The sequence below is a fragment of the Oryzias latipes genome, chromosome 24 (assembly GCF_002234675.1).
Source record: "Oryzias latipes chromosome 24, ASM223467v1".
NCBI lineage: Eukaryota > Metazoa > Chordata > Actinopteri > Beloniformes > Adrianichthyidae > Oryzias > Oryzias latipes.
In genome coordinates this window covers 9,499,439-9,571,088 of record NC_019882.2, presented here as the reverse complement: position 1 = coordinate 9,571,088, position 71,650 = coordinate 9,499,439, and the positions used below count along the sequence as shown (strand labels likewise).

The 71,650-nt window shown below is 41.0% G+C and overlaps 3 protein-coding genes and 2 long non-coding RNA genes across 6 annotated transcripts; 3 read left to right on the top strand and 2 right to left on the bottom strand.

Annotated features, from left to right (window-relative positions):
- Positions 1-22,725: 22,725 nt before the first annotated feature.
- LOC111947102 lies at positions 22,726-26,442 on the top strand. Its single transcript, XR_002872919.1, has 5 exons — positions 22,726-22,991; positions 23,525-23,559; positions 24,026-24,183; positions 24,514-24,609; positions 25,960-26,442. It is a non-coding gene; the product is annotated as an uncharacterized LOC111947102 (long non-coding RNA).
- A 5,863-nt stretch (positions 26,443-32,305) lies between these two features.
- Positions 32,306-34,615, bottom strand: LOC105357876 (C-type mannose receptor 2-like). The gene is made up of 4 exons (XM_020700380.2): positions 34,569-34,615; positions 34,017-34,092; positions 32,967-33,925; positions 32,306-32,846 (listed from the first exon to the last, which is right to left on the bottom strand). The coding sequence occupies exons 3-4, from the start codon at positions 33,265-33,267 to the stop codon at positions 32,503-32,505; spliced, it is 645 nt and encodes a 214-aa protein (XP_020556039.1). The 5' UTR covers positions 33,268-33,925; positions 34,017-34,092; positions 34,569-34,615; the 3' UTR covers positions 32,306-32,502.
- A 740-nt stretch (positions 34,616-35,355) lies between these two features.
- Positions 35,356-37,130, top strand: LOC105355275. Its single transcript, XR_002872914.1, has 3 exons — positions 35,356-35,671; positions 36,530-36,632; positions 36,789-37,130. It is a non-coding gene; the product is annotated as an uncharacterized LOC105355275 (long non-coding RNA).
- A 10-nt stretch (positions 37,131-37,140) lies between these two features.
- LOC111947097 lies at positions 37,141-38,799 on the top strand. The gene is made up of 3 exons (XM_023953222.1): positions 37,141-37,524; positions 37,764-37,982; positions 38,428-38,799. Exons 1-3 carry the CDS (start codon positions 37,166-37,168, stop codon positions 38,633-38,635), a joined length of 786 nt encoding a protein of 261 aa, XP_023808990.1. The 5' UTR covers positions 37,141-37,165; the 3' UTR covers positions 38,636-38,799.
- Positions 38,800-39,048: 249 nt separating this feature from the next.
- On the bottom strand, positions 39,049-43,958 carry LOC105353901. 2 transcript variants are annotated; one of them, XM_023953220.1, is made up of 12 exons: positions 43,648-43,958; positions 42,779-42,896; positions 42,524-42,648; positions 42,104-42,413; positions 41,887-41,978; positions 41,491-41,538; positions 41,197-41,243; positions 41,032-41,124; positions 40,617-40,927; positions 39,995-40,505; positions 39,680-39,894; positions 39,049-39,221 (listed from the first exon to the last, which is right to left on the bottom strand). In XM_023953220.1, exons 2-10 carry the CDS (start codon positions 42,888-42,890, stop codon positions 40,321-40,323), a joined length of 1,323 nt encoding a protein of 440 aa, XP_023808988.1. In that variant the 5' UTR covers positions 42,891-42,896; positions 43,648-43,958; the 3' UTR covers positions 39,049-39,221; positions 39,680-39,894; positions 39,995-40,320. The 2 variants fall into 2 exon arrangements, with proteins under 2 accessions (XP_023808988.1, XP_023808989.1); XM_023953221.1 differs by having other exon boundaries at positions 42,524-42,642.
- Positions 43,959-71,650: the final 27,692 nt, after the last annotated feature.

Below are 71,650 nucleotides of genomic sequence, written 5' to 3'. Positions count from 1 at the left end.
AGGTTGCCCACTCTTTTTTAAAGAATTCAAGAAATTCCTGGTCCTTTAACAGAGACGTATTAAACCTCCAGGTTGTAGCAGAGGGTGTGGATATTTCCCTAGAAATATTTACAGAAACTGGTGCATGATCACTGATAATAATTGGATGGATGTTGTAACTTTGAATATTTTTTAAAAGAGAGTTACTGATTAATAAATAGTCTAAACGGGAGTGTGAATGGTGAACTGGAGAAAAAAAGGTGAACCCTTTAGTGTTTGGATGACATGAGCGCCACGCGTCGCAGAGACCCAAATCATTCATGTGCTGCTTTAGAATACTTGCAGACCGCCATGTACGCTGATTTGCTGCTGTGCTGAGTCTGTCAAGTTCAGGGTCCAAAACAAGGTTGAAGTCTCCTCCTATAATGATTGTGGAGTCAGAGTGAACTGAGAGTGAGGTGAAGAATCTGTGAAAGAAGGAAGAGTCGTCAACATTAGGCCCATAAACACTCGCTATACAAAAGTCCTTATTCTGAATGGATATATTAACGATTACAAATCTGCCTTCTGGGTCAGTAACTGTATCCTTATGAGTAAAATTAAGATTTTTATTAATTAAAACAGCAACTCCTCGTTGTTTGGAGTTGTAACTGGCAGAGTATATATCTGGAAATTGTAAGCAGCACATAAGGTGATTCAAAGAATTTGATAAATGGGTACCAGTCCGTGTGCGCGTGCCCGCATTGAGAAGCGCTGTGCGCGTTTTCTGGCTATGTGAGCTGCGTGTCGCGTGCGTCCTATGAGAGCCTGTGTGAGGTGATTGCAGTATGTCGGCGTGTGTGTGCGGGATCGCATGTGCACGCCCCTGTGTGCGCTTGTGTGCGCACGCGCCCGTTCCGTGCATAAATAAATACTTACCTTGCTTCCAGGTGATTTACATATGATGAAGGGGGAGAAGGGGGAGGGAGAGGAAAGGAAAGAAAAAAAGAGATAGAAGGGAAAACGAAAACAACAACAAAACAACAATAGAAACATGAGTGGGACTGAGGTGACGAAGAAAAAAAAAGACCTGAGATCGAGGTGTGGATTATTGATGATCCGGTTTTCCATTCATTGAAGTAAGTTTAGCGGGTTTCTTCTGGGCAGCGCAGATGTTCTCAGCGCGGGTCTGAAAGCCCTCAGCACAGCCAGGGGGTGATCTCCGGGTCCCGGAACAGCCGGCCGTCCACGTAAAGTTTGTCAACGGCCACAATCGCTCTCGAACCAGCAGCAAGATGCTTCCTCCTCAGCGGGAACAGGATCTTCCTTCTACGGAGGATTTCTGCCGGGAACTGATCATTAACGTTGTAATGCGTGCCTTTCAGTTCCCGTCCGCGGCCCTTCACCAACTCCTTCTGTTTGAAATGTTCGAATTTAGCCACAATAGGACGCGGGCGCTGGTGGTCGGACCTTCTTCCTCCGAGGCGGTGAACCCTGTGGAAAGAGATCTTCTGCACCTCCTCCTTGGAGAGCTTCAGGTGGACCTCTAAAAAGGATCTCACGGTGGCCTCGGGGTCTTCTCCTGCCTCCTCTGGAACCCCCGCGACCACTAGATTGTCCCTCATGCTCCTCGACTGAAGATCCAGGAGGGTTTCCTTGATGGATCGGTTCTCCTCGGAGAGACGGGCGGTGTCATTGCCCAAGATCTTGACGGTCTCTCTGAGGGCCTGGTTCTCCGCTGCGAGCTCCCGCACCTGCTGCTGGCTGAATTCCAGAGACTCCCGCAGACCTTGAAATTCTCTATGGATGATCTCCAGCAAATTGAGGCGGCAATCAAAGCTGGAGAGCTTTTTATCAATCGAATCCAGGATATCGCTCACTCCGCTGCCTGGAGAGGACACAGCCCCGGGAGAGTCCTCAGGCCGTTCACGCTTGGCGGAGGGGGTGGTGGTGGCGGTTCTGGGCTTCACCATGTTGCAGGTATTAAAACACTCGTCAATGAAATTTTCCAGGTCCTCCAGGCTGACAGAAGCTTAATACTCTTAACAGGTTATGTTAGTTAGCAGGAAATATTTTAATATGGCGGAAAAATGAAACAAGATCGAAAATGTTTGTTCAAATGCTTACGCGCCGCCAAGTCGACTCACCACACTCGTCTCGCTGGGTCTCGCGATACTACAGCATCACGTTCTCTCTCCCCCTCACGTTCTCTCTCCCCCTCACGTTTTCTCTCCCCCCTATCACATTTTTAATACTTAATGACTGTTGTTTAACAGTGAGTGAAATCCAAAGCCCCCCGGATGATTATGATGGTCATGTCGACATAGTGGACTTTTGGGATGCTGTGGCCAGAGAGATGCTAAGTTGTGGTTTGATCCCAGGTAAGCAAGTTTAAATACACAACAAAATTTCTTGTTTTCTGCATTTTTGGTGTTACCAATGGATAGATGATCACTAATACTCATCCCATTTGATCCCAAAGTTGGTAGGAAGAACCCTTTCATTGTGCCCCCAAGCTATCATCACTGGTCACCATGGATTGGCCCACATACCAGAAAGTCTAATTCAGTCCTGAACACTGAATATGAAAAAATTAAAATAGCCAAGGAATCCAACAAAGAAGAATATGACCTGATTAACGAGGAGCGTCTATCTGATGAACTTCTAAACTTAAAGGTAAATGAATATGGTACAAAATCCACCTGCTGACCAAAAGTTATGATGTACTTAGCAGATTCTTAACAATAATTACTGTCTTTTCAACACAGGTGCAGGAAGTGAGGTCACTTTACAAACAGTGTGGTGTAGACAGCAAAGGCTCCAAAATGAATCTTGTCCTTATACTGTGGGAGAAGATGTCTACTAGGTCCAACTACAACAAGGTGTTTGAGAAGGTTTGGGGTGCCTCTGGTATGTTGGAAAAAAAGCTTATTTGATCATCAAATTTTCCTTTACTACTTTCAGTTATGATAGTAATAAGTTTCTCTACATACTAGGAATGTTATTTTTATTTATTTATTGTTTTAACCTATTGAAGAAATTCCTTTGGATTAGTAATGTAAACATATATTTGGTTTATTGTCTTACAGGTGGATGGGCTGTGATCACATGTCCGTGTGGAGTTGTGTACTCGGTGAAGTTCAACCTTAGAGCGGAAAGTCCACGTGACTTTGTTGACATGTTGCTGTCATGGAAACATTTCCCTACTGTTGTAGTTTATGACTATGCGCGGGGACTGGCATTGCATGCTAACCGTAGGCAGCTAGGAGTCTTTGGACCTTTTCAGGGGAGGTTACTAGATCCAACTCCGGAGAACATCCAGCAGGTCTCAGAGGGCAAGGTTCTTGTAAACATCCCATGGCTGAGAATTTCACAGACGCCAGCTGACAAGGACGGACACCCTCTCACCGGATCCTCACAGCATTTTGCTTTAAATGATGTTTTCCATCAAGGCAACAGTAAAGACAAAACAGACGCTCTAAGGAAACTTGAGCTTGTGCCAGAGCTTGCTGGACTTGTCAACAGCCAGTGTGTGGAGCAGTTGTTCTCAGGAATGAGGAAAAATAACTATTTTCTAAACATGACAACCCCATCAACCCATATATTTCTTCAAAGAAATATACTTCATCACTACAATATGGCAAAAAACCAAAAGGCTATGATCCAGTGTGGCCACATTGTTCCTGGTGTGAATATGCAAACTGACATCCATGGGAGGGTTGTCTTAGGTATGCTGTTTTATTAAGTGTTCATGTACTTTTGTTTAAATTTATCCTCAACTCAATTTACACTAACGTTTTAAAATTTTTGTAGCTCCTGCCCGGGCTGGGACGCAAAAAGGAACCTCTGGCAGTGACCAAGACGAAGAACCACCTCAGGGGCCTCAGGAGTGTCAGTAATTGCTATTTACATATTGAACAGACAAAGTTGAAATTTTATAACTGATTTCCATTTCATTGTTATTTTTAGTAAACAAAATAAATGAGCAGAAGGATGTCACCAGTATCCATGGCTTGTTACCTGACATTGCATACTGGGGTCAGAAACTTGTCGAGGAACAGGAGCAAATGGTAGAGTACACCTGCGGTTTGCAGTTCCCTTGAAAATTTTCTTCAAATTCTGTGATAAATTAGAAATGTTTAGTGCTTAAAAATTCTGGTCTGGTTATAACTTACACAGGTTATAGCTTTTAAAGATTTTTTTTTTCCTTTAGTTGAACCAGGTCCTGGATGAGATCAAGAGTCCAAGAGACCACATTGAAATGGTGGACAACACGATTTTGACTCATTCTGACTTTTGGAGTCTGGGTTTAGAACAGGATGTTTATGGGATGGTAGGCATAGAGAATACGCTGTCATAATTATTCATAAAAAATATTATAGTGTTTTAAATTACAACCCCTGTGTTATGTGCTCTACTAGATCCTCAACAGTTGTCTCAAGGTCATTGAGAAGGTTATTAAGCTCTTTCACGAATTGAAATTATCATCAATTGCAGCTGTGAAGATGATAATCACACTTTGTCCATTACAGAGAGTGGAGCATGTTTTTGCTGCTAACAGCCATGTCACTGCCACTTGGTTCCCACCAATATCAGCAAACCCGATGGAGAACCTTCCGGTAATTTGCCAGTTACTCATGTTTTTGTAAGCCAATACTGAGTTGGATATTTTAACAATGTTTTGTTATTGATGTTTTCTTACAGGACAATGCAGGCAGTCTGCAGTGGATCATCATCCCTGTCTTTGTTCCTGGGCACTGGATCCTCTGTGTAAGCACATTTGTAATTTCTTTACTTATTAATCCAAACAACATAAAAGAAATAGGTATGCTTTTAACACTTAACAGCTACTGAGGCCACAGGCCAGAGAGATTTTCTATCTAGATCCCCTAAGTGGCAGCGGTTGGAGAGATGACAGTAGAGCACATCCAATCAGGTTTCTTGCCGGGCAATGTCTGTTTTGGACAGTGGTAGTTCAGTTTTAAACCACTTGTCTTTTTTTTTTCTTTTTAAGATTTATGGTTCTGTGTTAATTGAGTAATATAAAAAAAATATCTATTCATTAGGCCTGCACAATAGACTGTAAATTGTTATTGGGAAAACAGGATTTGCGACACGCATATCGCAAACTCGTTGGATATTGCAATAAATGGTTCCTTAAATGTGCTAAAACTGTCTTATGGCAGCTTGAAGTATTTAACGATTGTCGTGCATATTGTGCAGCCCTACTATTCATTTTTAATCGTTGAACCGATGGAAACAGAACCAAAGATCCCGTTTGAGTTGGGCAGTTCTGTTTGAGCCCGTTTCAATAAATGACTCGAGTTCCCACTTTTTCCTGAGTTCGCTTCAATTGGAGTTCTTGTGTAAATACATGAAAATGCTGGGCTTTTATTTTCTTCTGTTAACTTACACTGTGCTTATTTCCAGACACATTGCACACCTCCTCTCCCCTGGACCCTGGAGGACACTTGGCAGAAATGATGTTCCGGTTTGATTTGTCATTCCATCAGCTAAAATTTTCTATTTGCTTACTATCATTTAATCAAAACTTTTGTTCAACACCCCCAGGGTCTGGCAAAGCAAGGGTGCTCGAACAACTGTGGCGTGTTTGTCATAATGGTAAGACCAGGGCTTTTCAAAAACAAATGATTAGAAATTATCATGGACATTAAATGTTCCCCTCAATAAAGATCAATACAACATATACCTAACTTTATAACAATGTCAATAATACCATGCGCTGGGTGAAAACTGACTGGCTGCTGTGTGTGCATTAAAAAGTGAAAACAAGAATTAAGGACTAAAAACTGGTTAATATTTATTTCTTTATTTCGTTTTAAAAGGGGGCATCTTTCGAAAGAAAATTCTTAAAACATGATTGTACATATCCTAAAGGCGGTTAATTGGATTTATTTACGGTTCCAAGCCCGGTTTGAGAAGGTTGCGTCAGGAAGGGCATCCGGCGTAAAACATTGCCAAGTTTACCATGCGACTTGTTCGCTGTGGCGACCCCTGATGGGAGAAGCCGAAAGAGGAAGTATTTACGTATATTCAAACACACAAACCAGTGGAAATTCACGTTTGCCGCTCGTAATGCATGCCGGAATGATCCACATTGCTCCATTGCCCACACGTATTTTAATTGCGTTCAAGGATAAAAGTCGGCCACACATACTTTCTCCAGGTCTGTGAGGCCAGACGAAATTTATTAACTCTCTAATACATGCACATGGAAACTTGTAAAAAGCATAAGAAGACAGCAATCACGGTATAAATTCCCTGATTCAATTAAATATTTTTTCTTATTTAGCGCAAATTCGAACTACAGACGTCTCAATGGGCTTCATACCGGTAATTGTAAGGTGAATGAATACAAAGAATGCATTAGGAAAATACTAAACTTTAACAAAACAGACTAAACTAAACTGATATTCCTGCCCTTAGACCCCCCCTTCACAGTAAGGAAAAACTCCTTAAAAACCGGTAGGTGGCAATATTGCACATGGAAACTTGTAAAACCAAAGAAGAAGACAGGCTCAGCATGGGCGGGGTTAACAGGCTCAAGGGGGGCGGGGTTAACATTCCACAGCGTGTTCACATTCCTCAGCGTTCCAGCATTCCACTATGTTGAGCAGTTCTGCAGGCTGCAGCCAGGGGTAGTTGAGCCATCCTCCAACTTCATCTGGATAAAGATCATTAGCTGGAATCTAAATATGTAGTTGTAGAGTAAGATAAGTTAATTCTTCTCTATAAATTCTGGTACATCGCCTGTCCATCCTGGGGAGGATCCCTCCTTCTTGTGGACACCTCTGAGGCTTCTTCGGTTTTTCCGGAATCTGTTTTTTTTTCAGGAGTTTTGCTTGCGGCTCTCCTGGGGCTGTCATATTTGTGTCTTCCAATGTTGGTAAAACTTTGTTTCACCTGTATTATTTCTGTCTTTGTATAGAGACACGTTACAGTTTTATTTGACAATGAAAAACCAACGCAGAAAAACAAAACGACACTTTCCTTTTTCCATTTAACCATTACAAGGATGCAGAGCCTGGGGGCGCTATGGAGCAGGTAAAGGAGTAGGCAGCATAGAAGACGAGCTCTGCTAAAAACAAATTAAAGTAATTTTTTCAGACACTTTATGCCAGAAAAAACACCAGAACTCTACTTGTCGTCATCTTAATCTCAAAGAATACTATCTATTGACGAGTTGAACCCGAAAAATGGCCAATAATCTTCGAAAATTCAAATACTCCGGAGCGGCGCCAACTATGGGACCCAAAACATCGACCGGTGAGGGTTCACCAGCCAAAGCTATCACATCACAACCTGGAGACCAAATGGACCCGTCGGTTCTGAAGGCCGAAATTCTATCCTCTCTGAAAGCGGACATTGTGGCAATGTTCAGGCAGGAACTAAATGCTCACAGAGGACTTTGAAGCCATCAAAACGGAGCTGTTAGCTCTGAAGACCGAGCTGGCCAGCAGCACTGCAGCAGTCCGCTCTGAGGTGGAAACGATGAAAGCAACGATGACACACATGGAACACGCGTTTTCATCTCAGTCAGATGATGTAGTGTCCCTTCAAACCAAGGTTGAAAAACTCGAAACAGAAGTGAACAACCTGCGAGGGAAATGTCTGGACATGGAGGGGCGAATGAGGCGCTCCAACATCCGCATGCTGAATGTCCCAGAGACCGCCGGCTCCAGCTCGCCAACAGCTGTGTCCAAACTTCTTAAAGAAGTACTAAATATGGACAAAGACATCCTGATAGACCGGTCTCATCGAGGATTACAAACAAAAAGCCAAAACGACAAACCCGAGTCATCGTTGCTAAAGTGCACTACTATCAGGACTGTGTTGACATTCTTCGCCGCGCCAGAGAGTCCGGGCCGCTCCGCTGGAAAGGGAAAGACATCCTCATCTTCCCCGATTACCCTCCAAGCGTGGTACAAGCCCGGTCAGCCTTCGGCGAGGTGAGGCGGCTCCTACGCGGGCGAGTGGGGACAAATACGGACTTCTGTATCCAGCGCGACTCCGGATAACGCACAACGGGACTGAAAAGTGGTACCAAAACTCAGAGGAAGCCATGGCTTATGTGAAATCCAAGATCCTACTTGGAACATCAAATGACTGACTGTTGCTCTGAGTAAGTAGGAGCTGGAAAAAGGATGCGAAGAAGGTTCCATTTGTTAGACGCATTTCTCTCAGTAATTACCGTTCTGTAAACACTTAAAAACTTCCCACTTTGTTGTTGATCCTTGGAAAATCTTTCTCAAAAAGCTGTTTTATGTCCCCCCAGGGTCACATTTGTTAAGCAATTCAATCAGTAGGAGGTACATTGCCCTTTTTAAGCACTTAGATGTGCATTTACTTTTTGGGGGTTTGTGTTGTCACTGCGTTCTGATCAGTGAAGGTTTGGGTTTTACTGCACCACGTTTTTATTTTGTATTTTTTGATGTTTTGCTTTTCAATCTCAATTTGCATTTATTTTTTACTTCTCTTTTTGATGGTCATCCTAATTTCCAAATGAGCGTTTATATAAGGGACAAACCAGTAACTCAACTTCCAATCAAATATGACCACAACTAAAGTGGATTTCCTGAACAAACCAGCTGGGTGTGACGTAAATTTTATAAGTTGGAATGTAAAGTCTTTGAATACCCCAGTCAAACGTAAAAAAGTAATGAACCATTTAAGCAAATTAAAAGCAGGAATTGTTTTTCTTCAAGAGACTCATCTCCGAAATTCTGATCACTTTCGACTTAGGGGAGGGTGGATTGGACAAGCATTTCACTCGAACTTTCACTCTAAATGTAGAGGTGTGGCTATTCTTATTAATAAAAACATCCCATTTGTAATGTCCAAAGTTGAAACAGACTCCTCTGGGCGCTACTTGATTATCACAGGCAGATTATACAATACACGAGTTGTCCTAGTTAATGTCCATGCACCACACTGGGACGACAGTCCCGTCCACGGGACATACTCCCGCATAGATTACCTTTTTGTGGATAAACGGCTCCTCTCCCTGGTTAAAAAGTGTGAATATCAAGCTATAGTTATCTCAGATCATGCCCCTCTAATACTCACACTATGCATACCAGTATCATGCAATAATTACCGCCCCTGGCGGCTTAATAATACATTACTTTCCGATGAAAACTTTACTAAATTTATATCCTCTGAGATATTGTTCTTCTTGAAATATAACCAAACCCCTGGAATGTCTTTCTCTACTGTGTGGGAATCAATGAAAGCATATATTAGGGGACAAATTATATCATACAGTGCGCAACAGTGAAAATATCACAGTTTAAAACTAGAAAAACTAACCAATGAGATACTTAAATTGGACATGGCACTTGCCGTTAGCCCGTCCGATGACATGTTCAAATTAAGATTAAATTTTCAAACAGAATTCAATTTGTTGTCAACCAAACATGTTGAAAACCTCATTAATAAAACACAAAGTAAAATCTATGGACATGGGGAAAAAATAGGAAAACTTTTGGCCCAATAACTTCATCAAAAAACTGCTAGCAGATGTATTACTGAAATAAATGATCACTTGGGTGCTAAGCACAGAGATCATTTAGAAATAAATTTGTGCTTTCATAAGTACTATTCAACGTTGTATAAAACAGAATCTCACAATGATAGAACTTTATTTGATACATTTTTTAGAAAAATAAATGTCCCCTTAATATTTATTTATTCGTTTATTTAACAGGGACAGTGCACATTAAAAGCATCACTGCAATGCGCCAGAATTAGCCCAAAGGCTATTTTTCATCCGTAGTCCCCGGACAGGTGTTAAAAATTGTCAACCTAAAAACCTAAAAACATCAATTAAGTACATTAATTAAAAATATACATTTACAATTAAATTATCATCTAAAATACATATACTAATAAAAACATGCACATGGTGAAAACATTAAAAAAAAGTATAAAAGACACAAAAGTGATAGAGGGGAGGAGGAAGGGCAGGTGTTAATCCAATTCAATGTGAACATGTTTGCTGTGATATGAGCCAGTTTTTTAGGTTCTTTTTAAACAGAGTGTATGTGGTGATGTGTCTTATGATGTGAGGGACAGAGTTCCATTCCTGTGCTGCTGTTACGGAGAAGGCGCTCTGGCTGAAGGCACTTCTCCTCAGAGGAACTATACAGTCTTGTTGACCCGACCCTCGAGTCACTCTTTGGGAGGATCTTATTTTAACAAACTGAATGAGTGGAGGGGATGACAGACCGTAAATGATTTTATAGAATAGGCATAGTTTTGTGTACTTGATGAAATTCTCCCAGCTTAACAGTTTGTGTTTTTGTAAAATTTCACAGTGATGATGTCTTATTGGTTTTTTATCCAGTACTTTAATTGTTTGTTTGTAAAGTGACTCCAGAGGTTTTAATGCTGATTTGTTTGCCTGTGACCACGTAGTGAGACAGTATGTCATGTGTGATAAAATCATTGCATGCATGAACATTGTGGCAGCTTGCAGTGACAAATTTACCCTAATAAATCTAAAATTGGACAGGTTAAACCTCACACGGTTACAAACTTTTTGAATTTGTGATTTAAAATTGAAAGTTGTATCAATTAAAATCCCAAGGTATTCAAACTTTTCAACAATGTCTATTTTCTTTCCTCCCACAAAAACATCAGCCAGAATATTTTTGCGGTTTGTTTTGGAAAAGAACATTGCAACTGTTTTGTTTATATTGAGACATAGACTTGACTGCTCCAGTGAAGCAGTGTGAAAAAAGTAAAGGCCCTTAGAATAGAACCTTGCGGGACACCTGTAGAGATAGGGAGAGGTGAGGAATGACAGTGATTTATCCTCACTGACTGGGATCTATTTGACAAATATGATTCTATCCATTTTATGGTACTAGAGGAGAAATTAAATTTGGTTAGTTTAGTCAGTAGCTTTTTATGATTTATAGTGTCAAATGCTTTTTTTTAGATCAAGAAACACAGCCCCAACTACACCCCCCTTATCCAACAGCTGTTTTATGTTTTCTGTGAAAAAGCAGTTGGCTGTCTCTGTTGAGTGCAGAGCTCTAAAACATAACTGCATTGGATGAAGAGAAAAAGATGTATTGTTGAGGTGTTCAATGATTTGTTGGGCAATAAGTTTTTCTGTGATCTTGGACACTGTGGGTATGATACTGATGGGCCTGTAATTTGAAAGCAACATGGAGTCGCCATTTTTGTAGATTGGAATCACCACTGATGACTTCCATGCGCTTGGAAATATGGATTCAGAGATGGATTGATTGAGAATAGTGGTTAAGGGAGATGTTAAGGATGAGCAGAGTTCTTTGAGCACAAAAGTATCCATGCCGAATATGTCTTTTGTTCTGCTTGACTTAAGAGACATGATTATTTGTGCGACTTCAGTTTCAGTGACAGTCATTAAGTTAAGTATAGGCTAGGTCTTATTTATGGAACAAACATGCAAATCATTAGCTTTAAAACGAGCAGCAATTAAGGATACAGATTTAAAGAAACCTCTGTTGAAGGCATCTGCAACTGTGTCTGGATCATTAGTAGTTTGTCCATTTACCTTTATTTACCAGTCACTTTAAATCTCTTGCAAGAATTTGGTAAAATATCAGGATACAAAGTTAATCTTCACAAATGTGAAATTATGCCAGTAAATCCAGAAGCTAAGTCAATGAATTTGGACCCATTTCCATTTAAAGTCACTTCACAAAAATTTAAATACTTAGGTATTTGGATTACACACTCATTTAAAGATATTTTTAAGGCCAACTACATCCCATTATTAACTCAGCTCAAGAAAGATCTAGAATGTTGGTGTCTATTACCCTTTTCACTGGGAGGGAGAAATAACAGTCAAAATGAATGTGCTCCCAAAATTTTTATATGTATTTCAATGCATCCCTTTGCATTTATCTAAATCTTTTTTTACAAATGTGGATAAATTAATATCAGTTTTTTTGTGGAATAAAAGAAAACCTAGAATAAGAAAAATATCTTACAGCAACACCGTCAACAAGGTGGATTATCCCTTCCTAATTTCCAATATTACTGCTGCCAACATTAGATCCATGTTATATTGGAAAGATTTACAATTTAACAAATCCACAAACCCAAAATGGTTATATATGGAGGGAGCTTCTTGTCCTCGTGCCTCTCTACAATCATTGCTTTGGTCAGAACTACCTTTTTCTGAACCTATATCGAATTACACCTCAAATCCCATAGTTAAACAATCTCTGAAAATTTGGAGACAATTTAGGCAATTGTTTTCCCTGAAAAGCCAATCAAAATGTACACCCACAAATAAAAATCATAGGTTTATACCCTCGGCTACAGATAAAGCTTTTTGGGAATGGAGCAGAAGAGGTATTGTTTCATTTGAGGACCTATTCATTGATGGTATGTTTGCATCCTTTGAGCAACTTTTAATTAAATATAATATCCCCCGCTCCCATTTCTTTAGATACCTTCAAATTCGAAGCTTTATTTCAACTTCATTCCCTCATTTCCCGTCCTGCCCACCTGACTCACTTCTAGACTCCATTTTGAAACTTAACGTAAACGTCAGGGGAACAATTGGGAACATTTACTACTTGCTAAACACATGCAATGCAAATCAAAAGACACCTCTAATATTGCTAAAAACCCAATGGGAAGAGGATTTAGGCTTAAATATCACTGAGAAGATATGGGAGAAAGGTCTAGACAGAATATACTCGTCCTCAATTTGTTCACGTCACAGGATTACTCAATTTAAAATTGTACATAGACTCCATTGGTCTAAAGCAAGACTTACAAAATTCATTCCAGATATTAATCCAATTTGTGATCGATGTAAACAATCAACGGCCACTACCTCACATATGTTTTGGTCCTGTGCAAAATTAAGTTACTTTTGGCATTCAATATTTAAAGTATTTTCAGATGTTTTACAAAGGGCCATAAAGCCTTCTGTAATTTCTGCAATATTTGGTGTAATCCAACAGGATCTTAATCTCAACCACAAAGCACAAAACATAATTACCTTCGGGACCCTAATTGCTAGGAGACTTATTCTTCTCAAATGGAAGGATGACTTTCCTCCAACGTTAAAGATGTGGATAAATGATATCTTACAGTATTTGGTTTTGGAGAAAATTCGCTTCTCTGCTAGAGGTTCTACACAAGATTTTTATTCCACTTGGAATCCCTTCTTAAATTATATAAAGAACTTAGACGTCACTGCTGTTAGAATATTTGATGATTGACTCTGTATTTTAGAAATGTGCAATTGAGAGGTTTATTTCTTTTGACAATGTATATTTTAAAAAATAATTTGCAATTTGAAAGAGTGGTGCAGTAAGGGGAGGGAGGGGAGGGTGTGAGGGGATCGGTTTTGTATACTCTGTCAACTTATATCCTTGTACCCTCTGTTTAAAGTTGAAATACCAATAAAAAGACTTGGTGTAAAAAAGGATGCAGAGCCTGCTATGGCCTACCACATGGAAACCCTTTCGTCCGTGAAACACAAACGTACATCTAGGCTGTGTCCAAATTCTCACCCTAATCCCTAAAAAACTATGGTGCGGGACTATCTAGTGTCCTTGATTTTAAAAATTAAAACCTAAGGTGATGCTGTAGGTGGGAGGTGATGCTGTAGTATCGCGAGACCCAGCGAGACGAGTGTGGTGAGTCGACTTGACGGCGCGTAAGCATTTGAACAAACATTTTCGATCTTGTTTCATTTTTCCGCCATATTAAAATATTTCCTGCTAACTAACATAACCTGTTAAGAGTATTAAGCTTCTGTCAGCCTGGAGGACCTGGAGAATTTCATTGACGAGTGTTTTAATACCTGCAACATGGTGAAGCCCAGAACCGCCACCACCACCCCCTCCGCCAAGCGTGAACGGCCTGAGGACTCTCCCGGGGCTGTGTCCTCTCCAGGCAGCGGAATGAGCGATATCCTGGATTCGATTGATAAAAAGCTCTCCAGCTTTGATGGCCGCCTCAATTTGCTGGAGATCCTCCATAGAGAATTTCAAGGTCTGCGGGAGTCTCTGGAATTCAGCCAGCAGCAGGTGCGGGAGCTCGCAGCGGAGAACCAGGCCCTCAGAGAGACCGTCAAGATCCTGGGCAATGACACCGCCCGTCTCTCCGAGGAGAACCGATCCATCAAGGAAACCCTCCTGGATCTTCAGTCGAGGAGCATGAGGGACAATCTAGTGGTCGCGGGGGTTCCAGAGGAGGCAGGAGAAGACCCCGAGGCCACCGTTAGATCCTTTTTACAGGTCCACCTGAAGCTACCCAAGGAGGAGGTGCAGAAGATCTCTTTCCACAGGGTTCACCGCCTCGGAGGAAGAAGGTCCGACCACCAGCGCCCGCGTCCTATTGTGGCTAAATTCGAACATTTCAAACAGAAGGAGTTGGTGAAGGGCCGCGGACGGGAACTGAAAGGCACGCATTACAGCGTTAATGACCAGTTCCCGGCAGAAATCCTCCGCAGAAGGAAGATCCTGTTCCCGCTGAGGAGGAAGCATCTTGCTGCTGGTTCGAGAGCGATTGTGGCCGTTGACAAACTTTAAGTGGACGGCCGGCTGTTCCGGGACCCGGAGATCACCCCGTGGCTGTGCTGAGGGCTTTCAGACCCGCGCTGAGAACATCTGCGCTGCCCAGAAGAAACTCGCTAAACTAACTTCAGTGAATGGAAAACCGGATCATCAATAATCCACACCTCGATCTCAGGTCTTTTTTTTTCTTCGTCACCTCAGTCCCACTCATGTTTCTATTGTTGTTTTGTTGTTGTTTTCGTTTTTCCTTGTATCTCTTTTTTTCTTTCCTTTCCTCTCCCTCCCCCTTCTCCCCCTTCATCATATGTAAATCACCTGGAAGCAACTCATCCTCGTTAAGTATTTATCTATGCACGGAACGGGCGCGCGCGCACACAAGCGCACACAGGGGCGTGCACATGCGATCCCGCACACACACGCCGACATACTGCAATCACCTCACACAGGCTCTCATAGGACGCACGCGACACGCAGCTCACATAGCCAGAAAACGTTCACGCGCACAGCGCTTCTCAATGCGGGCACGCGCACACGGACTGGTACACAAGCACTACTTAGCTTTACACCTTTTCAGTCAGAGGACTTATGAACAGTCTTAACATCGTTAGCTGGAATGTGCGTGGACTTGGCTCTGGCCCAAAGAGACTGAAAGTGTTAAATCACCTGTATGGTCTAAAAGCAGATATAGCTCTACTATAGGAGACCCATTTATCAAATTCTTTGAATCACCTTATGTGCTGCTTACAATGTCCAGTTATATACTCTGCCAGTTACAACTCCAAACAACGAGGAGTAGCTGTTTTAATTAATAAAAATCTTAATTTTACTCATAAGGATACAGTTACTGACCCAGAAGGCAGATTTGTAATCGTTAATATATCCATTCAGAGTAAGGACTTTTGTATAGCGAGTGTTTATGGCCCTAATGTTGACGACTCTTCCTTCTTTCACAGATTCTTCACCTCACTCTCAGTTCACTCTGACTCCACAATCATTATAGGAGGAGACTTCAACCTTGTTTTGGACCCTGAACTTGACAGACTCAGCACAGCAACAAATCAGCATACCTGGCGGTCTGCAAGTATTCTAAAGCAGTACATGAATGATTTGGGTCTCTGCGACGCGTGGCGCTCATGTCACCCAAGCACTAAAGGGTTCATCTTTTTTTCTCCAGTTCACCATTCACACTCCCGTTTAGACTATTTATTAATCAGTAACTCTCTTTTAAAAAATATTCAAAGTTCCAACATCCATCCAATTATTATCAGTGATCATGCACCAGTTTCTGTAAATATTTCTAGGGAAAAATCCACACCCTCTGCTACAACCTGGAGGTTTAATACTTCTCTGTTAAAGGACCAGGAATTTCTTGAATTCTTTAAAAAAGAGTGGGCAACCTTCTTAGACTTCAACAATACTCCAGACATCCCACCGTGCGTTCTTTGGGAAACAGCAAAGGCAGTCATGAGAGGGAAAATCATTTCTTATTCAACGCACAAAAAACGCAAAGAGAAAGCAGATTTATTAGAATTAGAAAATAAAATCAAAACCCTGGAGACTGCTTATGCTGCTTCTGCACAGGAACACATTCTGGGAGATCTGAAAAATTTAAAGCTGCAGTTAAATGACATCATTAATAAACAAACACAATTTCAAATACAAAGGCTACGACTTGAAAGATTTGAAAACTCTAATAAATCTGGCAAATTTCTGGCTAATCAGCTTAAAATTAATAGAGAAAAATCATCAATCACCTCTATTACGGACCAAACAGGAAATGTCACTCATGACCCGGTCAAGATTAATAACGCATTTGAAAACTTTTATAAAAACCTGTGCACACCGCAGATCAATCCGTCAGAGCAAAGTATTGACTCATTTCTTAATAATGTAAACCTACCCAGGCTAAATGAGGATCAAATCACAAACTTAGACTCTCCGCTCTGGTTGTCTGAACTTCATGAAGCTCTGTTACTTATGCCCAATGGTAAAGCACCAGGGCCTGACGGCTTTCCTGCTGAGTTTTATAAAGAATTCTGGGAACAACTGGCACCAACATTTTATAAAACGGTCACATCTATTAATGAGAGCCAATCAATGCCACCTAACATGAACTCAGCCAACATAATTCTTCTTCTAAAACCAGACAAAGATCCCACTAGTCCTTCAAGCTATCGACCTATTTCTTTAATCAATGCAGATGTAAAAAATATCTGCAAAGCACTAGCACAGAGAATAGAAAAAATCACTCCTCACATAATTCACTTCGACCAGACTGGATTCATCAAAGGCAGACACTCGGAGGATAATGTCCGTAGACTAGTTAATTTAATAGACTTTGCCACCATTGAAAACCAGGAAATGACGGTACTATCGCTGGATGCTGAAAAAGCCTTTGACAGAGTAAATTGGAAGTTCCTTATTGCCGCCCTCCATAAGTTTGGTTTTGGAGAAGCATTCATCAGTTGGATCAAAATATTATATCACAACCCCAATGCATCAGTTAGAACTAATAAACAGACTTCAAACAGGTTTTTTCTTGGAAGAGGAACCAGACAGGGTTGCCCACTCTCTCCTTCTCTTTTTGCTATATTTATTGAGCCTCTAGCTGCAGCAATAAAACAGAATGAGAGCATTATAGGAATAAAAACCAAACACAGCCATCATAAAATTAGTCTCTATGCGGATGACATATTACTGTTTTTAAGGAATTTACATTCTGTAAATGAAACAGCAATGATCATAAATGAATTCTCCTCCATATCAGACTATTCCATTAATTGGAATAAGTCTGTTTTATTACCACTCAACAGGAATATGGAACAAAGACTCACAATTCCAGTTAAAACAGGAAATATCAAATATCTGGGTATCTACTTTTCCCCCAAACTATCAGAACTGGTGCAGCTAAACCACACCCCATTACTGAAAAGCATACAGGACGATCTAACACGCTGGACCAACCTGCCTCTGTCCCTTATGGGCAAGGTAGCCACGGTTAAAATGAAAATCTTACCCAAGGTTAATTATCTCTTCTCAATGATTCCCACACAACCGCCATTAAAATGGTTCAAAACATTAGACTCATCCATATCAAGCTTTCTATGGAACAACAAACCTGCAAGAATTAGTCTAAAAACTTTAAAATCTGCAAAAAGCTGTGGAGGATTAGAATTACCTAACTTCCACAAATACTTTCTTGCAAATAGATTACAATATATCTTAAAATGGTTAAAAAATAATCCAGAAACCAACTCATGGTTAGACTTGGAACAGGCGTTATGTGGGAAGATCAACCTGTCACAGCTACCATTTATTAGCCAAACAGTTAAAAAACAGGATTGTTTCAAAAGCATAAATATAAATGCCACTTTAACAGCCTGGTGGGAATTTCTCAAAATATCAAAATCATCAATTCAACCGTGCAAAATGACACCCATCTGGAACAACCCGGACATCCTTATTAACAAAAAAATGATTCACTTCCCAGCTTGGCAAGCAGGGGGCATAAAACAACTAGAGCACGTAATTATTGATAGAAGATTCATAACCCCCCAGGAACTTCAAGACAAACATGGAATAAATAACTTCTTGGAATATCAGCAACTTAAATCAAGTATTACTAAAAAGTATAAAATTAAAGACGACGATTTAAAGCTACCAGATGTAGTTACAACTCTGATTAATTTTTCAATGAATAGAACTCTCTCCAAAATATACAAACTTTTATGTAATTTAGATAACAATATTTCCCTTCCAACAAAAAAATGGGATGCAGATTTGAGCATCAGCACAGATGAAAGCTTCTGGTCAGAACTTTGTCTAAACACCTTTAAACTGACAAAAAGTCCAAATCTGCAGCTAATCCATCTCAAAACTCTTCACAGAATTTACTACACTGGACAGAGGATGTTCAAGATGGGTCTCAGTAACTCAGACATTTGTGAGCACTGTGATAATAATCTACCCGACAGCTACATGCACGCACTGTGGTTCTGCACTCCTGTCCAGGCTCTCTGGCAGCAGGTATGTGCCGATTTATCAGTCTGGCTTAAGGTTTCAATCACTGCCTCACCGTCACTTTGTGTGCTTGGTGACATGAGTGCCATCGATATAGAAGAAGGATTAGCATCTATCATTTTCATAACTCTTTGTATTGCCAAAAAAACTATTTTAATAAATTGGAAAAACAAGAAAAATATAAACATTAGTCAACACAGAAATCTGCTGTTTGATCATATCAGCTTGGAAAAAATGTCAGCCCAAAGCTCAAGTAACTTTGAAAGAATTCAGTCTCTCTGGTCTCCTGTGGTTGACTCCATGACTTAGGGGGTGGGGGGCTTGTCGGCCCTGTCCTGTGGGGGGGGCGTTCTGGGGGGGAGGGGGGGCCCATTATTAGTACGGGTCGGGGGGGCTAGCGGGTCGGGGTCTCCGCTGAGGCAATCAGTGGTTGCCTCGGCCGGTTGGCCTCCTCGGTCCCGTCGAGGCCTGACCAGAGCTCTTCTAGGGCCGGCGTCTGGGGGTGGGGGCCTGGGCTTGCTCCGGGCGGGGGGGGGGCGACGCTTTCTGGCTCCTCTCTCTCTGTGTGGGGTGGGTGGTGCCGGGCCTGGGGTGTCGGCGCCTCCGGGGGTGGGCCCCTGGGCTGGGTGGCCCTGGCCCCTTTGCTGGGGGTGGGCTGGGGGACGGCTGTTTGACCACCGGGGGACAGTCTACCAGCTGTCCCCAACTTACCCCCTTCCTTATATAACCTCATATTAGGGTGAGGGGGTGGGGGGTCTAGCCTGCGATGCGCCTTGGGGGGGGGGCTACTTGGCAGTGGCCCCCCTCCTATGATTGCCGTATGAAGTGGGCCCCCCCTCTTTCGGTTTTATTTGCACCTTAGACATGTAGGGTCCTTGGTAGGGGGGGGGTGCTTGGACATCACTGCAAGCAAGCAGCAGATGTCCTCCTGGCACCCTACCCGCCAATTTTAACCGCACCTTAGACATTTAGGGCCCCTTGGTGTGGAGGGTGAGGGGACATCACTGTGAGTAATCAGGAGATGTCCCCTTAGTGCCCTACTCGCCAATTTTAACTGCACCCCCCTTAGTACACACACCCCTCCCCCTTCAATATATACATTCAAACATAAACACACACACATGCACACAAACACCCTCTCAAACACCCATACACGCACACACATTTTACAAGGAAGGTGGGACCTGGGTCCATCTGTCCCCTACCCCTTCCCTGGTGGGGGGTGCGGGCCCCTTGGCGATGGCGGCCGTGTCCCTTGGGTGCCGGCTCCCTGGGCCCGGCGGTGCTCTCTCCGCGCGGTGGGGGGGTTCATATTACACCTGAGCCGGGGGTGTTCGTGTCCCTGGGGGGTGGGTCCTGGTCCTTGCCCCTGGGCGCTGGGCCCCGCCAAACTTCCAACATGGCCGAGCCTGGTCGGGCCATATTTATGACATCCCTTGTGGGCCGCCCTTTTTTCCCCGGGGTTCCCCCCTCCTGGGCGGGGGCGGCGGGCCCCTGCCTTGCTCCTACCTGGACCAACCGAGGGCCGGGTGGGTGGCTGCCTGGAGTGCGGAGCGGGTCTCCCTTGGGGGGTCCTGGCTCGTACCTGGGGTCGGGGCGGGGGGATGCCCGGAACTCCTGGGTGGTGGTGGGGTGCTCGTCTGGGGCTGTGGGCGTCCCTCTCCGGTGGGGCCCTGCGTTGGGCTCTTCCGGCGCGGCGGGGGGCTGCTTTCCTGGCTGGGCTGGGGCGGCGCTCTCTTTCCCTCTGCGCCTCCCTGCTCTCTGGCTCTGGGGGCCTCGCGGCGGTCCTGCTGGCCCTGGCCTGGGTGGCGGTCTTGGTCGCCCGGGGGGCGGTTGTTCCCTGCCTGTTCCCGTGTGGCGTTGGGGGAATTCCGGCTGCTGCTGCGGCGGGGGTATGGGTGTGGGGGTGGCTGGGCGCTCCTCCTCCTTCTTTTCACATTCCACCATCCATTTTAGAAGAACATAAACACTCACCTGAGCACAGGTGTTAGCTCACCTTTGCACTAATAGTTTGCATGATTGAATGAATGAAAGATTTCACACTAGTTGGTTTAAAGGCATAGGTATGCGTTCGTGAACACTATCTGTTTTGTGTGCATGTTGACATGTGGACATTTTTGCGGCTAGCAGGTGTGTTGATAATATTTGAGTGTGTGTGAACAGGCCCCGCCCTTTTTGTACTACATTTGAACCGTACCGTAACGATAAACAACCAGTAAACCTGTCTGCTCTATGCTGCTTCATGGTCTTACCCCCCTTCCCCTCCTATTATCACCCTCCTACCCCCCCCTCTCTCTAACGTCCCTCTCTCTTCTTCCCCTCTTTCCTTTTCCGTCCGGTCCAACACCAAAGATTTTCAAACATGATTGAAATTAATAAAGTTTGGCCTCAATTACAAAAGGGGTTTATTCAGACATACCTTTGGTTTGTCTGAAGATGAATAACCCCTCTTGTTAAAATAAAATATGTCCAACACAAGAGGCCCTCAGCTCTCATCTGTTTGCCTAGCTGTTGGACAGGACAAGTTAAAAAAAAAAAAAAAAAAAAAAAAAATTAAAACCTAAGATAACCTAGAACCAGGTCCTGTTCGAAAACCACACGACCTGGACTGCTCAAATCTGGATTAAATTATGATTTAGATACCAAAGAATACATCAAACACAGGTTTCTGATTTGTGATACCTTGAAGTGAGGTCACTTTGCAAACTGTGGTGTAGACAGCAAAGGCTCCAAAATGGATCTTGTCCTTAGACTGTGGGAGAAGATGTCAAATAGGTCCGACTATAACAAGGTGTTTGAGAAGGTTTGGGGTGCCTCTGATATGTTGAAGAAAAGTTTATTTTATAATCAAATTGTCCTTTATTACTTTCAAGTATGATAGTAATAAGTTTCTCTACATACTGGAAATGTTTATTTATTTATTTTTTTTTTTTTTTACCTACTGAAGAAATTCCTTTGGACCACTGATGTAGACATTATATTTTTGGTATTTTGTCTTACAGGTGGGTGGGATGTAATCACTTGTCCGAGTGGAATTGTGCACTAGGTAAAATTTAACCTTCGAGCGGAGAGTCCACGTGACTTTGTTGATATGTTGCTGTCGTGGAAGCACTTCCCTAATGTTATAGTCTATCACTATGCGCGGAGACTGGCATTGCATGCTAACCACATGGCTGCCTGTGGTATATGTGGAATATTTGGACCTTTTAATGGAAGGTTACTGGATTCAACACCACAGAAAATCCAGCAGGTCTCAGAGTGCAAGGTTCTTGTAAACATGTCGTGGCTGAGAAATTTAAAGATGCCAGCTGACAAGGACGGACATCTACTCACTGGACCCTCACAGCATTATACTTTAAATTACGTATTCCATCAAGGCAACAGCAAAGACAGAACAGACGCTCCAAGGATACTTGAGCTTGTCACTGTAAACCCGAACAGTCCAATGAGCTCAAAAGTTTTATAATCAAAGAACTCAAAAGTAGCAACCAAGTCAAGTCAGCTTATCCCTGTGAGCCGATTCAACTTTGACTTGTTATATCTTTATTGGACTAAAACATTTTGAGTAAATGAAACCTTGGTGTCACAACTTGTAAGCAAAGAGAGACGTGATTACGTCATAAAGAAATGCCACCAAATTGAGAAGATTCTGTAAAATGCAGTGGCACAGCGGTTAGTGCTCCTGACTCGGAACAAAAAAAACCTCGGATCAAGCTTGGGTACTGGTGACAGCATTCCTTTCTGTGTGGTGTTTGCATGCAGTGGAAATCCGGCTTTTACTCACCATAGGTCTGGTTAGTGAAAGTGCTAAATGTCAACTCAAGCAATTCTAAGTTCGGATTAACTTATATTATTGAGTAAGATAACGTTAAAAAAATTTGTCCATTTCCATACGATATTTGAGTTGACTGAACTTATTCGGGTTTACAGTGTGGGCTTGCTGTACTTGTCAACAGACAGTGGAGCAGCTGTTCTCAGGAATGAGGAAAAATAATTACTTTTTAAACATGACAACCCCATCAACCCATATATTTCTTCAAAGAAATATACTCCATCACTACAATGGCAAAAAACCAAAAGGCTATGATCCAGTACGGCCACATTGTTCCTTCGGCTGTGAAGATGCAAACTGACATCCATGGGAGGGTTGTCTTATCACTGTAAACCCGAATATTCCAATGAGCTCAAAAGTTTTATAATCACTGAACTCAAAAGTAACAAACAAGTTGAGTCAGCTTAAAACCTATAAGCCGATTCAACTTTTGCCACAGTTATATCTTTATTGGACTGAAACATTTTGAGTAAATGAAACCTTGGAGTCAAAACTTATGAGTAATGAGACCTGATGACGTCATAACGTACGCCCATGAACGTGAACTCAGCCACAGAAGTCTTCAAGATGGCGGAGGTCTGATGCGAGTGTCAACTGGCCCAAGTTGATAACGCACATACGTCTAGGTAAGTCGTATTATTTTATTTTTTATTATATTTTATGACTTTCGCCTCTGTATTATATATTTGTTGCTTCTTTTGATGTTCCTTCTAGTATATCCTTTGTATTCATGACGTGCTCCACGAGTTTGTATGTATCTTCGAATAATATTTGTTCTGAATTTAACAATTATGTATGTTTTGCAGTATCATGTCATCAGAGAATTATTGCTTGTGGTTAAAAGAAGTTGTTGGGGCAAAGTTTCAAGTTTTACGTTTACCGAGTTGGTTGGCGCACATTTTAAATTATCTAACCGTTACTACTAGCTAACCGTTACTACTAGCTAACCGCTAGCTAGCCCTGGCAGAGCGGCTGCCACAGCCACATATACGACTCGGTGGGAGTTGCCTTTTTTTTCTACTACATTTTACCACAGGCTCTGTGATTTGGTAATCGTTATGTTTTTCTGTAACTTGTATTTCACGTAGTAACCTAATAAATGCAAATGTGGGCTAAGCTAACTGCCTTACGCTAACTTGTTCTCGTATCTTATTTTTAGTGAACCGGCGGTGCGTTTGAAAAATAAGAGCGGAGGTAAGTTTGGATTGTAGTTAACATGGCTGCAATATTTAAGACACGGGCAGCTCTCAGTCCAATGAATCCTCCTGGAGAACATTTGACATTATTGACAAATTAAATTAATTATGAATAAGTAAAAATGTCCAACCTACCTTAAGTTAATGTTATGTAGCAGTTATAACTTTGTCCTGAATTGGGCTCGAGTTAAAGTACTAAATGTATGATATAGTTTGCTTAAGACTCAAAAAACTGTATTTTGGCCCCTGGTTTGGTTGTGATTTGTGTTTCACAATGTCAAATATTTTAATATAACAGTTTTGTCTCTTCCTAAAACATCCATAAAATATTAATATGCATCCTAGATTACATATTGTGGACAGAGTATTGAGGCTATTGTAAAATGCAGCAGTTTTTCCAAGCTACCAGTAGCTTGAAAAAGCTTTAAATTGTGTTTAACATTTTATTTTTTTATTTTTTGTAGATGTGAGCTGAGTTTCATCGCATCACAAATGTCAACCTGCGAAAACAGTTTTATTTTGACCTGGACAGACAGACGCCACGGATGCTGATCTTTTTGAGACAGAAGGCAGCACGAACCGGAAGGCTCTATGCGACATTCTGCACCTCTATGATAAACAGGTGAGGTGTAACTGCATGGCATAATCCAGATTATGCATTAGTATAGCTAAAAGAAGGGGCTGACTTGGATCGGTTCATATTAATCACTGAGCGTTTCTAATTCAGTGACTGACTGTAAATGTTTGCTTCACTGGAGAAAAAAACATCAACGTTGATCCCAATGCATTTGTAAATATGAATGTAATGTCATCTTATGTTTGGTGTATTTTTGAAATAACTGTACAATTTTAAGATAATTAAAAAGACTAAATGAACTGATCTGAGCCAGACCAAAGGGTGCAGTCATTTGAAATATGTTTGCCATATTAATTTGTATTTGTCTCTGTGCAGCAAGAGCAGACTGCTGATGTTAATGGTATTCCTGTCCTGTACTGGCTTCCCATATACAAACGTGAGGAGGACCCACAGTTCTTCAAAGTTTGGAATGTAGGTACTTTATGATGGATAATGTTTTATTCACTAAATAGTACCAGTGACAGTGTGCTGGTTAATACTCCAGCTGTGTGGGTAATATAACTTAACCAGAAAGTCATGCCAAAGCAATGTTGTGAGGTAAAGCACATAGTCTCCTAAAATATTGCACTCCAGCTCATCTGTGCTCCTGTACCTGACCGTGGACCTCGCCTCTGACTCGTCTGGGGCCCACAGCCGTCCCCTATTTCATCTGGATGACGCCAATCTGCTGGACTTTAAAAATGCAGTTGTTGAACTAGAAAATGTAATTCTTTAAGAGTTCTGGAACATCGCCTGTCCGTCCTGGGGGAGGAGTCTTTTTTTATTTATTTTTTTAAAGGAGTTTTCCTTACTGTGTAAGAGGGATCTAATGGCAGGGATGCCCAGTTTAGTTTAGTCTGTTTAGTTTAGCCAATACCTAATGTATTATGATTTCATGTTCTTGTACAATTGCCGGTATGAAGCCCATGGAGACGACTTTTGTTGTGACATAGGACTATATAAATAAAATTGAACTGAATCTTTGCTCTTAAGTTGCATTGGCAAGAAGGGGATTCTTTCCAGCAGGTTGTGTCATTTTTATGGAGATGTTCTGAGCTGTAGTTGAAAAACTGCCCAATAACAAAGACACAACCTGGTGGAGAGTTACGAGTGCTAACTGTGAGAGCATGACATCAGGAAAGAGTTCCAGAGGGTGAATACTAGGTCAGCAGCTGGGTCGGATGGAATTCCTGGACGTGTCCTGAAAGGTACTGACCATCTAGCACAAGCTGAGAGTTATGTTGGTGAAACTGGTTAGGTGGAGGGAGGGATGGGGTTTGGGTGAATAAATGTGATCCTGTTTTCAGATTGTCATGTTACAAAAGCTTTTGTTTATTTTTTTGTGTACAGTGCCTTATGGAATCATGATGATTCTTACATATAGTCTTATTTTGATTTCATTTGATTTTGTATTATATAAGCTCTGTTCTTCCAGATCCTTTTCAAGCAATAAATCAATCTCTACATGACTTTAGTTAAAGATCACTGTATTGAATTAAGCAAATGTGATTTAAGTGACGTTTTTGTTTTATTTTCTGTCTTTTTAATCAATGCATTTCATCATTTCTGTAATGAGTTTGATAAATGTTTAAATTATTTATTGCTTTGACTACAATGCTTGAAATCATTAATTTAAATCAACTTTAATAATTTTCCTGATGTGTAATTTCTGACCTTCTCTTAAAATGTCAATTTCAGGTTGTAGTTTTTGCATAAAGTTTTCTTCCCTCAAACGATCAATTCTCTCTCTTTAATACTACACTGTTTTTTTTTTCTTTGCAGATTAAAGAGTCACCAGAGGCAGACATCAGCAGCACCTCTGTTGGCATTCTGACCGTCAGCAACAACAATACAAGTTCAGTGCATTTCTGTCCGCTCAGTACAGCAGTTGTGGTGGAAGATGAGCTTGTGGTAGGCGACATTCCTAAATGGGTATTTTTTTGAGCGCTAATGTTTGTAGGGAAAGGGCAGCCTAAGAAAATACAGTTTTATGTAGGAAAAGTGTAAAAAAAAAAGGCTAATAAACAATTTTTTCTTTTCTTGAAATGTAAGAATGCTCTTTTTTATAAAGATGTATAAGGAAATGGTGTAAAAAAGATTAGTGCTCATTTTTTGCTTTTCTTGAAGACTGATTGTTTTTTTTTTTTTTTTATGGCTTGTGCACTTTTCTTAACACAAATTGTGCAGTGTTTTACATTTTCTAGTACCACAAGTTGTTCAAATGTACTTGTGTAAGGTGGTTTAAAAATAAACTTGCAATTACAATTCTGCCTCAGTTTTTCTTTTGTAAGAATGGTCCTGACTAAGAAGGATAAAAAAGGCTTAGTTTAGACTTCAAATGATTAATTTTGAGTTGAGATATATTAAAGTTTTTTAGTTCATTGACTAATGTATTAAGGTTCAATAAAAACAAAATATTCTAGTTTAGTAAAGTAAGAATCTTTAAGTTAGTTAAATAAAAAGTTATTGTTTACTTTTAGTTAAATTTTTTTATTTTATTCAACTCAAAGATTTTAAGTTCAAATAACTTATACTTTTTAAGTAAGTCAACTTAAAAATTATTATGTAATCTGTTTCCTCAAAAATTTTGAGTTCACTGAACTTATTCGGGTTTACAGAGGTATGCTATTATATTAAATGTTCATGTACTTTTGTTTAGATTTTATCCTTATCTCAATTTACATAAAAGTTTTTTAAAATTTTCAGTAGCCCCTGCCCGGGTTGGAACGCAAAAAGGAACCTCTGCCAGTAACCAAGACGAAGAACCACCTCAGAAGCCTCTGGAGTGTCAGTCATTGCTATTTACATATAGTACAGAGAAAGTTGACATTTTATAACTACTAAAAATAACAATGAAATGGAAATTAAGCACCATAAATGAGCAGAAGGATGTCACCAGTATCCATGGATTGTTACCTGACATTGAATACTGGGGTCAGAAACTTGTAGAGGAACAGGAACTAATGGTAGAGTACACCTGCGGTTAACATCCACACACGCCTCCAACACGTTGGCAAGCTTTCCAACAAATAGCCGTGTACTAATAGAGGCTTTTTAACCCCATCCTGAGTGTTTTACGGACTTCACTTTTATCGTTTTGATAATTTTTTTATGTATTTGTTTACGTTAAAAGATATGGCGAGGTTTTGCAGTGCACTTGCAAATTTTCATGAAATTATGTGATAAATTAGAAATTTTCAGTGCTTAAAAATTCTATTCTGGTTATAACCTACACAGGTTATAGCTTTAAAGAGTTTTCTTTTTTACTTCCAATAGTTGAACCAGGTCCTGGATATTTTGACTATTTTGACTTGTTCTGACTTTTGGAGTCTGGGTTTAGAACAGAATGTTGATGGGATGGTAGGCATAGAGAATACGCTGTGATAATTATTCATAAAAAATATTATAGTGTTTTAAATTAAAACACTTGCGATATGTACTATACTAGATCCTCAAAAGTTGTCTGAAGGTCATTGAGAAGGTAAATAAGCTCTTTCACAAATTCAAACTATTATCATCACTTGTAGCTGTAAAGATGACAATCACTTGTTTTTGCTGCTAACAGCCATGTCACTACCATTTGGTTCCCACTAATATCAGCAAACCCGATGGAGAAACTTCCGGTAAAACTCTTGTTTTTGTAAGCTAATGCTGAATTGGATATTTTAACAATGTTTTGCTATTGATGTTTTTTTACAGGACAATGCAGCCAGTCTCCAGTGGATCATCATCCCTGTTTTTGTTCCTGGACACTGGATCCTCTGTGTAAGCACATTTGTAATTTATTTTCTTATTGATCCAAACAACATAAAATAAATTGGTATGCTTTTAACATTTAACAGCTACTGAGGCCACAGGGAAGAGAGATTTTCTATCTAGATCCCCTAAGTGGCAGCGGTTGGAGAGATGAGAGTAGAGCACATCCAATCGCCGGGCAATGTCTGTTCTGGAGTTCAGTGTTAAACCCCTTGTCTTTTTTTTTAAGATCTATGGTTCTGTGTTAATTGATTGATGATAAAAAAAATATCTACTCATTAGGCCTGCACAATAAACCGCAAATTTATCGTTATTGCGAAAACAGGCTTTGCAACACACATATTGCTAAGTCGTCGGATATTGCAATAAATAGTTACCTTAAATGTGCTATAACTATCTTATGGCAGCTTGAAGTATTTAATGAATATCGTGCATATCGTGCAGCCCTACTATTCCTTTTTACTCATTGAACCAATGAAAGCAGAACCTTAAATCCGGTTAGAGTTGGACAATTCTGTTTGAGCCTGTTAAAATAAATTACCGTAATTTCCGGATCATAGAGCGCACCCATCCATTTTCACATGTTTAACTTCTTTTGTACATACACAAGCCGCGTCAGTGTACAAGCTGCATGCATTACGCAACATGGCCAGCCTGACAAATCATATCCTGACTCCCATGCTGAGTGCAATTCATTAGCACACTGTAAGAGCACATAGCATTGCATCAGCTCATGTATTTGAATACACCCACATCCGCCAAACATCATGGATCTCTATTCCGTTCACAAGTTCCTCAGTTATGTTTTTTTTATTTTATTTTAGTTTTTTTTTACTTATTGACAATCTAGGTATCATACAAAAAATTACAAACAGTAACCATATAATCAACATTACATCCCTCAGTTATAATGAGGAAATTTACATCCGCGATTCCCCATTTCCCATGAGTCTTAGGGGCTAAAGGCGGGTCTAACCCCCGGCTTGCCACACTGTTGTCAGTGTTTAAAGAATCAGCAGCAGTGGATGGAAGGGCGAACGGGAGAGCATCTCTCCTTCCACTTGTGTTGCGGCAGCATTATGGTGGTAACGGGGCTGGCTAAAAAAACACACCAGTAAAATAAAGCAGCGGCGACTGAAAAGCGCGCGCCTCAGCGCGATGCACGTGCGTCAGAAGTTTCCTTCCACAACAAACACTGTTGCTCCGCGGACGCCTCTGCGCTCCGCGCTCGCCAAGCGGGCTCTTTGTCTCCCCTTCCTATCTTCTCCGACACCTCTGGCCAGGGCGGCTCCAAGGAGGAGCGCTTCGTCCCCATTGTGCCGGTGGACGGAGCGAATCGTGTCTGTGCAGAGCAATCGGACTTAATACTGAACGTTTTGTGGATGAGGGGCGGATGCGATGTTACGTGTGGGAGCCTTCAGACTGCCATCGGTCCTGCAGCTCAATGTGAACGAGCAGCAGGAGAACATGTCTCCAGCTCACACGGTGGCTTTGAGCTTTTCAATGTAAAATTCCGCTCAGTCCAAACGATCACGTCGATTTGTATTTCCAGTCGTGTCCCAACAAAATAAAGGCTCATTTTTCCCCCATGACTTTCAGTACCCTCTGTACATTGTCATGGGGGAAAAATGCGATTTTGTGTCGAGTGAATTCAAGACACTTTTAGGTTGTGGCACAAACTAACCTACTCTCTATTTATTTCTTTAAAAGAAAACATGCAGCAAATTAGAAGATGGTGGTGTTCTTTATCTAATAACTAACTTTCCAATGCCGTAAGTGGTCTTTATATGATCCCAGGTTCTGCTCCCACTAAAATCCTTATGTTTTTATTCCATATTTTACTAAAAACTCTATGGATTGATCTTCTATTAAAATTTTGATAGTGAACATTCATCGTCATTGAAAGACACTCAAGTAAGTCCTATTTTCACTTAAAGACAGGTTCCAGTATTTCTGCATTTTTTTCACCCTTGCAGAGGTGGGAAGAGACTTAATTCCTGAAATTAAACATTTGAATCGCCAAACAAACATGTCTTCTGATTACCATTGTAGCAGAGGAAATGTGTTGAATTTGCACAGGAAATTGTCTCCCACTCACCCTTGGAGTTTTTCTATATTGCCTCACAGTTCTTTCCATCCTTTGGTTCTCCAATTTCCCTCTTTGTGTCGCTGTCATTGAACTGCAGACCAGACAGAGACCAACGCCATCTGTCGTTGTTATGCAAACCAATCCAAGCATTCTTTGCCTTCTCAGCGGGTTTTCTGAGTTGGTCCATGTTTGCTGTGCTGCTCACTGTGGCCAGATCCGTGTGAAATTCCCTGCAGAACCACAGAGCTTCAGTCCAGTCCACGTTCTGACAATTAAAGTGATATTTGTGCAACTGACATGTGAAAAAACAGAATAGATCTGAGAGAAAAACAAAAGTTACATCAAGAAAAGTCTGCTTGTCAACAATAGGACTAAATGTAAAAAAAAAAAAAGTGTATACTCTTAACTTAGCATTTACTCTTTTGCGGTAAAAAACATTACATCTGAAAATCCATTTCCCACCAAGAAGAAAGACAAACAAAGCAAATTTCATTTTGAACTGAAATAATTTTTAAGCTTCAGAAAAATAAAAGAGCTCATTAAAGTAATCCTTATTTTGAACTTTTATTTTCAAACCACATTGACTTTTACTTTTTTACGTCATTTATTCTTTATATTTTCCATCTGAGCTAGTTTACATAAATATTCAAATGATCTGTTATGGAGGGACATTTACATGACTCTGTCCTGATGACAAATATACCCTATTTAACTCTAAAGGTTTAAAATTACACATTTATTGGTAAACAAATTTATTCCTTAAACACATAAATCATTTACAATTTACTGTTAGGATATGAAAGTTATTTATTATTAAAAAGTATAAACCATTTTCTGATGTTAAAGTATAAAAATAAATGTGTTTTTACATTAATTAATTTTACATTAATTGAAATATGACTCCTTTTTATTTCTTTAAATGGGTTTTTATTTTGTTTCATGTTAATTCTCACACGAGATTAAAATTTATTTAAAAAACAAAAATATATGAATGGGAAATACTTAAGTACACAAATGCGTTTTTATTGCAGTGCATTAAACGTAAACACATGTAAATATATTCCTTTGATTTGATATTTCATCTGAATCTGTGGACAGCCTGAACTAACAGCTGTTTACTTAATAAACCCATCAAATATTCACTCAGCAGGTACTTTCTTACCTTCAGTCTGATCTTCCACCTTCTGCTCTGATGTGTTGATGTGAAATGTTGACAGCATCAGTGCATCTTTGTAATTTATCACCTTTAAATCATAAATATTTGAATAGAAAGTTGCCTCAAACACATTAGCTGGATCATTACAGAAGGTGACTGTTGTGTTTCATGTTAGAGGCTGATTTGAATCTCTTCCTGCATGAGTTCCCTCTGCTCACACAGAGGTACATAATGGTTGACAGTGTTTACCTGCTATACCACAGGAAATATGGTGATGTGATTCAAATTTTACTGAGAAGGGAAGGTTTTCATCTCTTGAAAGCCAAGAGAGCTCTATTTATGACAGGCAGGCAGACAGGCCTCCAGTTTTAGTCAAACTAAAGTTTCTGCCAGTTATTTGTTTTTAGGTTTCAAAATGTTTAGACTTTCATAAAGTTTTTTGTGTGTGAAACTATTTTGTTTAGACTTTGTCCCTTCCTTTAATGACTTGTCATTATATTTATCAGTTTTCTTCCACGGATTGAGCTGATGTCCCCAGACATAAAAAACCTTTTCAATATATTCGTATTATTAAAGAGATGATATATGTGAGCTGGTGTGTGTAATGTTTATATTATGGTATTAAATAAATCTTCATCAAAAACATGTGCTGGTGTCATGGTGCCTCTGTCAGCTACCCTCCCCCTCCCGTCTCTGCTCTGCTCCGGACGCGACCAGCTGGTTCCACTCACCTCATCAACTCACCACATTCTTAAGGAGATCCAAATCTCACCACGGATGTTCCATGGGTCGCTGTCGACCATCCTCGCTCCCCGTCCAAGCCACGGATCCTGCCGAAGTCTCGTGCTCAGGTTCCGACTGCCGTAACCTCCAGCCAGCCGCCGCGCCGCATCAAGAATCCTGTCATTCACTTATCAGTTGTGAATTAAGCCATTTCCATGTATCTGAGTGTCCTTCCGGGTTCCAGCATTTGGGTCTGCCGAGACCATAAAAGCGAGACCATAAAAGCTGTTTTTCTTTCTGAAGCTTTTTCTTCTTGTCTTTTGTCGAAATAAATATACACATAAACTGCTTTAATGTACTTTTTATTGTGTTATAAAAGAATACAACAAAAAAACACACCACCCAATTAAATCCCAACATAAAGGAATAATCTGTCAATACTTTAAAACAAAATTCAATAAACCTTGAATGAAAAGGACAGTTTTAGGATGAATACAACCATTACCAGGTAAAAAATACAGTGTAAACATAATTGCTGATCTATTTTATTTTCTCTTAAGAAAACTCTATGCAGGTAAAATAGGAATCAGTGAATAACTTTTTACTTTGAACAGAAAAAGTTGAACTTCTCCTCATCATGTTTCTTGAACCACTTGTGTTCTCCTCCTGTCTCCATGGCTCCTGACATGTCACACTCATTCACCTGTCCAGGTGAGTTCCAGTTCTTGTAGTGGACCACCTCATCACTGACCCAGAACCAGAACCCCAGAGAGCAGGTGTAGCGCAGTCCAGTCCACACAAAGGGAGAGGAGGCATTCTTGGTTTTCTCCTGGACCCATCTCTGTTCATCCATGTTAGTGATGGTGACCAGGTCATGGTGGTGATGTCTGCAGTAGTATAAGGCCTCCTCCCAGGTCCTGTTCTCTTTGATCAGGATCACATGATCTGAAGGAGAAAAACATGCATTAAACCAGGTCATTTTTTCTTAATGTATATTAATATTTTCTGTGAAACATTTACTGATTACAGGATAGATGTGCTGATCACATTGTCACAGTGTCTCACCTTCATAACAGAAGAAGGGTTTCCCATCATTACCATTGTTAGTTTTTGACATTCCTGATTGAGTTAACATGGCATATTTATTACCACCTCCATAATTGTTTTCATCCCACTGTCTGAAAGAGAAACTGCTGCCATCGGACCACTCCCAGGCATCATTGAACAAACCAATGTAAACAAAATCATAAGAACTAAAGTGTTGCTCTATAACTTTTTTCAGTTTTTCATCTCGTAGCTGCTGCAGTCCACTGACCAGGTCAGTGTGTTTGTCCCTGCAGAACCTCTGAGCTTCAAACCAGGTCATCCTGTCTTTAATGAAGTAAAATCTCTCAGATGTGTTGCTGTCTGGTAAACAAACAACAGAAATAAAACAAACAAACAAACAAACTTACATCAAAGACTTCTTTTCTTAAGCAGGAACATAAATTCTGCAGCCTAAACACTTGAAAATATTTTTTTTCTAGAATCCATTTCAGCTCCATATTTTGTCCAAGTTTAAATAAACAAACAATCAGGCAAAGTGAGAAACTTGTTTTTGTTCACAGATATGTATCTACAAAGAGAAAATAACACAGCAGTGTTCTTACCATTATAGCATATAAAGTGTTTATCAGCGCCACACCCATGATCCACCCATGTGAGGTTTTTCCTTATAGCCCCACAATACTCATTTACTGTGCTAGATTCACCAAAACCCCAGTTAGTTTCATTGAACTCCAGTCCAGGCAGAGACCAGTGCCACCTCCTGTTTGTTGTTTGGGGTCGGTACAGGCCGATCCACGCTTCTGGATTTGGAACAACGTTCTTTGCTGCTTCCCTGAGCCTCTTCATGTCTGTCATGTTAGTCACTGTGGCCAGGTCGGTGTGATGTTGGATGCAGTACTGCTGGGCCTTCTCCCATTTCATTGCTTTATTCACATATTTATACTCATAGAGCTGACCTGTGATGGAACAAGACTGAGCTGAAAAACACAACAGTGAGACAGTCAATGAGAACACAAACTTTTCATATCTCATTAAAATAAAACAGTTTAAGATCAAAAACATTCTTACCCATCAGAATGAGCAGAATCAGACTCCACTGCATGTCTGCTCTGTCAGACTGATTACCAGTTTGACTTTAGTGTTTCTTCATCCAGCAGAGTTAAAGAGCAAAAACAGAACAGAAGCCAACACAATAGCTGTTACAGTTCTATTCACATAAGAAAAAATGGGTTGAGATTATTTTTAAGCTAAAACTCTGGTTAAAAAGATATGACTCATTCAAATTTAGCAAAACAAAAGATTCATTTCTAGTAGAAAACTCTGATGGACAGAAAACAGGAATTTTCGATACTTTAAGTAATGTTACTAATAAACAGGGAAATATACGTGGAAAGAAAACAAATATGGCCTATGGAGCTTTATATATCTAGAGCTACAGTAAAAATGTTCAAAGACTCTTAAGCACCAGAAGTACTCTGATCCATTAATTGATGGAAAATTGAAAGAAAATGATGAATTTGAACAGTTTCCTTAGTTTGTAAACATTATTTATAAATAATAACACAGTAATAGATCTTTTGGACACATTATTTCAAATTTGTAAGCAAAGTAGAAACTTACGTGCCCCGTGCTTCCTGGACGAGGATGTTTGGTTGACTGACACTCAGCACTGTTCAGCACTGCTCTCAGTCATCCTTTCAGACTTTAACACACCTGTTGATGCCACACCTCTTACAGCATTTGAATTGTATAAACATAGGATGGATGCTTTTATGGAATTTGCTTATTGATAAGAATACTTTATGGTTTGAAATACAAGACCCTTAATGCTGCACGACAAAAGAAGCAAATGTCAATCCAGACAATAAAGTGTGATCTGGTTAAAGGAATAGTCTCATTTATGTCAAGCAACCATATTGAAAAGTAGAAAAATTAGGATGAAAAAAAAGGTTTCCTGTGTTTTTGTGGTGTAATTGTCATGCCACTTTTGAAAACCAGTAAACAATCTGATGTTATTAATTATTTGTGACCTGTAATTAATTCGTAATTTATTTATTGTTTACTTATTAATCAACCCTAATAAGCGTAATTTCTATGAATTTTCAGTTAAATTCCTGACAGTACAGCAGAGTAAAATAATAAAATACTGCTAAAAAAGTGCCTTTATGGTTTTTTTTCAATATAATATACTATTATGGTCAGTGTGGAACAAGGGGGCGTGGCTGACCTTTTCCTTCATCTCATCACCATGTCTTTAAAAGCCTGCACCCTTCTCTTTCTCCCTGCCGGATTATTGCAATTCGTTAGCAATTCAGTAGCTCTGTCTTACGGTGGCCGAGAACCGCCATTGCAGCAACAACAAAAGAAGTGCTGCAAAAAAAAAAAGTTACAGCAAACATAAAAAAATACAACTGCAAAAACAAAAAATTACCTGCAATTACCAAAAAACCGCTGCAAATAACCGCCATCCCAGCCATCACAAAAAAATGTACTGCAAACAAAAAAAAGCGATCATATCCAAAAAAGTTGCCTCAACATCAGAAACACTGCAGACATTAAAAACGTCTAACGGAAGTGAATCTTGAAAACACCAGTGACGTCACGACTGATCGGAGATCAGTTTGCAGATTTATACACCAGAAGTGCATTGGTTTTTGCTATATTCACTGCTGCGACAAGGAGGAAAACAGGAGTACGAATCAGAAAACGGACGAGAGAGTGTGGTAAGTGAAAATATTAGTATTCATTGTTACTATGTGTACTTTTGATATTATTCATTAGGCCAGGTAGCCTCAGGTTTATGTCGGTTTATTGTTAGCTTCGGCTAACGCTAGTATACAGAAAGATCACTATTCATTCTGCGTTCACGCCAAACGCGATTCACGGGGCAAATTTGCGTTTGCCGCCTGTCCTTTGCCGCGCGGCGAAGTCTCTGTTCAAAAATGTGTTTCTGTGCTTGATTATGCGGCCGCATATGCATTAGCTATAAGCTAATGTTTTTAGCCTGATCCTTTCTTTCATTAGGCAGTGTCTATTTATCTCACACAACGCATGGAAGACGCAGGTTGTGTTGAGAGATCAGATTAATTGATTATTAAAAGTTCTACAAAAACATCAGTAATCACGTCTCCATTCAGGGTTCATTGGCGAACGAGCGAGCTCCACCAGTGCCGCCAGCCCCCATGCTACTCGCTGACTGGCAGACGGAGAGCTGCTGCCTTTCAGCTAATGTTTTTAGCTTTCAGCTAATGTTTTTAGCTTTCAGCTAATGTTTTTCGCCTGATCCCTTCATGGAGCGTGTTTGTTTATCTCATTTACAACGCATGGAAGACGCAGGTGTTGTGGAATTTGTCTGTAAATATTTTTTTTAATGGGGAGGGAGGTTACCGGTAAGTGAAATATTTTTGTTGATGCGAATTTCTTCTTATTTGTTTTTAGCCAAATATGATAGTGTTTAATGAATAGGTTGGGTTTATATAGTGTGCATTTTATTATATGAATATGTATTTAAACAGAGGGATTTTTGAGAAAGTACCTGAGTGAATTTTACACTTTACTTTCTATGCTTTATCATTTAACAGGTCATGTTTTGTCCTTTCTGTGGGGTGAACCTTCCATGCATCCTGGTATACTGTAGCTCATGCTACAGAAATGTCAGGTTCCTATTGAGTCTTCAAGATGAAGGTACTTTTTTTCAGACTGTTAATCATATGAATCATATGAATATGCATCCCTTTTACTTTACATCTTTGAATTATAATGTAACAAAAAATAATTAGCAACTCCCTAGATTAGTCATTTCGAAGCCTCTAATATAGTATCCTCCTTTTAAACCCTCAGGTCATGAAGCTACTTCACTGGATGGACTTATCCAAAAATATTTCACAGAGGGCCATAGTTATGAAATAATAGTTGACTTACTGAAATCAAAACACAACATATCAGTCAGTCTTCGCAATCTAGAACGAAGATTAAAAGATGCAGGCCTGACCAGAAGACTGAACTACACTCCAATTGCTACTCTGAGGACAGTTATTTCTGAGGAGCTAAAGGGATCAGGCCATCTTTTAGGATATAGAGCGATGTGGCAGATTTTGAAACAAAAACACTCTTTTGTCGTCAGACGAGATGATGTGATGCACCTCATGGCAGAGCTGGATCCATGTGGAACAGAGAATCGCAGCAGACCTAGATTTGTTCGAAGGGCATATCATTCAATGGGACCAAACGAAACCTGGCACGTTGATGGGTATGATAAATTAAAACCTTTTGGAATTGCAATAAATGGCTGCATTGATGGCTTCTCCAGAAAAATTATGTGGCTGAATTGCGGAAAGACCAACAACGACCCTTCAGTAATTGCTCAATACTATGTCAACTGTATAGTTGAGCATGGAGTTTTTCCAAAGCGGCTCCGCACAGATTGTGGCACTGAAAATGGCACAATGGCCGCCCTTCACTGTACCCTGAGATCAGAGCATACAGATGAGTTCGCAGGTGCTAAAAGCCACATGTATGGAACTTCAACATCAAACCAGCGGATTGAAAGCTGGTGGTCCTACTTCCGGAAACAAAGGTTTTTCTTGCTTTCAATTTATTTGTTTTATTTGATGATTGTATTTGCTGTATGCATGTAGGCTAATAAATATGCATTCTCCAAATGCATCCACATCATGTTTTTCTGTTATCAAAATTCTTTATTATAATTGAATTATATTTAATTTTTATTCTGCCAAGTTCTTATACTACATTCAATTAAAGCATAATTCTACGTATTAAACTTCATATGTGTAACAAATATTTTTCTCTATGCAGGAGCCAATTTTGGATGGATCTTCTCAGTGACTTGAGGGAGCGACATCTCTTCAATGGCAGCCCTGCACATACAAATTTGGTGCGATACTGCTTCCTGGGAGTTCTGCAGAAAGAACTGGATGAATACAAGCATTATTGGAACACGCACACCATTCGTCCTGTTCGCCAATCCCGGTGCCCATCTGGTAAACCTGAGGCAATGTATTATGTACCTCAAAGGTGAGAATTAACAGTTTTCTTTATAGTATTTTGGTCTTTGTTCCTATTTACTGATAAGAACAAAACATTGTCAGGTGTATTGGGTGTGGGGATTGTGGTATAATTAGGTCCTTTGTAAGGATTTCAACTCCTGAAGTCACTTGTTTTAATTTAAGTATTATAGGTTATTTTAGGTTGAGTATTTTTCTCCACCACCTTCGCCAGATGCTGGGACTCATGGTTTTAATAATTTTGATTATAAAACGTAAACTTTTAAATACACTTTTCCAGTTTTGTAGTACTTTCTCAAATATTTGATACTTAGTTCGGCCTAAGATCAATGCGTGTCTCTGCATTCTTGTTCTGAAGATAATTAGAATGACCATAAAAACAAAAAATATAACAGGAAGGCTTAACTTTTTTGATGTGTTGCTCAGTATTAACACTTCTCTGTATTTGCTTGTAGATTTGATGGAAGCAATTGTGGTTTCCCAGCATCTGCCCAAACCTTAAACCACATCACCAGCATCATGCCAGTGCCAGCAACTCCAGGTGGGGATGAGCATGAAACTCTATTTGGAGAACTGCAACAAGAGAGTGGTCTAAGAGCTCCTGTGCAGTGGGAATCAGCTGTAGAGAACTACATCACCCTAAAAACCATGGCTGGTCTGTAAAACTTAAGGCAGGATTTCTTGAAAACCAGCAGGAGGCAGACTGTCGAGAACTGGATTTGGGCACCCAGAACTAAACAAATACAACCTTTTAATGCATAGTATTGGCTATGTCGTTATTTCTCTGTCATTCCATTTGTCAAATAAAGTTTTCTGTGTCTGAAAAACAGTAGTACAGTATCTTTATTATACAAACAAGCGTACAAAACATAAAAATGCAATAAATAAAAATGCAATTTTTTCAGTGCAACTTGTGTTTTATAAAGTGCAAGAGAAATATAACATTGTTCCATGAAACAAAACTAAACAGGTGTGGCAACAATAGCTTTTACAACAAATGCATTGCTCTAAAAGCACCCAAAGCCAGGGGAATTCTTTATTCCGAAGTCCATGTTTGCTTTAAAGGCAGTATAGGAGTCCAAAAGAGGTATCTTTAAAATGTTGGCACAGGTATTCGCCATTGGGAATTTGGATGTTGAGGGAGACATGAAGTGAAGGCGTGGCAGAGGACTCATACCAGCAGGAGGCACACAGGGCACACCTGCAGCAAACATTAACACCTCCTCCAAGGTCACAGCGCTGTTATCTTCTAAAATCAGAGCATAGGAAAGAAAGTGACAAAGGGCTTTTGAGTGTATTTATAATAACTTTATTTACGAAAAACAACCCAAAGTGGTATGTTAACCACTCACGCATTTCTAAGAAATTTTCTAAAAACCTGCTCTTTGCTCGATTACATTCTTTCCTTTACTATGAATAATATGCACATCCATCTTTGCAAAAGTTTGGATGTTAGTTTTCGTGGGGGAAATGCAGGCACCCTGACTAGGCCAACTCCAGGATTATGTCATAAATTGTGCGACACCCACACAGAGAGTAAGTGTGCGTCTCAGAAATCAAGTCATCCTCATTCTTGCAAGCTCATCAATGTGCTAAAGGTAATACATAATCATATATATGGAGATGGTTTACTCTGCAAGGGTTAGAAGAGCTTAATATAGGCACCGAAACATTTAAATAATTTGTATAAAAACAAAATTCCGTTACCTTCACAATCAAGAAGATAGTCTGCCCAGTAAGTCCTGGCTTTGTCTTCCTGAGTCCTCATGTTGCTGCCTTGTGGACTGAGTACTGGCTGGAACAGATTTTCTACCTGTTCAGCAGACAGCTTCACCTCAGTGTGACAGAGAGCAGGAGTCAAAACTGTTGGATGTTCCTTCAAAGCTGTCAGGAACTGCAGTGTTTCAAGTCCAGCCTTGAATCTGAAATATAAATATAATATGGACATGAAGTTACAGTGCATCATGTGGAAGTAAACAAGCAAGAAAATGGGACAACAAATCTTTTATGTTGAAAACCTACCTCTCGATTGCTGTGCTGTTTCTGTGGATGATGTACCACTTCAGATACTCCTCTACTAGCCGTGTTTTTTCCTCACATGACCCAACACGCCTGAAGCAACCAGCAGTCTGCAACATGGCACTGTTCTGCAAAATCAAGTCCTGCAGAATTTGCACTGAAGGGTGCATTCTGAATCTAAAAGAAGAGACAATAGAGTACTTTACATTTCAAATATGAATAGAATTATAAAAACGGTGATGCCATATGGATCATTTGAAAGAATGGTGTAAGTGGATATAACGCTCTATACTCATATTTACAATTTCACACTCTTCTATCAAGTATCCTCATACCTCTTTTAGGACTTTCCCTATCTCCTCATCTGTTATCTCTCCTACAGATGACTTGAAACTGTCCTGCCCTGAGATGTAACTGATTAGGTTCTTTGAGAGGAAATATGGACCCGGTCCGCCATGTACAATGGACACAGCAATCATCTTGCCTGCTAAATAGTATTCATCCTCTAGGATAGCTGTCCAAGAAAATTCAGAGTTAAAAGTATTGCATCAGTTTCCATATTAAAAAACACTGCATGACTGAAATGTGTTTGTTTTTCCCTTTAAGACATTGTACAAAACAAAACCTGTTGAGTTGTAGACCAGATAGCGGCTCTCCATGGGTCCATCAAATATGGGCCGTTTCTTCAGCTCCTTCATCAGAAGGGAGAGGAATTCTCTCTTGGGACCACCAGTATCGATACCTTCCTCAAGAGTCCCTTCATTGTCAGAGAATTTCACTAAGATGTCTTTTTTCTCTGAAAATGTTGCCCTTTTAAATCCTCTGACTGCTCCATTCCAAATGTCAGAGCGACAGATGTTAAATCTGCTGACAGCTCGATGGTCGATCTCAAGGGCCAGGTTTGCCGTTATCTCAGATATAGATGGTTTGTCCATCCTGTCATCAGATAAATCATGACTATATTACATGATACAGGATAGCAGACATTTTAGACAAGGAAAAATAATAACCACAGTTGAATTTAGTGCATAGTTTCTTACCCTTCATCTTCTTCAATGTCATGGTTGCACTCAACCCTGTCTGAGTCATCCTCATCCTCAATTACAATGGGCGCATAAAGCTCAGTATATTTACTAAGAAATTGAAACACAAATTTATTTTGTTGATGTCTTAATCATGAAATTATAGAAAGTAAAATTTAATACCTATAGCATGTAGTTTCCATTGTGCCTGATGACGTTCCTGGGACCTCCTGTAAGTTAGAAAGTAAGATATGAATAACAAATATAACAAGGTTAGGTTACAGAAGTTTAAGTGTTTTAAGTTGTGGCTAAAATAGGACAGATTTAGAAAGAAAAGACTATTCTACTTTACACAAACATGGATCTGTAGGTCAGTGTGACACATAATTTTATGTAGTTGAAGACACTGATTGTGTGACAGTCTTTTCAGACAAGGCAAAGTGTGAACCATAGACTGTCTTTAGAAGCCACAATTACAGGAGCTGTTGAATCAGTGCCTGGCTCTCCATCTGCAGGTTCCCATAGCTGGAAGTGAAAACAAAATTGTATATTAATATACATCAGTGAGTGCTTGACATCTGATTAATAGATCTAGAGCTGAACAAATTGGAACATTTTTTTGGATTCTATTATTCCGAGTGATTTAAGACAGGAGGAATGATCATTCTCATAGTATAATTTCTCCCAAAAAGTTGTTTTCTTAAGTTCATAAAATATGTGTAGGCCAGGACACTGCAACATCTTTCCATAATTTAAATGATATTTTTGTATGTTTTAGCGCAAAATTATGGCTTCCATGTAAGATTTAGAAGCATTTTCTCTTTAAGTTAGAATTTAAAGTATGACAACTGTAACAACAAAAGTACCACTCACTAATGTATCAGCTGTATTGAATTCTTTAGACCTCGGACTCCTGATGATCACTTCTGAATCTGATGAGTCAGATTCATGGTTGGTTTCCTGAGCTGTGAAGTACAAGAACAGTATAAGAGGAATTTAGACTACTTAAAACAACAGACAATTTTTCTTGAAAAAAACAAATCACTTTAAAAATCTCTTCTTGGTTGGCAATTATTTCACAATTACTTACAAGAGGTAAAGAAATCTTCAGCTGTACAAATGTACAGTGTGATCCTTTGGTAGGCCTTCCCCAATGCCTCCTTGTACTCTTTTAGAGTGAAAGGTACTTCTGTTCCCGGTATATTACAAATCTTTGTACAGTCAGGGTAGAGCAGTGAGTAAGGACCACTTGGTAAATTTCTGTGGAAGGCCTTCAGCTTTTGCTCAGCTGCTCTCTGCAATGCGGTTGCATCCACCTCTGGTTGCACCAAAAGGGGAAGCACTGATCCTCTTACAGCCTTCAGTCCACCATCTTGTAGCCGCATAAGACCTACTGAAATCTACAGGGAAAAATAGAAATACTGACCGTTAACTAGATCAGTGACGCTATAAATACATGATACTATGGACTGTCAACAAGTTATTAGTTTATATCAGCAAAAAGAGTTACCTTCACAAGCTTAAGGTTGTCGTTTAGTGATCTTTTCTTATTTTTGAAAGATCCTCGTCTTTCTTTCTCCTTCAGACTCCGGAAAGTCTGAAATGACTCCAACATACTTTTTCCAGTAGCTTCACCTTCAAATAAAGGTCCAATTGTCAATAAGAAATGACAGAGAAACACAGTGTGCTCAACTATACTCATAAAGTATACAGAGTGTAAAGTATATAAGCCTAATTTTATGACAGAAAGAAACTTTAAACTTACTTGTGCCAGGCTTGTCATCATCAACATCACAAAGGAATTTAATGTTCTTTCCACACGAACAGCAAAACATTGGCTTAGAATGCTGCTGGTGTCCACAAAAAGGACAATACATTGTGATCTGCAAAAACAAAAAGTATATATTGCTTTAGACTTACTTTACATTAACATTTTTGCCATTATTTCTTGTTTTTTGTTGATTTTTTAACACAAGAAAGACATTGTATTTATTTACTAAATTTCATTTTCATTCTGGCCAAATATTACATTTAAATGAGAATACACCGATAACAAACCCATCATGCCTGCAAACTGTGAAATTAAAAAAGTATGTTGAATCTATAAAAAAAATCTCTTAATTTGATGCCTATGCTGTTATTATACATTATTATTATTATTATTATTATTATTATTATTATTATTATTATTATTATTATACAAACAAAATTAAGGATTCTAGTAAATACTAGTAAAACTCATGTAAAAAAGGTTCGGGACCGCTACCATAACCCACTGGCGCCTGTCGGGCTAAGGGGTAATTAGCTTTCAGCTAATGTTTTTAGCTTTCAGCTAATGTTTTTAAGCTGAAAGCTAATGTTTGCTGAAAGCTCTTCCCGGCATATGCGGCCGCATAATCAAGCACAGAAACACATTTTTGAACAGAGACTTCGCCGCGCGGCAAAGGACAGGCGGCAAACGCAAATTTGCCCCGTGAATCGCGTTTGGCGTGAACGCAGAATGAATAGTGATCTTTCTGTATACTAGCGTTAGCCGAAGCTAACAATAAACCGACATAAACCTGAGGCTACCTGGCCTAATGAATAACATCAAAAGTACACATAGTAACAATGAATACTAATATTTTCACTTACCACACTCTCTCGTCCGTTTTCTGATTCGTACTCCTGTTTTCCTCCTTGTCGCAGCAGTGAATATAGCAAAAACCAATGCACTTCTGGTGTATAAATCTGCAAACTGATCTCCGATCAGTCGTGACGTCACTGGTGTTTTCAAGATTCACTTCCGTTAGACGTTTTTAATGTCTGCAGTGTTTCTGATGTTGAGGCAACTTTTTTGGATATGATCGCTTTTTTTTGTTTGCAGTACATTTTTTTGTGATGGCTGGGATGGCGGTTATTTGCAGCGGTTTTTTGGTAATTGCAGGTAATTTTTTGTTTTTGCAGTTGTATTTTTTTATGTTTGCTGTAACTTTTTTTTTTTTTGCAGCACTTCTTTTGTTGTTGCTGCAATGGCGGTTCTCGGCCACCGTACTGTCTGCTCTGTCTGATTTAGTTTTTGTTCCTGAGGAATAAATTGTCAACCTGCCCTCGGCTTCAGTCTCTGCTTTGGGATCCATCCGCTCAACCTAACAGAATAATCCCGCCAACATGGAACATGCCCTCTCTTCCCAAGGGGCTCTTGTTGGACGGCATGACCAAGCACTCCAGGAGATTATGAACACCCTCCAACACCTTTCCACCGGAATACATCGTCTAGGCCAGGGGTGGCGAACACGCAGCTCTCGAGCCGCATGCGGCTCTTGGACAATGAGCATGCGGCTCTTTGCGTCTCGTCATATTTTCCATATACTGTGCCTCATTTCATAATATTTTCCCTCTTAAACCGCAATCAAACCATCAGAGGGTATTAAAGTAAATAATTAATAATAAAAGTAATTTGGCAGTGTGTGTGTGTGTGTGTTTGATTCTGCACCCGACACATACGTGACCGCCACACTCACGTAAAGGAGCTGATCAGATAGGCTACAACTGGCCTGGGGGTTAGCCCCTAAGACTCATGGGAAGGGGGGGATTTTCAGTGTAAAACCACGAGCCAGGTAGCTGTTAGCAGAATTGAGTTGCATGCCGTTTGGCTGAATGAGTGTGTATCGAAGTTACCGGGTTCCTAATGTGAGCAGGAAGGAGAGGACGTGAATGACAGAGTCAGTTAAATTGTAACTCAACACTTGTTGGAATATTACTCCTTAGTATAAACTGATTCATTGCAATGTATTAATATTTAATAAGTTATTTGCTTTTGATGCAAATGTCAGTCATACAATTTTAAATAAAAAAAACATATAAAAGCAAATTATTCTAATGAAGATCAAAATTAAATTAAGTTGCACACAACTGAAATGTAATGTATTTAATGTGTTTATTGTGAATATGAATGACTCAGATACCAGAAGGATGCTCTGTCCAGATGTTTGTGTATTTGTTGGTGTAAGTATCATTGAAAGAGGAATGTTGATACACAAAGAATTACCAGTTAAATGCTGTTGGATAAACAATGAAATGTTCAGTTTTCTCATCATAAATCTGACTTCAGAGGAGTCACATTCTCACCAGCATCAACCTTACTGGCCGTCACTGAGTAGTTGTGTGTCAGAGATAGGCAGAGAAAAGAGTGAGAGGAAAAGAGAGAGAGAGAGAGAGAGAGAGAGAGAGAGAGAGAGAGAGAGAGAGAGAGAGAGAGAGAGAGAGAGAGAGAGAGAGTGAGTGAGTGTGTGTATGAAATGAGAGAGAGGTGCCTGTGTGTGAAATGACTAGCAGTTTTTTTCCTAAACACAAGTGAACCATATAGTAAATCCTCTTCAATATATGATTTTAATTTGGTCTTTAATTGATAATTCACCTGAAAGATATAATTAAGTATACACATATAAATATATAGTTATATACGGGGGAGGGGGCGTATGTGTAAATAGTATATGAGTATAATGACAGTTCTTAAACTTTGCTTTAAATTGAATGAAGGCCTTCTTGCTGTTACCGCAATGTATGTAAAAAAGCGGCACACCGTTTTTGAGAGAGGGCTCACTTGACAGCAGTTCGACGAGAGAGGGCTGGCTTGACACCAGTATAGGATCGCTAGATCAAGTTCAAGCAGTGTTGCCAGATTTGGTGGTTTTCCGCCCAATTGGGTGGTTTTGGTTCTAAATTTGCGGGTAAAAACGGCTTTGGGTGGGTATGCATAATTTGGGCGGTTGGACTATGTTAGACTCTGTGGCTGTTGGAGTTCTATGTACTGAAGCTCCGTGTGAATTCACCATAAAGACGCTTAATGGACCGGGCTCTGTCAAATAATCTGTTGTTGGGGTGTGCCGCCCCGCCGCTTAGAAATTGTGTTCTTTAAAACTTGACCCTGTGGACGTGTGTTGGAGGAGCTACCACCTAATGTCTGTGTAAATCAATGCATGGTAGACACGAAGAATGTGGAGAGATCAGGTTTATTATTTTGGAGAGTTCTGCTTGGTAATCATGTTTCCATGTTCCATGAGTTCATAAAATAATCCCAGAGAAAGTCTCTGCTTCAACTGCCGCAGTGAAAGCTGCGTCTTAATCTGACGCCCGTGTTTGCATCTCTCTGACAGAGTTTGAAGCCAAAGCCCCTCCCCCGCCTCTCTACCTGCTTTTCTCTCTACCTGTTCACCTGTTCATATCCTCTGCTGGTGAAAGTTGTTTTCCCCCGCGCTCCGCAGTGTGTTCTACACAGAGAGCGCAAAATACGGTCATCATAGCAGCAGGTTGACACGGTAGTCTGGGCGCTCTGGCGCAAGCGCAGCACAAGGCTAAAAGAGCTGCACGCAGGTTACAGTGAGGATAGAGCGGGTCCTTTCAGAAGGCGCTGAAGATTTTCAAACAGTGGAACATTCAGCATCTGCTCCAAACATTGCAGAGCAGACCAGCACAGATGCAGAGGCAATGCCCGAACAACATTTTTCTCCTGTGACAGTGATTGTGAGAAGAGGTCATTGTCTTACTGATTAAACGTGTGCCTTTAAGGACCTGAAAGTTTTTACATCAGAGATTACCATCAAAATGCGTTTACCAAGTGGGGAGCTTGAACAAGGAGAAGGGGCGAGTGTTTTTCGAGACAGCCTGACTGAATTATGGACAGAATTCTATGACTGTTGCACATTTGCAGTTCAAGTGAAAGTCCCATTCATCAGGCATGATTTTCAGTTGGAAGAATGGCAGGCTGTGGCTCGGGTGTTTGTGGTGGGCTGAAAACAAGTTTCTTACTTCCCAGTGAAACTTACAGTCCCCTTTCTGGAAGAAGTGCTGTATGGGTCAGTAGCCAGTAGTTGAAAAGAATCCCTTTTGATTTTTGTATCGCAAGAGGAAAAAGATGTTATTGTAAATTGTTATTGTACCAGTCCTCTGGAGGACTTTCCTGCCTGGTTCTGGTTCCAAAGGTACCTCGTCCTACGGAACCGAACCACTTCAGAACTGTCGCCTTGACTTCCCACCTGATGAAGGCTATGGAGAGGATCATCCTTAGACATCTCCACACTCAGGAGAGCTCAGCACTGGACCCGCTGCAGTTTGCATATCGACCAGGCATCGGGGTGGATGACGCCATCATCTACCTGCAGCATCGGGCCCTGTCTCTCCTGGAGTCCCCTGGGAGCACTGTGAGAGTCATGTTTTTTATTTCTCCAGTGCTTTCAACACCATCCAGCCATCGCTGCTGAGGTCGAAGCTGGAGGTTGCAGGTGTGGACCAACATCTGGCTGCTTGGACCATCAACTACCTCACAGACAGGCCACAGTTTGTGAGGCTTCGTGACTGTGTGTCTGATGTGGTGGTCTGCAGCACGGGGGCACCTCAAGGAACTGTGCTCTCCCCATTCCTGTTTACCCTGTACACATCAGACTTCACCTACAACTCCCACCACTGTCATCTGCAGAAGTTCTCAGATAACAGTGCCATTGTGGGCTGTCTATCAGGGGGGGATGAGCAGGAGTACAGGGGGGTCATCACTGACTTTGTTAGCTTGTGTTAACCACCTGCTGCTTAACACCAGCAAGACAAAGGAGCTGATCCTGGACTTCAGGAGGTCCTCACCATCACAGTCACCGGTGAACATCCAGGGTTCAGACATTGAGGTCGTGGACACATTTAAATATCTGGGTGTTCACCTGAACAACAGACTGGACTGGTCCAACAACACAGATGCTCTGTACAGGAGGGGCCAGAGTCGCCTTCACCTACTGAGGAGACTGAGGTTGTTCGGCGTGTGAAGACAGCTGCTGAGGACCTTTTATGACACTGTGGTGGCCTCAGTGGTCCTTTATGGAGTTGTGTGCTGGGCGGGGGGCAGTGCAGGCAGAGACTTGAAGAGGCTTAACAAACTGGTTAGGAAGGCCGGCTCTGTCTTGGGCTGCACACTTGAGTCCATCGAGGAGGTGGCGGACAGGAGGATGTTAGCTAAGCTGACATCCATCATGGATAACCCCTCCCACCCCCTGCACCAAACTGTAGAGGCGCTGACCAGCTCCTTCAGCACAAGACTGTTGCACCCTCAGTGTAAGAAGGAGCGCTACCGCAGGTCATTCCTCCCCACAGCCATCAGACTGTACAACACTGTGTTACAGTGACACTCCACGGTCCCAGGGGTGTTTTTCTGTTTAGTCATTGATTCATTTACTTTTGTTGTAGTTGTTGTTTTTCAATTTTAAATTTTTTTTTGTTCCTGAACAGTTGTTTGTTTTTGGTGTGAACTTGAACTTGAAAAATGTATTGTAATGTTTTTTTACAGTTTACATGTTTTGCAGACTGCATGTTTTTTACACTTTTGCAGCTGTATTTATTTAATATTTAATATTGATTTCTTTATTTAATAAGAATCTCATTTTTGATAATAATTTTTCATAATAATTTTAGTAATATTTTTAATTATCTAATATAAATGTCATTTGTGATGTCCTTTATTGATGTTATATTATATAGATTATTTCTGAATGTCGTGTTGCTGCCACAGAAATGAAATTTCCCCATTGTGGGATTAATAAAGTCATCTATCTAAAGGCTTTGGAGGACTTTGACTCAGTGGAAAGTGATGAATTGCTTGATTTACTTGGATCACTTTAATGTAGGCAACTGCTTACCAAAGACACACTCCTTCCCATTTTAAAAAAAATGGGGCACAAACTAATCATTCAGACCCCAAATTATGTCATCAAGTGTTGGCAACCAATTATGCCCTCCATTAGTGGTTCAGTTCCACGACCTGATCTGGAAGCGTTAATTACACACAAAGAAAACGACAGCAAAAACAGTAAAGGACCACCTAAACTTTCCAGAGGAAATGACAGCAGACCAATCAGTGATTGCCTCACTATCTGAAAAGGTACAGGGGAAACCGATTCCAACATTCTTCCTCTCTTCTTACGTTTCTGCACTGGATCAGATGTTTTGGACAAGTCAATAAGTGTTCAGTTTGTAGAAACCTCAGAGTTCCTCCGAAGGCCACAGTCTCACACATGTGGATGTATTTTAAAACTACCGATGGGTTTCCACAGCTATCCTGATTTCCGCAGTGAATTCAAAAGCATACTAACAAGTGCCATGTGGGTAATGGACGTTATTTAAGCAGAAACAAATTCTAAGAACATCCAGCTGTTATATTAGTGTTTAAAGTTTGATAATGTTTTTGTTTGCCTGTTGGAAAGCAGACAATTCTGTTAAATAATTGTTTAAGTACAGTTTTTTTCTTACAGCTCATTTAAGGATTGTTTAAGGTGGCTGTATTTTTTCCCAGAAAAGCCAAAACCTAATTATGGTTTGCACAAATAGGTAAAAGAATGTTATTGATTTAGCAATTGTAATTCTTTAAATTATTTTGTTATAATTTTGATGAGTACTTCTGTTTACCTTTTGAATGTAGGCAATTCTGTTAAACATTCTGTTGATTTATTTAAATATTTACAATCCCAATAAATTTTGTTCTAGGTTTTTTGTATTATGCAAACAAAAAGACACTTATTTTATGGTTTGCACAAATGTGCGATCTTTTTATTTTTTATGACCAACTAACACATTTTAAATATTTAGTAAACACTTTAGTTTTGGTATTTGAAACACACAATTTTGATCAATTACAATTAGCTGTAATTATTTTTACTGAAATTACATTTACACTGTTACCTACAACGGATTTTTAGTGCCACCCCCCCGCAACATGGTCTGTTCACTCTCCTTCCCTCGGGACGGAGGTACAGGAGTGTGAAGTGCAGGACCACCAGACTCAGGAACTCATTCTTTCCCTCTATTAGTGTCAATTTATTTTGCCCCACTTGAACGGGAAAGCATCAAATGGAGGAAACGCTAGCAGGACTCCACTCATGACTCAAAAACTCCCTGAACTTGTCTCTTTTCTTTATTTGCATTTGGCTTTAGATAGAACTTTTTCCACATGAGTTAATGAGTCGGTGAAGCAAGGTGAAAAACCTGTATAGAAATAATGCTTCTGAAAATATATTCTGTTGACAATTAAATGAACAAAAACTATCATTTAATTTCAAATAACAAAATATCACACTTCAAATGATCAAATTTCCCACTGTTACGGCCCCCCGACAGGCAAACCTGTCCCAGTCTAGGGGAATTCACAAAGGGGCCAAAACATATGGACGATGGACACCAAATAAGTTTAGGATCACTGTTTATTGAGTGGAAAAATTAACCTGTGTCCTGTAAAACAAAAAAATAAATAAATTAATAATTACTGTGCTGGTCCCAACAAAAAGACAAAACAGAGGGATTGGAGCCTTGGCCAAACATAAAATAACTCAGGGAGACAACTGACCCAGCCAACATTGACCGGAGTCAGCAGCTCCCTGCTAAGGCTGCCTAACAAAATCTAACTATTGAAACAAAATAAACAAAGCCCGCAAATAAGGACTACCAAGGTCCACCCCCAAACTAAAATAACAAAACCCAGCAGTATAAGACTGATGAGGACCAAAAGGGAATCAAAATGGAAACAAACCAACCAGCACAGCTCCAACTCAAACCACTGCCCCTCAGCCTCCTGCTCTGCCCTTTCTGCATGCCTCTCAGTTGGTTGTGGCCTCCCCTGACTTAAATACCTGGCAGGTGCTGATCAAGATCATTGGCTTCACCTGCCAGGTAAGCAGAATGAAAGGGGATGCAGCAAACAGCAGCAGCAAGACATAACACCTCCACCCATAAACTTGTGAACATGGGGGCCAGTTTCCTGAAAAACAAATGCTCCAGAATTCTCAAGTTCATCATCACAGAGCCACCTGTCCTGTAAAAGGTCTGCCTTGGTTGTCTGTGCATTGAGGATGGCTTCTGTGAAGAGAGATAATAGATTCATGTTTAAAGGAAACCGATGCATGCCTTCAGTGCCTGGTAATGGGTTGCTGTCCACAGTGACCTGCTCAGATCGTTTATCCATCACCAGAAGCTGGCACTGAAGTCCAATCCTGCAATGGTTCCTTGGGGCACATATTACTAAGTGAGATTGGGATGTTAATGAAAGGTCACACATTTTTCTTAAGATCAGTTGCTTCAGAGGAAACACAGTTGGTCCCTTTAAAGCAGTTCCAGAAAAGGGTAAACACCCAAGCGGAGAAGGATCAGAGACTCTAGCCTCATGGCCGCCAATGTGAACATGAAACTTGACAGGCTGCAGGCCAGGTGCATCAAGATGAGCCATGAAGCTGTCACTCAGGTCTAGAAAATCCTTTTCTGTAGACTCATCCTGCTCCTGCCCTCTGGCTTGGGCAGGAAAACCTTCAGGATGTTTCCCAACCAAATTAGAAACCTGATTAACAGAGATGGGAACGACATGTTGGTTTATCAGGGCTTTGTCCTCAGCTAGATCATTTGTTTTCCTGATAAATCCATCATCTCCTCCACAAACCTCAAGCTTAAGCGCATATGCACGTAGCACCACAGCCTTCACCCTGTCATGGTCCAGACACTCAGTGGCTGGCAAGGACACCACTGCTTCCTGTGCCTTCCCAGTAAGGACTCGCCGCAACAAAAGTGGCCAGACAGTCTTAGGCCACTGCAACACCCTAGCAGCATTCTCAAACAGAGCAAAAATACTCATTAATGGCCCTGTCACCTAGAGGAGGTACAAATTTAACACATTATCACACTCTGCATGCCTCTCCTTGGTTGAGGCTCCCCTGACTTAAATACCTGGCAGGTGCTGATCAAGATCATTAGCCACACCTGCCAGGTGAGCAGAATAACAGGAGAAGCAGCAAAGCAGCAGCAGCAAGACATAACACACACAACAAAGCACCGTGATCAATTAATCAAACAGACATAGAAAATACATTTCAACCAATTCACATCTAAAGCGCACCGATAACGCAATAAACAGCTGATCTCTAAAAGCGCCTCTGAAAATGCCATAAACAGCTGATCAACCCCGATCACTTCCGCATCTTACCCGCTGCCTCTTCACTCGTTTAGATGCCTTGGGGTGAATTTTTCTTTCATCTGACGGTTGGCCCAAACGTCTGCTTCCTTCAGCTCGCCTGTCAGATCAGCGTGTTTGCGCGACACGTGAATCACAGGGTGCGGACAGGCGCGCTGACGCAGGTTTAATCATTCTCACCTGTTGCGGTTGACCTATTTTTGGAATCTTATTTTTCTCTTTGAATATCTTTTTCTCAAATTTTATAACTCACTTTCCAAATATTCAATTCGCACCCCGATTTATTTTATTTTCAACCATTTTAATTTACATATACACACGCTTTTTTTCTCCTTTTTTTTTTTTTTTTCTCCCAAGTGTGTGTGAGTTTTGACGTAAACAATCAGACTCCTTAACAGCTGATGGGAGTCCGTAACAACAAACAGCTCCTTTGCACATACTCATTGTTTATTATTACTGCTCTTACACCTTAATATTCAACATCCACGTGTATCATAACATACATTTCAGATATCCTGTATATATCCTACCCCATTTTTATTTTTATTTTTTTAATTTAACAAAAAGTCAAAGTCAGCTTTGTTGTCAAATATGCTGCATACACATGACAAACAGCACAGATGAAATGGACACTGATGATCTTCTCAGCTGTTTTTACAACCTTTAACCTTTAGGCATTCAGAGCAGACAGCAAAGTAAGCATCTCACTGTTTCGTTACTGTGCATATGACAATAAACCCGTTTGAATCCTTTAAGTTTAGTCTGACTGCTTTGCTGCTGCGTGGCATTCACTTGCTGCACTTAATGCTCACTTCAACTTTAATCTTGTAAATTTATGAGGAAAAAGTAGTCAATGTAAAACTTTAAAATCTCGTAATGTTTATTCATTAATTCATCCTCTAAACGTTTTTTTGTCCCTTTCAGGGTTGTGGGGCAACCAGAGCCCATCCCGGCCACTCGTGAGCGAAGGCAGCAGACATCCTGGACATGTCGTCACTCTGTCGCAGGGCCACAATCACACTAATACATACCCTCACATTCAGACCTACACTGTAAGAAAAATCCTGTTGTTTTTACAGAAAAAAAACTGGCAAACATTTGTTTCACATTAAAAAATGTATTTATTACGGCAACCTAACGTTACACAGTCTTGGTGTGTTGTTTTATTTACAAGATTATTATGTTAAAATTGTACCAAGTTCAGTAAAGTTGTTTTCATTGTTACTGTATTTTGGCACAAACGCTGCCAATTTTATTTCGTAAAAACAACAGCATTTTTTCTTCTTTTCATGCTCTTAAAAATACAATCACAGTAACATAATATTGTGCCTAATTCCTTTTTTGAAACCAAGATCCTTTTTATGAATGGTGACTATATAATATTACTTGGAATCCTAATGTTAAAGTAAAGCATTGTTTACCAACCTCCATGCGGCTCTTGGCCAATGAGTGTGCAGCTCTTTGCGTCTCATCATATTTTCTATATACTGAGCCTCATTTCATAATTTTTCCCTCTTAAACCACACTCAAACCATCAGAGTGTATTAAAAATAAATAATAAATAATAATAAAATTAATTTGGCAGTGTGTGTGTTTGATGCTGCTCCCGACACATACGTGACCGCCAATTATTTGTGCAGGTTACGCCCAATGCCGGAACACATAGATAAAGATTTGATGTGCGTGCAGACCTCTAGCCTCATGGTCAAAATGGTGAAATTCAGAGTATAAAGATAAACACATATAGGACGTTTATGGAAGAACGGGAAGATTCTTACTTTTTTACTGAGCAAAATGGCAAGTCACGATGTTTATCATTATGAGCTTTTGGAAGCAGTAAAATACCGTAAATTCTGGACTACAAAGCGCACCCGATTACTAGCTGCAACCACCCATTTTCACGTGTTTAACTACTTTTAGACATACACAAGATGCGTCTGAGTACAAGCTGCATGTACTAGGCAACATTGTCATCCTGACAATCCACATCCTAACTCCCAGAGTAAGTGTGATTCATTAGCACACTGGGTGAAGTCAGCTTTGCTTCAGGCTCATGTATTTGAGTACACATATATCTGCCAAACAGCATGAACCTCTATTCTGTTCACAAGTTCCTCAGTTATGGTTTTTTTTATTATTATTATTATTTTTTTTTACTTATTGACAATCTAGGTATCGTACATAAAATTACAAACAGTAACCATATAATCAACATTACATCCCTCAGTTATGACGAGGACATTTACATCCGCGATTCCCCATTTCCCATGAGTCTTAGGGGCTAAAGGCGGGGCCAACGCCCGGCTCGCAGCAAAAGATACTTTTGCATTAACAGATGAGGCGTTTTATTACAAAGACAGAAAGCAGCAACTATTGAATGTCATGCTCTGTTGTAAACCATGCAATGCGGGAGCATGGCATTTCAGAGGCGCTGATGGCTCCGTACGGAGCGCGTGCCACGGGAAAAAAAGCGCTTCCTTAATGAACTCGTATTTATCGGGCGAGAACTGCAGAGGCGATAGCAGGAGGACACACGCAGGGCGGCTTCTATAAACACTCCGGTTGTTCGGAGTGGTCTTCTGCCAGGGACTTGACGTGCCACGGGACAGAAAGCGACTTTCTGATGACAGACAGAATTTGCGCTCAGTGAATTTAAACATTCATGTGCAGTGACGTGTTTGAGAAGATGTCCCATTGGCCGTTCTGCATGTCAATCATGTCCCATACTTCTCAGTGAGGATTTTGATTGGATTTTTTAGAATTACATTTTTTTGGGGTTATTTATCTTTGCTGACCTGCGATCTACCCTCATGTTCTTGAAGATCGACTGGTCGATCGCGATCGACGTAATGAGCACCCCTGCTCTAGACCGTCACTTCATAGGGAGGTCAGGCCCCATTTGTCTCACAACTGTGTGAATGGCATCTTCCCAGTAGTCACGTTATTTACCTGATCCCCCTCTAGGTGTCAGGTTTTTAATCAGGACTCGTTCACTAGGCTGCAGTACATAACTTGTTGCTTTTGTGTCGTAATGTCTTTTGCTCTTTTATTCAGATTTTCTTGCATTTTTATTGGCAATGACAAATGCTTCATCCATGCCATTTTTCAATTTCTCAGCATAGTCTTTTTGCTCACTAAAAGATGTGTCTGTATACAGTCCAAATAGCATATATACTGGGAGTCTTGGAGTCCTTCCAAACAGAAGTAAAGCGGTGAATAGCCTGTAGCTTGAGTGCAGTTGTATGCATACATTAGTTTGTTGATGAATTCCTTCAAGCTTGTCTTTTGTTTTTCAGTTAGCCCCTTAAGCATTTGCAATAATCTCCTGTTCATACATTCAACTTAGCCATTCCCCATTGGGTGATAAGGTGTTGTCCTGGATCCAATTATTCCGCTTAGTTTTGTTAGCTGACAGAACAACTATGACACTATGACATCATATCCACCATGACCCGCTTGGTCATGGTGGATACGAGAGGGGAAACCAAACTTTAAGGCATAGTCATTGAAGATGATATTGGCAGCAGTCTTCCCTGACTTTGAGGTGGTAGCTTGTGCAAAGCGTGTGAAGTGATTAAAACTAACCAAGATGTACTCCTATCCGCCTTTGCATTTGTCAAGATGGAGAAAATCTATGCACAGCAGTTCAAAGGGCTGTGTTGTTACAATGTTTGTTAAAGGGGCTCTTGCGTCACGACAAGGATTTTTCTGCTTGATACAGGAGCAAACTTTGGTCACATAATGCTCGATGTCTGATTGCATATATGACCAGAAGAAACGAAGAAACGGTCATGTACTAAGGATACTGTACAATCGACTCCCTGGTGACCCATTTTATTGTGCAACTCTTCAAGTACTATGCTCTTGCACTTTTCTGGTAGGACTAGCTGTTTACGAACTGAGGTAGCTCTGTAAAGGATGCCATCACTATAAAGCACCAGCTTTTCCCATTCTCTGAACAAACATTTTGGCTTAGAGCTGAATGCTCTTAGCTCTTTGGTGGGAGGTTTTGAACCTGATCGTTTCCACTGGAGGACAAGATTTGTAACTGGATCAGATGTTTGTGCTTCACTTAACTCTTGCATTGGTATAGCCTGGATTGACACTTCAGCTGACTCACATTGCGCTGTGACTGACATGGCTGCTGCTGACAATGTCCACGTAGCAGGTTACTGCTTTTGGGCTTCAATGGCCTGTGTGGCGGCTGCAATGGTGTCAGGGGGCAACTCTTCAGAACAGTTTCTCATTAGTGTCTCTACATCAAGATGCATCCTTGATAAAGCATCAGCATCACCATTCTGTTTTCCTGGTTTGTACTTTATTGTGAAGTGAAAATCGGCAAACTCCGCAACCCAGCGTGATGTTGTTGCATTCAGTTTTGCAGTTGACAGAATGTATGTGAACGGGTTGTTATCACCATACACAGTGAATGTTGGGGCATAGTACAGATAATCCCTGAATTTATCTGTGATAGCCCACTTCAATGCTAGGAACTCCAATTTGCCTGCATGGAAGTCATAGTTTTTCTCCGCTGTTGTTTAAGTGCGGGAACCATGAGCAATGACTCGGAGCTTGCTGTGTTGCTTTTGATACAACACTGCTCCGAGTCCTTTGTGTGAAGCGTCAGTGTGCACGATGAATGCTTGTGTGAAATACGGAAATCCAAGCACTGGTGGGTGGAGCAAACAGTCAGTAAGATCCTCCAGAGCACTTTGATACTGGTCAGTCCACACAATTTGTGTTGCCGAAGGTTTCTTTGATTTTCGCTTTGTCCCTTTTGTGGTTTCTGTGTTCTCTTGTGCCTGTGCTGAACCACAGCTGGATCATATTTGAGTCCAGACTCTGACCCTTGAGATGCAAACAGGATTTTTTGCTTTGAGTCTAAAACTCTAATCAGGAAGCTTTGAACAGTCTCTTTTTGAAGTAGCACCTCTAATGCAAGTTGCTTGAAGCTTAGTGGCGCTCTTCTCCTGAAAATGAGAACGCAATATGCGGCGTAGAGCAGGAAGAGTCAGCTGGGCCTTTCCTTCCAGATAGCTGCGTAGCTGTAGACCTGGCAGAATAGCTCTAATGACTGCATCTACAATGTCAAGTTCTGAGTAGTCTCTGCTTAGTCCAATTTGGATTTGATGAGCAAGGCTTGAAAACGTCAGTTTGTCCTTTTAGCCTGGTTCACCTATCTGGCCTGATATTTTGAAATCTTTTTGGGAGCCGGTTTAGCTCGTGCTGGTTTGCGTCCGTGAAACCAGGGTTCGACTCCGGGCTGCTCCCTGTTCCCTTCTCTACTTCTGTGCCGGTCCCAAGCCCGGTTGCTTTGAGACGGTTTCGTCAAGAAGGGCATCCGGCATAAAACATTGCCAAGTTTACCATGCGACTCGTTCGCTGTGGCGACCCCTGATGGGAAAAGCCGAAGGAAAAAATTTTTTGAAATCTTTTTGCCAAAAGACAGGTTGCTGTAAATGCAGCTTAAAATTATAAATTTTACTGTAGTTCATGGGTTGTGGAATGTTTAATAATTGGTGATTTAATTTTTGTTTCTTTGGAATGTACAGTGAATTTTGTTTGTAATATGTGTTGTGAGGAATCAAGATGACCCAAATGCAGGAACAGAGAAGCAAGTGAAGTGAGGAGAATTATTTAATATAACTAAGGAATCCTCTCCAATGAAGCAAGCCAAGTAAACCAGGGACATAGTGAAACAAACAGAAACTACACTGCGACACACTGCTAAAACAGGTGGGCTTAAATAATACAAGAAACCAATTAACTAAATGCAAGCAGCTGTGCACACTTCAGGAATGACAGGAGAGGAGGAGGAGTCCTCCAGGGGCCACAGCCAATCTACACACAAAAACAAAGGGGAAACTGACAGACTGTAACAGTATGCTCAGAAAAATATCATTATTCTCGTGAGAATTTGAGCCTTTTATGTTGGCCGCAGGTGAGTACGTCCTTAGCTCTCAAGGTTGCAGCAATTAGGATTTCAAGCTGGGAGAAAAAGCTGTTTTGCTTGTTTTTGTGTTGTTTTGTATTGTTTATTTCTCCTCAAATGTATATAATGTTTTGTTATAGTTTTGAAAGCATAAAGAAAGCGAAGGTACTCAATGTCCCACAAGAAGTGCGATGACCTGCAGAAGTGCGAAAAACGGCCATTGTAAACCAACCTGTGTTGTCATGACAAGAGTCACAGTTTCTGTTGCATATTTGAAGGATATGGGGTGTTCACCGGACAGCTATTAAGCTGGGGCTAAGGGTCAGCCCCTGTGTTGTTAGTTCCATTAGCTTTCTCTGTTATCTGTAAAGCTACAGTTGCTTGTTCATATTTGTGCCCTGTTTTATCTGGTTCAATAACAACTTTTTGAGTTCTGCCAACTTCAGTATCTGGGCCATTAATAATTTCGGCAATTTTGTCTTGGAGTAGCAACAGTTCTGACATTCCTTTATCCTCTAATTCTGTTGTTTCTTCTCTTTCGATGTATAGCATGATGTGTGTGTGCAGTGAGAGTCGTGTTTATTTGCTCACATCTATTTTTGCTAATATGCATAGAAACTCACAGATTGATTTTAGATCGTCTTTGGATAGGGTGTGCATTTTATCCACAAATTCCTCACGTAATTCTTCCAGAACAGTCGTCATGGCAGTCGACAGGAGGGGGTGTTGCAGGGATGTGTGACACTGAGCTGCTTGATCTTTGCTATCCCCGATGATCTCTGAGCAGTCTCAGGGAGGGTCCACTCTATGACAGCTACCAGCACTCCCCAAACAGTCACGCCTTCCTCTCTGTAGTTTGCCTGGGTTGTATTGAGGGGATTTAGCTGGCTCGGACTTCAATGGACAGGCTGTGAACACCGGACATCCAAGCAGCAATCCCAGCTGTGCCTGCAAGAGACTGGAAATCGCCTACTAACCTTACGCCAAGGTTCCGGTTCTGTCTCGGAGGATTCCATTGACTTCCGTATTTCCACTGCGGAGTGTGGGTGGGATGAAAGGCATTAACCGGAATATTCTACGGGGGTCTAAGAGAGGAGATCAAAGACAAACTAGCAGCTTGTGATGAAACATCTAGTCTAGAGGAGTTAATTTCCCTCTCTATAAGACTGGATAAGCGCCTTAGGGAGAGACACAGGGAAAGATCAGCAAGACCCTCTCACCCAGCCAGTGTTATACCCTTGAGAGCAGGGAAGAGAGAATCACGAGAGTGATTTATGCGTGTGTCCCTCTTGCAGGTGTTTATAGCAATCAATAGTAACAAAAATAAGAAAACATTAACACATTCCTTGAGTAACTGTCACTTTTGAGAAAAGAGATCACAAAAGCACAAAATAAATACATAAATAATAAATGCTCCATCAAACCTCAAATGAAACTATCTGGACAAAAGATGGTGGTGTGCACGTTCACTCAGGAAAGACCATTATGAAATCCGATCTCAAATAAAACTGCCAAACATTTCCAAACTCCACACCAAAGTAACAGGAGCGAGGGCCCCATGCAGCTCGGAAGGATGACTTTCACTCCTGAGGAACGTCAGTGCCGCATTCACCACCGGCTCTGCATCTACTGCGGACAGTCTGGCCATTTGTACTGTACGGCCAAAAGACCAGGCTCATCATGCTCAGGAGGGGGCACTGGTGAGCCGAACCCCTGTGGATCCCTCCTCCAGACGCATCCATCTTAAAGGTACAATCTCTTATGACACCACATTATAGATGCAGGCTTTAATGGACTCCGGTGCAGATGACAATTTTATTGACCCTCAGTTTGTGTCCCAATCCAACATCCCCACTGAACTTCTACCTAACCCCAAAAAAGTGTTTGCTCTGGATGGTAGACTGTTGGCCTGTGTAACGCACCGCACACTTCCTGTGTCTCTGCTGGTTTCTGGCAACCACAGAGAACTAATTAGTTTTAACGTTATTCCATCTCCATCTTCTCTGCTTGTGTTGGGTCTGCCCTGATTTTCTCTCCATAATCCACACATAGACTGGTCTTTACAGTCCATAGTTAATCGCAGCCTTTTCTGCCACTCTCACTGTTTACATGCTGCTGTACCACCTGTTTCCACTTCTCCTGAGCCTCCGAAACCTGTTGACCTTTCGTGTGTTCCATTGGAGAATCATGACCTCAAGGACATTTTCTCTATGGACCGTGCTGCCTCTCTGCCCCCTCATCGACCCTGTGACTTTGAGATAAAGTTGTTACCTGGTGTTTCGCTCCCCTCGAGTAAACTGTACAACCTCTTCAAACCTGAGACGGATGCGATGGAGACCTACATCCCTGAGAATTTGGCTGCTGGACTTATCCGCCCATCCTCTTCCCCTGTTGGAGCAGGATTTTTCTTTGTTGATAAGAAGGATGTGTCCCTTCGCCCATGCATTGACTACACAGGTCTGAATAACATCACTGTAAAAAACAAATATCCTCTCCCACTCATGGACTCTGCTTTCAGCTCCGTCCAGACTGCAACCATCTTCACCAAGCTTGGCCTCGGAAGCACATATCATTTAGTGAGAATCAAGGAGGGTGACAAGTGGAAGACGGCTTTCAACACTCCTCTGGGACATTTGAATTTTGGTGATGCCTTTTGGACTGACTAATGCTCCAGCTGTTTTCCAATGTCTCATCAATGATGTGCTGCGTGACATGTTGAATAGATGTGTGTTTGTTTACCTTGATGACATTTTGATTTTTTCACGGACTCTTCAACATGTCCGGCTTGTATAACAACGGCTGTTAGCAAACAGACTGTATGATAAAAGTGAGAAATGTGACTTCCAAGCCTCTACAGTCAGTTTTCTTGGGTTTGTGATTGAGAAGGGCCAACTCACTGGCCTCCCACCTTCTGAAGGCGACACAACGGTCTTGACCATAGTCGCTCGTTTTTCCAAGTCCGTCCATTTTGTGCCGCTTTCCAAGCTCCCATCTGCATTCGAGACAGCCAACGTCCTGGTCCACGATGTGTTCTGGCTACATGGGCTGCCCCAGGACATTGTGTCGGACCGAGGCCCCCCAGTTCACATCCAGGGTGTGAAACGCCTTCTGCCGGGCCATTGGAGCCACAGCAGGCCTGTCGTCAGGATACAACCCCCAGACCAATGGCCAGACTGAGCGGGCTAACCATGACTTGGAGGCAGCTTTGCGCTTTGTTGCAGCTAATCACCCTGCATCCTGGTCAACTCATCTTGAGTACTCTCATAACTCCTTGGTCTCCTCTGCCACAGGTCTGTCTCCATTCATGGCATCCAACGGCTGTCAGCTTCCCCTCTCACGAAAGAGCAGTGGCCGTGCCCTCCATCCAGGAACGTCTCCGGAGGGCCGTCGCATTTGGCACGAGGTCCGGGCAGCCCTCTTCTGCACTGCCTCACGGAACCGCGCTCTGGCAGACCGCCACAGGGTCCCAGCTCCGGACAGAAGGTTTGGCTTTCCACACGTTACTTTTCCCTGCAGTGTGAGTCCAGGAAGTTGTCTCCGAGCTTCATTGGCCCTTTTGAGATCAACCGGGTCATCAACCCCTCTGTGGTCCCTCTGAAGTTGCCTGCCTCCCTGTGCATCCACCCGTCCTTCCATGTGTCTCTCCTAAAGCCTGTTTCCTGCAGTGTTCTCAGCCCTCCTCCCAACCTGGTCGTGGATGATCATCCGGCGTTTCCTGTTCGCCGCTTTCTGGATGTCCGGTGACGGGGTCTCGTTGACTGGGAGGGTTATGGCCCGGAGGAGCAGTCCTGGGTTCCCCGCTCCTTTATCCTGGCCCCTGGTCTCCTTGAAGACTTTTATGCCCGTCCTCCTGACAGGCCTGGTCAGCTGCCAGGTGGCGTCCCTTGAGGGGGGGCACTGTTATAATCACTGTGGAGCAGGGGGGTGTGGCTGATGTATTCCATGATGCCTCTCTACAATGCACACCTGATTCTTATCTTATCACCATGTCTTTAAAAGCATGCACCTTTCTCTTTCTCCCTGCCAGATTATTACTATTCAGTAGCTCTTAGCACCTGTCTTGTATTTCGGTCTCCTTGAATTCAGCATCTTGTCTGATTTAGTTTTTGTTCCTGAGGAAGGAATTGTCAACCTGCCCTCTGCTTCAGTCTCTGCTTTGGGATCCTTCCACTAGACCAGAGGTGGGCACTGAGGGCCGCATTCCTGCATGTTTTCCAGCATACCCTGCTCTGGCATGTTCTGATTGGCTGGACACACCTGAACCAGGTAATCAGCCACGAGTAGGGCAAGATTATTGGCTGGACACACCTGAACTAGGTAATCAGCCATGAGTAGGGCAAGACTATCTGGAAATCATGCAGACACACCGGCCCTCGAGGCCTGGAATTGCCCACCCCTGCACTAGACCTAACACAGACTTACAACCTTTACTTTTACATCAACGAGGGGTACTTTTTCAATGTCGAACAGTTAAGAAACAAACTCATAAAAAAACAACACATCTGGTCCAGAGTGCCCTAACTTAACACATAAAAACAGTAGGAACAATTTTCTGTGCAATCCAAAAAATATTGACCTCAAACCATTTATTAATACCATAATATATGTTTACTTATCTTATTCCACAGTTTACTGTCTAACACGATCAGCCCTTTACATTACCCATTAGTTTATGATAACAAACACCTTGTCCCGCTTTATCCATTACTTAGATAATAGCTGTGGCTTTGCTTTGGGTTAGTTCTGTTCAACACTACAACGTCACACATTGATGACATCACAGAAGTGATAAATTGCGTGCTGCGTATCAGGAGGATTAATGACTGAATAACAGGGACGCAGACCTGCACTGAGATTTAAGACGTGTTTTTAGCTGAGTTCAAATCAAAACTGTGTGCAAGTTAACAGTTGGTCCCTTGTTTTATATTTGAGAATACATCAATAGTTATGGATTAAAAATAAAATTAAAGCAATAAAAAAGAAAAACAGGATAATTTGTCTTTAATTTATTAATGGCCCTTCATGCAAAAATTTAACAACCAAAGTCTGTTTTAAAATTTATGTCATATAGAAGGCAAACCGAACTATAAGACACAGTAAGTGAGACCAAAGAGTCAAAATGAGTCTGTCTCTCAGTCAATTCTTCTCAACTTCATTCACAATACTTCTAGACTTGTTCTTTTCGTGCTAAATGTTTGCATATTCACAATACCTATAACTCCCAACATATACAAAAACAGACTGTTTCTGCTAAAACACACCTTTTTGTGACTACGCTAACTCCCAACCTTGTTAGCAGCATGTGAAAAACAAAACAGGCCGACAATGCTACATGTTAGCTTCTTTGACGAATTTAGAACAACACCCAACTGTCATGATTCAGCTACGAGGCAGATCCAGAGGCTGGAACCCGGAGGGAAACACGCAGGTAAGTGATTAGGTAAGTAGAGTTTATTTCTCTGTTGAGGGTTTCTGACAAGGAGTGAATGTTGGGATGTGGCGTGGCTGGAGGTCTTGATGCGGTGTGGTTTGACTCTTGATGCGGTGTGGTTTGACTCTGGAAGCTTCAGTAAAGGCTGGAGCTGCTCATGTATTTCCACTCAGGTGACACTCGTGACGTGAGGATCCTGAGACAGGGAGACAAAGTTAGTGAGGTTCGAGGCACATGAAAGCAAAGCATGAACTGAGACTTAGGACCAGGTTTAGTCACCATAAAGGGGCAACGGACTGGCGTTGAACTGTGGAACTGGGTCTCCTTAAGTAAAGCAGAGCTTGATTGTAGTGAGTGGTAACAGCTGGTGGAGTCAGGAGCAGAGCAGCAGGAGAAGGGGGAGGAGTCTGACAGAGGCACGATGACACCAACGTTGTTTGCAACTCTTAGAAAACAGACTGACATTTTGAGAAAGCGCTGTGTACCTCGCAAAATCACGTTGACATCAGTAAAGACAACAACAAATTAAAGCCGCAAGCGGTGTTGTATGGCCCGCAGACGCAACCCGCCTTCCACGCCCAACTCTACGCACCACCGCTGACCTCACCGCCCTCAAAGCCCGCAAATTAAAAGCTAGTCAAGGCTGGATTTGCTAATTTTGCTAACAATGCTAACTATGCTAATGTGGCTAAAAGTGCTAGCATAAAGATCAGCATCATCAACTGACTCAGAAAAACACATTACATAAAATGCTAATTACGCTTATTATGCTAGCTATGCTAATGTGGCTAAAAGTGCTAGCATAGCGATCAGCATCATCAACTGACTCAGAAAAACACATTTTTAAAAATGCTAATTATGCTAACTATGCTAGCTATGCTAATGTGGCTAAAAGTGCTAGCATAGCGATCAGCATCATCAACTAACTCAGAAAAACACATTTTTAAAAATGCTAATTATGCTAACTATGCTAGCTATGCTAATGTGGCTAAAAGTGCTAGCATAGCGATCAGCATCATCAACTAACTCAGAAAAACACATTACCTAAAATGCTAATTATGCTAACTATGCTAGCTATGCTAATGTGGCTAAAAGCGCTAGCATAGCGATCAGCATCATCAACTGACTCAGAAAAACACATTACATAAAATGCTAATTATGCTAACTATGCTAGCTATGCTAATGTGGCTAAAATTGCTAGCATAGCGAGCAGCATCATCAACTGACTCAGAAAAACACATTCCTCCATTGGTGAGAGCTATATGTCATAAGTTAGTAAAAAAAAAAAAAAACTTTTTTCAAAATGGCGGCTTTTCTGTTGATTTTATCTCCATAGCAACCATTTTATGTTTTTGTCCCCTCGGGAAGACGAACAGATTGACGTCAGTTTCGGACAAATTGGTAAAAGTAAACTTTCTGTCGTCCTTAGCAACAGTGGTTTTATGCTAACCACGCCCACATTCCTTATATGTCCATATCCAGTGTTTTTCAATGTATGCAGTTTCAGGCATTATTGCATGCATTCAAATTTCACAGTAGTCCTTTGAAAAACATAGGAGTTATAACAGTGCGCCACTTTGCTAGCTCACCACGCGCACGCCGTTTAAAATCTACAACTTCTAATTCCAACATTTTTTCCACAGTAGCTTGCCATTGATGCCCAAAAAGTTTCGAGACAACCGATGAAAATTCCAACGACAAGTTTACGTTTGAATCTGGTGGTAAAGGCGTTTTTTATAGAAAATTCAAGATGGCGGCCTTTTCCCGAGGTCAAATGTGGACGAAACTCCAGAGGTAGTTGTGGACTTGCTCTAGCAACATGTGAGTCAAATTTCGTGATGCCAAGATGGCAACGGTTGCTAGCTCGCCACGCGCACGCCGTTCAAAATCTACAACTTCTAATTCCAACATTTTGTCCAGAGTAGCTGGCCGTTGGTGCCCGAAAAGTTACGAGACGATTGATGAAAATTCCATCGACGATTTTTCGTTTGTATCCGGTGCTAAAGGTGCTTTTTTGAGAAAATTCCAGATGGCGGCCTTTTCCCAAGGTCAAAGGTCAACGACACGTCTGGGGTGTTTGTAGACTGGAGCTGGCAGCAAGTGTGTGCAATTGCGTGAAAATCGTTCAAACAAAAGTGTCTTTTCCCCATATTGTGGGAAAACACGAAAATCGCCAATTCTCAGAGTTCGCCACAAAATGGCCGCCAAGCCGTAGGTCGTGTGGCCGTCCCGTAATGATTTCAAAACATCTTTGGGATATCCCCGACACGTGTGTCTTGGTTTTGCGGCTGTATTTTGAAGTACATTTTGTTCGGCCCCATACGCGATTTTCGGCCCATTCATTTTTTTGACGGGATCGCTGGCCGGGATGTCATCGTCTTCGGGGGGGTGACGTTGACTTTGTGGAAAATTCATTTGCAATTTATCCCAGGTGTGTGCCCATTTTGGTGACTTTTCGAGCATGCGGCGGGGGTCAAATTCTCGCTGAAAGGCGGCGAAGTCGTCGTTCCAACTGCGAAAACAATATGGTCCTTGCAGTCAGTGACTGCTGCTGCGGGCCATAATTATCAATTTATAAGGTGCTTTGGATTTTAGTCGATTGACAGTTGTTTTTTGAAAAAATTTAAGGCCTTCTAGTGTGCTTTATAGTGTGGAAAATATAGTAATAGAAACATTACTGTTAGGAAAAGTGTTTGATGACTCACTGAGGACAGAGTCATTACCAGACATAAGGGAGTAAGTGTGGTGCTCAGAATGTTTACATTTCAGGTCAAATGTATGAAAAACAAACATGGAGCCACTTTCTTACGTGTCAAGCTTAAAAACCACAACAAACTTTGAAAAATCACAAGCTGGACCAAGTGCTTGATTTCCTTGACCATGGCATTTGTGTCCATGGGAGAAATAAGATGCTTCAATTTGTTACCTCTACAATTATCTTGTTAATGTTGCTGGAGGAGTCTGGAATACAGGAAGGAAAGAGCAGTTTGATATCAGTAGTTGTTTCTGAAGGCTTCTGAGGTCAACCAGTGGTCATCTCACTCTGGGGGGAATTGTATGTTGATAATGGAGCAGGAGCTCCATTATAGTGGTGAGAGTGGTGCTGTGAATCTCACCAGCACCACTGAACAACAGCTATTACAAATGACCATTATCACAGTAACCCAGATGAAAAAGTAAAAAATAAAGTGCAGCTGGACCCATTCTGAAACTGTCCACCTACTGCTTGTTCTCAAAGTTACGGCTGAGGCCATAATTTTGTTTTGCTTGTGCATTTGGTGTGTTTTCTGTCTCTTTTTTTGTTTTCTGATGATTGGATGAGGACATCCAGCTCAGAGTTTAAATACCTCCACATCATCTGTTGGAATCAATAAAGTTCATAATTGACATGTTAAAAACATGTGAACTTTTCTGAATGCAAATAAATAATAAATCAATAGTTCCAAAACAGCAATTTTCATGAATTCATTGTAACAATTTTCTTTACAAAGAGTTACAAAGTTGGTCAACATAGATGGGGCGCTGCAACTGAGACCCAGGGCTGGAACCTTCTGGTTGGTGATTGGAACATCTTGCAGGGTGGTCTGTACACTTCACACTGCACTCTATACCGCATTTCCATCAACAGGGTTTGCAGTGCTGGCTGTCGATGGATGACCAAAGATTATCTATAGGTTGATTCTGTTAAGTAGAATGGGGCTGGACCCAGAAGCAGTCGTTGGATGAAATAGTAGTCTTTTATTTAGTTCCAGTGGTGGAAGAGGGTTCTGGCTTGAAAGACATGTGGCTTGGATGGATGACGAAATGGAAGCGCTGCTGGTCTGGTGGAGGTAGTGAGACTGAAGAGTGGAGCGTTGCTTGGTGTCCTATTGGATGCCAATTGGTGACCAATGGTGGAAGTGAAGCTGGTAGGGGCAAAACACAGAGTGGATAAGCTTGCAAGTAGAATGTGGCACTTGGCATAGAGCTTGGTGTGAGGCTTGGCTTAAGAGCTTAGCATGAGCGAAAGTACTCTACCGCAGGAAGCAGACTGACTGACATCGGCTGAAGGCTGAGGAATACTAGATAAAGGCTGCAGGCTGATACATGACAGGTGTGAAGATCATCCCCGGTAGGAGTGGGAGGAGACCAGGATCCTGATTGATTCTGCAGTACAGAGGTCTAGTATGGTTATAAAGAGAAATACACAACAAATCCTTTTTCAGTTTAAAGATATGGTTTTGAGTTTTTATGAGGTTAGAAACATGATTATAATTAGATGGATATGATGATAACAAAATACTTAAATACACTTTTACTGAATTTAAATTAGAGTAGGTTAGTCATTGTTAAAAAAAAATTCTGCAAAAAAGAAGTCACATGATAAAATTAACATTTAAAACTATTGTAGTCTGATTAATAAAATACTCAAAAAAAATGTTTGTAGTTATTTCATACCAATTTTTTTTTTTACATGTTGAAAAGAGGATAGGTACTTATACACAGTTAGATTTACTATAATAACTTGTGAGCAGTAAACCAAAAAAAAGTAATTTTACTAAACCATTTTTGGGTACTCTACAAACTTTACAACCTATAATGAAGTCATAAAATACATCCATGCACTAGCTAAAACTAATACATAATTTCTGAGCGTTTCAACCTGTAGACTTTTTCTTTTTGAGAGATTGTGTACAGTACATGTTACGTCTCAGCTGGCAATACAACATGTGCATTTGACCGGGATACATATGATTAAACTCCTCCAAGATTAAAGGTTGGATCAGATAGGCCTGGAAATATAGAGTTCCATGCCTGGATCACTACTCCTCTCTGACTCATGTGCTACGTTACTACGCGACAGGACATTGGCTGAGGTAACGGCTGGAATTATCTAAAGGCTAGACTTATCAAAATTCACATCCATAAACATCTGACCTACCCAAACGACGAAGGACACAGCCATCGTCAACCGGGAAGGCCGTGGCCATTGAAGGATGCAGCACTCGAATTTGGACACACCTTATATGCGTATGTGTTGAAGCTGGCAATTGCAGGTAGGGACAGCTTAACTATTGTTACAAATTTATCTGTCATCATACTCAGTACACAAGATTACCTCTAAAAATAAATAAATAAATAAATAAAAGATTTAACTCTAAACATAAACTGCACAAACTTATGCAACCTAAGTTCTGTTGCAATATTTGTCACATCTGCCACCATCAGGTCAGTTGGACAATATTCCAAAATGATTTTTCCCATTGTTGACAGTTGACCTTACAAACTTTGGTTCGCTTATGCCTCTGGGCATTGGAGGGGCCCTCTCTGTGCCTGGCTGGTGGGATGGGCGATCCCCTCCTCCCCCCCTCCCGGGCTGCCTGGGTCCGGATGCTGGGGGGGCTTACATGACACTGGAAGACAAAATACAGAAAAAATATAGAAACATGCCCATCACAAAAATACAATAACCCACCTAATCAGAGTCCAACAGAATACAAAGTGTCTATTCTTATTCTCCATGCTTTTGACACAAAATTTGCCAAACAAAAACTTTCATTTTCAAAAAGCCAATGTAAAATGTTATTATCAGATAACCAAACAAATCAGGACTTTTCTTTTCTAGCACCTCATACAAACAAAGTCTCTTTTTTTTTTTTTACAAAGGACAATAAAACAAAAAATGAAATTCACCCTCCACCACTTGCAGCTCAGTCTTTCCTCCTCAGAAACGCCTTTAAAGTGTTAAAAAGGATTCAAATTCACTTCTTGGCTTCACGTCTACATTATTCCGATGCCATCAAAAACCGAAAACCACGTCCACACTTCCCCTCCCCTTTTCCCTTTCACAATAAGAGCATGTCACGTTCAGCTCGCAGTCTCGGAGACCATCCTCATGGTAGAAGCACAGGCGGAGTCTCAGGACTTGATTTTTACTCAAACTTTATTTTCCAATTTCTTCTGTTGGCATTTCACAGTCATGGCCCAGCTCTAACCACCAAGCAACAACAACCTCCCAATGGTTACAACTCCCACCTTTATAGGATTTCACCTTTGGGAGCTACCATCCACCCAGGTTCCCACAGAAAATCTATTTACACAATATTAAAATATGTACATTTAAAGTTTCCCTAACCCCATAAAAATAGATAATTTCCCCATGCAAAAATAGAATTCACTGACTGTTCCTAAACATTTTAATAATTCACTCCAATAATAAAAGTACTAATCTAAATCTCCCCTGTTAACTTTTCAATGATTTTGGTTCCCTCCCTGGAACCAATATAAGGTCCTTGTACCCTTAAGGACCTCTTTTGCTGGCAGACCATTCCTGACATAGAAAACAGAGGTGAGTCACCACAATCAGACAAGGCATAGACATACATGCAGCAGCTGTAAAACATAAATATTTAAATCTATGTGCTTTCACAGGTGCTCCTGACCTAGAAGAACATTGCTGCTGCTGCTTAACTTTAGCTGCATTAAACTAATAAAACTCTGTCAATTAACGTTCTCTGCCTGTTTCTTTAATGTGACAACTGCTCGTTGTCACAGAGCACATATGTGCAACTACCATAAAACAAGTAAAGACATATTTATTTAACAGTTCCTGTATTTATAACTTAACAAACTCACTCTTTATTTTTTTTTATTTTTTTTTTAAGTCTTAGTTTACCAGGTCAAATGAACAAAACAAAACAACATAATGAACTGTTTTCATTGAACTTGCTGTTACTGCATTTAACATTAACCAAGTTCCCATTGTCCTTCACTCAAGGCTTCAAGTAACTTGCATGCAGATGCACCCTTTTTGGTAAGGCAGTCTGCCACAACATGCGCTCAACTCGCTGTGCTTGGATGAGCTCCTTGATGGCACTGATTTCCAGGCGAAGTCTTTTTTCTGAGACAGATTTTGTAGATTTCAGTGCGTCAGCCAGTGAACGACTGTCTGTGACACAGATTATGGATGGAGCATGTTCAGCACTTCCAGTTGTTAGCTCAGAGAATAGTGTTGCTAGAAAATATGCATTGTCAATTCCATCAGACATTGCTAATGTTTCTCCAGCAAGTGTACTCCTCACAATTCTCTTCACTCTTTTTGACTGCCATGAGAGCGGTGAAAACTATCCATGTTCACCCATAAGAACTATCAGGTGTCCTCCTTGAGTGCCTCCATCTAAAAGATTGCCAAATGAGGCATCGCTGAACACCATCATCTTGAGGGCTGTGTCCTTGCCAAGATGTTCAAAGTTCAGAGCCACCTTCCTGGATTTCAGTTTGCACACAGTTCTATTTGCGTCATGGGTTGTGTTCACAGTTGCATCTTTAAAGCCTGATGCCAAAGTGCTTGCATCAAACAAGACATCTGGCCTACTCTGCCTTGCGACCCAGAGAATTTGTCCAATCTTGGACCTGAGTAGATCTTTTTCTTTAGCTGACAGAGGTGAGTCTTGCTGTACAGCCCGCACAGCATCCAATTGTATGGGCTGCAGATGCTGGATGTAGTTTTCCTGGTGTAGTTGAATTTTTTTCTTTTAGGGACACAAAATCTATTCCCACGTAGCAAAAGCTACCATGCTGCTCAAGTCCAACTTGAAAAGCTGATCTTAGTTCAGGTATAACGGTTATGGAGAAGCTTTGCGTACCCCCCCATATGAAGTCATCCACATGACAGGCAAGTACCCCAATTAGTTTTTTTTTCTCATCAAGCCAGTAAAAGACAGCAGGATCTACCTTTGACACTTTTCCTCCAAGTGTCTGCATAATCTCCTTCACCCTGTTGTACCAATAAAGTGATGCATCAGCCAAACCATATACAGTGATCCCTTGCTATAACACGGTTTACTTTTCACGGTTTCGCTACTTCACGGATTTGCATCGTGCATTGTGTTCTGCATTCTGATTGGCTAAAAAGTCACTCTACTTCTTCTCTACCTGTGCGTCAATAACGTTGCAGTTTAATAATTAAAGTACACGTACGTAAAACAGCTTGTCAAATTTATATTGTGTACGTGCAAATTCTCTTGATGGTGGCATGTCGGTGTATAAGGATGTTTTTTCAAAGAAGAAAAAAGAGCGACCACAACTGCCTATCACTATGTTCTTCTCCCGAACAAACACAGCTGCAAAAGAAGTAAGCACTGAGGAGCGGAGTCAGAATACAGTGGCTCAGTCTGTAGAGCAGTGAAACACACCTGAGTCACTATTTGTCCCTATGTACTTTGTATTTTTTTTAATCATTTAAAATTTCCTCCCGTTTAATCCAATTACTTGGGTCGCGGTGGGCGGGGCTAATCTCCGCGATTTGAAGCCTTCTGTTCACATT

What these genes read in the sequence shown, in the direction of transcription:
- LOC105357876 (XM_020700380.2), bottom strand. Translation starts at nt 33,267, where the DNA reads ATGACCTGGTTTGAAGCTCAGAGGTTCTGCAGGGACAAACACACTGAC. An exon ending in ACCCTTCTTCTGTTATGAAG is followed by an intron (nt 32,847 to 32,966) that starts GTGAGACACTGT and finishes TTTCTCCTTCAG; the next exon opens with ATCATGTGATCCTGATCAAA.
- LOC111947097 (XM_023953222.1), top strand. Translation starts at nt 37,166, where the DNA reads ATGGGACCAAACGAAACCTGGCACGTTGATGGGTATGATAAATTAAAA. An exon ending in TCCTACTTCCGGAAACAAAG is followed by an intron (nt 37,525 to 37,763) that starts GTTTTTCTTGCT and finishes TTCTCTATGCAG; the next exon opens with GAGCCAATTTTGGATGGATC. An exon ending in ATGTATTATGTACCTCAAAG is followed by an intron (nt 37,983 to 38,427) that starts GTGAGAATTAAC and finishes ATTTGCTTGTAG; the next exon opens with ATTTGATGGAAGCAATTGTG.
- LOC105353901 (XM_023953220.1), bottom strand. Translation starts at nt 42,890, where the DNA reads ATGTATTGTCCTTTTTGTGGACACCAGCAGCATTCTAAGCCAATGTTT. An exon ending in GCACTGATTCAACAGCTCCT is followed by an intron (nt 41,244 to 41,490) that starts GTAATTGTGGCT and finishes TCTAACTTACAG; the next exon opens with GAGGTCCCAGGAACGTCATC. An exon ending in GACATTGAAGAAGATGAAGG is followed by an intron (nt 40,928 to 41,031) that starts GTAAGAAACTAT and finishes ATCTGATGACAG; the next exon opens with GATGGACAAACCATCTATAT.